A 72,089-nucleotide genomic window follows, 5' to 3' on the forward strand; every position below is an offset into this window, starting at 1 on the left:
CTTTTCTCTAGCTTCCTTTAAGATTCTCTCTTTGTCTTGGATTTTTGACATTTTAATTATGATATGTCTGGGTGTGGGCCTCTTTGAATTTTTCTTGCATGGGACTCTCTGTGCCTCCAGAACTTCTGTGCCTTTTTCCTTGACCAGGTTAGGGAACTTTTCTGTCATTATTTCATCAAACAGGTTCTCCAGCCCCTGCTTACTTTCAACCTCCTCTGGCATTCTTATAATACTAATATTGTTATGTTTTGTGCTGTCCCATAGCTCCCTTAGACTGTCCTCCTGTTTTTTAATTGTTCTTTTTGTTTTTGGGTCTCTGAGTTATTTTTTTCTACCCTGTCTTCTAATTCCCTGATCCAATCCTCAGCTTCTTCTAATCTGCTGTTTATTTCTTTTAATGTATTCTTTATTTCTGCTCTGTCATTCTTCATTTCTGACTGCTCATTTTTCATAGTTTCCAAATCTTTTTTTATGCTGTTGAGCATCCTTACAATCAGTATTCTGAACTCTGCATCTGAGAGATTGCTTATCTTTGTTTCATTTGGCTCTTTTTCTGGAGACTTCTCTTGTTCTTTCATTTGGGGCTTGTTTTTTGGCCTCCCCATTTTGGCTAAACATTAGGTAGATCTTCTAGGAGTCTTTTTGGAGGGTCTCTGGTACAGGCCAATGTCAGGTGCAGTTTGTGACTGGCCCTGAGTACCGTGTTTGGGGCTGTCAACAACCCCAGGCTTGAGGTCTCCACTGCTGGGGCTGGATGCATTTAGACAAGACCGAGATGCACACCAAAGTCTGCTTTTCTAAGGCCCCAGTCCCAAACTAGATCAGGCAAAGATTCAAAGCACCCTGAGGTCTGCCTCACTTTGCAGATTTGTTAATCTGATTCTCTTAACAAGCCTCAGGCTGTAGAAACTCCTCTGGGCAGGGCAAGAGGCTCCCCAGCAGGGTGGGGCAATTGCTTCCCCCCTCAGGCAAAAGCCCAAAGTTCGCCTCCCAAGAAAGATGTCCCCCATAGTCTGGGGAAATGACTCTCCCCAAACAGCTCCAGTCCACTCCACTCCTCCTCCGCTGGAGCCCAAGGTGAGTGGCTGCACATGAAACATGCGATGGCTCTTTAAGAGGGTGCCTGCAGTTCCAGCTGCCTCTCCCTGGCAGACAGAAACCCGGCTGCTTTTCACAGCCAGATGTTATGTGAGCACCTTTCTCAGCCCTGGTGCTCTGGGCTGGGAAGCCCAGCCTGGGGTGTAGGCCCCAGAGTCCTCAGTGGGACCCCCACAGCTGAGATCTCCCTTGGGACCTGAAGCTGCTGCCTGTGGGGGCCCAGCAGCCCTCTCGCATCTGCACTTCCTACCAGTCTCCACTTTTCCTCCTTGGTTATGAGGGTGCTCTCCAGTTCATCTGCAGTTGGTTTTCAGGATGTTATTTCTATGTTTTAGTTATAAATCCAGATTAGTCCCGGGAGAGTGTCAGTGTAGCTTCCACTCAGTCCACCGCCATCTTGGATCTCTCCCAATGCTATACTTTTAAATGATGCCTAATATCTTTTTTGTTAGTACTATACGCAGTATGTTGTAACAAAAAAAATGTCCAACAAAGGAACAAATATTAAAATGTATCATGGAAAGAATATCAGGTATGAATAGATTAAATATCTGTAAAATAATTGTAAAATCTTGATTTATTTATTACTCACAGAGAAGTCTTTTAAAGGTTATTGTAAAAATGACGTGATTTTTCTTGATAGAAATTTTGTATATCATTTCTTTAATGCAAGTTACTCTAATTACCATTTAGCTAATGAACCTTTCAAATTTCATTTGCATAAGTGGTGCCAATTTTGACAAGGGGAATTTATCCTGCTGTGATAAAAGCATCATCGAACTCACCAATAGAGTGATTATTTAGTTTGAAATTAGCATGGACACACCAGTGAACAGACAGGCCTGTCATTCTGGAAACACTGTCTTGTCATTCTAGGTTTCTATAGCCCTAGCTTGCCTTCTGGTTACAGGACTTAGGACTTAAAACATGATTGACTGTCCTCAATGTTAAAGTTATAACTAGTAATGAAACTTTCATTTCAATTGCATCTTCAAATGAACTGAACATTACGTTCTTCAAAATGAACTACCTCTTTTTCAAATTTGAGGATATTTTTATGTTACTATTTATAGATTGGCAACTCTCAAATCTCTGTCTCCATGGCTCCAACTTTGCTTCTGAGATCCATAGCCATGTATTAAATTGCCTAACCTAGGTGTCTTATACTGTGCTAAGCACTTTCCAGAATGTAACCTGATCACTTGGGAGAATAAAGCAGTGGTTAGGTAAAACCAATTACTGGACAAAATTAATCTAAAACTGATCAGTCTCTCATACCTGGAGAGGTACCTAACAATTAGTACAGAGCCCTACATTACAACTATGGTGATTCAGAATAATTATGCCGGTATGAAAACTGATCTAGACCAACTATCCTCCTGTATCTTGATCTATCTTGTGTATATGCATCTAGATTCAGATATTTTATAAAATGTACAGGTCTGTGAAGTATCACTGAGTTTGATTATTATGGTGAGGAGTCAGATGATAAGGCCAAGCTGATTGTTCGTGTTGAAACCAAGTTTCCTCCTGGAATTGCTTTGTGGATAAAATGTGATATGACAAAATCAATGATAACAATGTTTTCTGTATAACACAATCATGTGTTTCAGTAAAGCAGAGTTTCACTATTTTTTGTTGATTTAGATAAATTAATCTGAATCCTAACTACTACTCAATGGGAAGTAGCCATTATGACAAACTAGAGGAATATGTAAACAAAGAAAAAAAGTACACTTGAAAAAGAATCAGAAACTTACTAAGAATCAGAGCTACCAGTTGTCAGGGAAGGTTGGGGAATTTGACATTTATTAAATACCGATCATATGCTGGGAAGAGTGTGCAAAGAGCTTAATATGCTTTATTACATTTATCCCGCAAGGATTTACTGAATGCTCACTGGGCTCTACACGTTGTGTTCCAGTCATGATGCTAGTTAAGAAGCTGGTAGTATCAGTGCTATTTTGTTTGTTCTTTTCCATTGCAAATAAACTGAATATTGGAACTTTAAGTAACTTGCCTGGGATTGTGCAGCTAATGTCAGTCAAAAATTGAACCTTGGTTTATTTGACTTCAAATACATACTCTCAATACTTGCACAATGCTATCATTTCCATTCATTTATGTTTTCCCACTAGACAGTGAAATTAAAGTAAAGAGCATGGTTTCTAGAGCGGAGGCTGAAGGGATGGGGGAAAGATTTGGATTTAAATTCTAGTTCCATGAATTATTAACTATAATCATTGGTAAGTCCAGCCTCATGGCTCTCAGTTTCTTGACTGATATAATGAGTACTACAACTCCCAATTTATCTGGCTAGCAGTGATGATTTTATAAAACAATTCGTGCCAAGTATGTGATATATTACTTGTGTTCAGAAAAAAGTTATATTATTTTTAAAGATTGGTGTCTTTATTGTTCATTCTCAGCATCTACTACAATGTGTATTACGTTATAGACACTTAAGAAATATTTGTAGACTGAATAATGAATTCATGAGTGAATGGATTATATCAGGCATTCGAAAGGCCACGTACCTCTCACAGTAGTTTTCTCATTCAAATAGACAAGACATGCCTCCACACTGCCAATGCTCTTGCTTATCTGTTTGCCCTTGAATGATTCCTGCTGTGAGGTAACATTAATAATGCTTCACCTTGTATTTTTATAAGCCTATCATACCAGAACATATAACAGGAACTGAGCACAAACCACATCCAAACTAACACACCAGAAAATAATTCATTAATCCAGAGTAAAACAACTCTGTTAGTGGATCAAAATTACCAGAGATGTCTGAATGGGCTTTGATTTTATAAAATAATCCAAAGAAAAACATACTTTAAAGAAAAACTTCTCAGTTCTTTCTATCTTGATCTATAAATTTAATGCAATCCCAAACAAAACTTCAGCAAATAACTTTGTGGATATTGACAAATAGATTCTAAACTTTGTACAGACAAGCGTAAGACTCAGAATAGTCATCAATATTGAAGGAGAAGAACAAAGTTGGACTGACTCTACCTGAAATGGGGAGATTGTCCTGGATTATCTGTGTGGACCCTAAAAAAGGATCCAGAGAGAGGTTTTATACATAGAGAGGAAAAGGAGATATGAAGATGGAGCAGAGAGAGAGATGTGAAGATGCCGGCCTTAAAAACGGAGATGACATAACCACAAGCCAAAGAATGTCAACAGCCAACAGACACTGGACGAGGCAAGGAATGTAATTTTCCCTAGAGCCTCTAGAGGGAGTAGGCACAGCTGACATTTCTATTTTGGCCCACTAATACTGATTCTGGACTCCTTAGTCTCTAAAACTAAGAAAGAATAAATTTCTTTTAAGCCACCAGATTTATGATAATTTGTTACAGCAGCCAAAGGAAACTAATACAGGGCTATGTCAGAAGCTGCTTTTAATAATGCCATTACTGTTCAGGAGTCTTCCATATTCAGCTAACAGAAAGTCATTCTTAAACTAGCCTAAACAAGAATCATTCGTATTAACTTACATAAATAAAAACAACCAAGCTGAGTTAGTTTCAACCACTATTCATATTTGGGATGTAAATAATGTCATATGTCTTTCTTCACTGTTACTTTATACTTAGAATAAGAATTGTTGCCAAAATGCAGTGGCAAGATGATTCACAATAGCTCTTGCCTTACCTTCTATTCTGTCATAAACCTGAACAGAAAGAATAATTCTTTCTTGCCAATAAACCTCATGCACCCCAAGAGCTATTCTTATTGGCTAAGATTGGGTCATATACCATCTATGAAACCGATCTGTGTTTAGAGGTATGTGATGGTCTGATTTTTTAGGCTCGTTTCTGTATCTCCATTGGAGGTAATGTTAGCTCCACCAAACTGATGGATTAAGAGGAAAGGAGTGATTTCTTAATAAAAATTAGAAACTGTTATTGGAAAAAGAATGAATAGATCCCTAATAAGTAAAGAAAAAAGGAGTGGGGTGTTATATTTCATTTCATATTAGTGAGAAGTAGAGATAAAAAAAATCAGTCTCTGTTTCAAGGAGTTTAGAGTCTCTTGTTGGATTCAAAACAATAAAGATGTAATTATAATATGTCCAGAATAATTTCCTACTCAGAAGCCAAGTCAAGGCTGAGCAATATCATAGATACAGATAGCAGACATAGGTACTTATGTGCATTCTACTTAAGCAAGTACCTCATTGACCTTGATACTCCCTAGAAACATCATGCTATTTTACATCTCAGAAATTTGGGAAATAATTGTTTAAAAGCATGGATTCTGGGTCATATACTCTTTCTTTTCTTTTTTATTGAATTTATTAGAGCAACATTGGTTAATAAAATGATGTAGGCTTCAGGTGTACAATTCGGTAATACATTATCTTTATATGTACTCACCATCCCAAATCAAGTCTCTTTCCATCACCATTTATCACCCCTATACCCTCTTCTACCTCTCCCCACCCCCAACCCCCTTTCCCTCTGGCAGCAGTCAGTCTGTTCTCAACGCGTCCGTTTCTATTTTGTTTGTTAGTTTATTTACTCTTGATTTAAATCATGGTACTACCATTTTCTCGTTCTTTGGTCTTTCAGAAGTTATTTAACCCATTTAGCAACCTTGTTTTTACAATTGAAATGAGATTACCTACTGCGTAAGATTTTTCTAAATTGAGATTTAATGAGCTAGCTCATGCTTAGAATTTTAGTAAAATGTCCAGCAGTTTCTCCATGAATATTATCTATCATTATCTCTTAGCTGTGCTGGGTCTAGAATACTCTTCCCAGTTTTCTCCCCTGCGAGTGAATTTCTATATCTTAAAGGAGTAGATTAACTCCACTCTTCTTTGAAGTCTTGCCTCACAATTTTTCTTAACATCTTCCCTTGGTCTTACCACTCTTATCACATTTACCACATAATTTCATAAACATGTACCTTTGCATTTTTTTTTCTTGTTAAACTTTCAGAGCTCTGCTTGACATATAGTGCTGGAAGTCATTCCATCCTTGCTGCTTGACACAGTCCTTCAAAGGGGAGACATCTGCACAGCCAGTGCTCCATGGGACTTGGCGTGTGGCACATCCCTCTTCCCAGGCTTGTTCCCCTTCCTGACGCTCTGTGTCCTTACCCGAGTCACTGCACCAGAAAGGGCATCACTCTAGCTGGAAACTTTTCCCTAGCAGGAGAGTCAGATGGGATTGGAAAAGACAATGATTCAGTAAAAGCCCCAAGGAGTACGGGAAAATCTTGTGCCGCTTATGAGGGACTCAGACTGTCAGCAGAAAGCTTAGGGCTTGTCAGGCCCATTACCCCGGGGGCCTTCCCACCAGGGGAGAGGCCTGGGTTGGGGGAGCCCACCAGTGAGATCCCACAAGGAATGTATTACTGGGGGATGTTTATACTAATGGAAAACCCTGGGAACCCCCACAAGGAAAGAGCAGTCTAGGAGAGAGATGATTTCAGTCTACACCTGGATCCTTATACACAGGCTATCACACTGAGGACCGGCTGCTGCAGGGAATGTAGCGGGGAGACTGAGGCAGGTGCCAGACAGGTGGTGAGTCACCACAGCTACAAACAATCACAGGTAGCTACAGAGCCCTCACTTAGGACTCGCATAACCTTTACATAAGAAAAGCTGGTTGAGTTATTCTCCTTTTTGCTATGCGGTAGAGCAATAAAATAGTAACTTCAGAATATAAATAACAAACTAGAGATTAACGTGTAGAATAGCCTATAGAAATATAAACAATAGGTAAGACTAAAATTAACATGCCTAAACAGATGTAAATTCTTTAGCGAAGGTCAGATAAGAAGGTATATTCATTAACTGTGAAAGGCCAAAACAGAAACCAGAACAAAGCGTGGTGTCATGTTGTCTAACCAGCAATAAAATCAAATAGTATAAATACAGTTGTAACAGGGCAATAAAAAAAGCTGATTGTCCTGATGCTCTGAACTCTGTCTCTGTTTCCTTCTGTCATTCTTCGCCAATACCGTCCACACCTTTGGGGACCCCTGGACTGCTGGGGCTGGACCCCAGCAATATAGTAGGTCCTCGCTAGGTGTTTATTGAAATTTTTATGAAATATTATTTTAAGAAAGAGTGGTGAGGCCATTGCTCACATTGCAAATCCCTGGACATTGGAACATATTTATTCTCTCTTGACTATACCAGAAGTTCACATAATGGTCTCCACCATGTAATTAATTCATATATTTCTATAATCTAATCTATGACAGAGAATTTTCAAATATCAGAATATTAGTAAGAAATAATATTATTTGTAAAGAACATGAAGTGTTTTAGTATATGATTAAAGTTATTTTCATTGTTGTTCAACGATAAAATTCTTGTGAACTTTTTATTTTTGAAAACACATCAAGCCACTTAAATATTTACCATCATGATCTGTGTTTGATTGGCCTTTGTAAATAAGATTGATAGCTAAAAGGAGAGGGTGGCGGGGGGGGGGGCGGGGGGAGAAGGAATGAATATGAGAGAATGAGAATGAATGAGATCTAAAAAAAAAAAAAAGCCCTCTACTTGCCTGATGTTTGTTTTTTTTCCAGATATTTGTTTGAAAGGTCACATCCAGGGTTAATTACTCTGTGGCTATACCCTACAATACATTATTACCAAAGAAAAATATTTCACTTGGACTTAATCCTCATGAGGGTTGGTGAATGAGTATTTGTTGAATTAAATTGAACTGAGTTGGAAATCCTGCTCCTGTACACAACTCTTATGGAGCTCCTTTGAGTTATTTCTCAGGTCTAAGCCAGCTAAGTTTGAAAAGTCTAATGAATGGCAACAATTGTAACTTCAAATGCCTTCTCAGTCTTCCCTTTCTGTGCCTGCCTTTCTAGTGTTCTTATGAGCACTGTTCTAACTTTGTTTATTAATCTCCCAAGTAGCAGTGTCAGCAAATGGGGCCTATTCAGATATGGAAAGTTAGAATTTGGACCAGGCAGCTAACGTATTCATCCACTGCTTTCGAGAGTTAGCCAAGTGTGTCCAGATGGTTTAGCATAATAGGAGGCCTATTAATGCAACATAGCATCACAATCAGTGAATTGAGACTAAATTGTCTTTCAACAGAAATGCAACTACACAGTCACAGTGAGTGTTTCACAGACTCTACGGGGAAAAGCACACACCAGTTTAAACTTCAACATCTAACAGAAGGATTTTCATCATGGTAAGTAAAATGTGCATCTACTTGTAGTACATCTTATATCCTATTTCCCTTGAAGACCTTTCAGTCAATAGCTAATAATAACTACATAGGGTAGATTGTTAGGGCAGGTGTAAATAGACAACCTACAATGTTCAAATCTAAGTTTTTTGCAAGTGACTGGAATTCCAGGGTGACAGGTAGAAAGCCTAGGATGCAAAACTCACAAATGGCACTAAAAATGATTTAAATAAGAGCTCACCAACTTGCCACATATGTTACAGTGAAGAGCTGAGGCACTATTATTGTCTAATTATAAAAAGAACCCTTCTTCACATGTCCCTACCAGCACAGGTGCTCAGAGGAGTGGAGAAGTGAGATTTTATAGATCTTGCTGTTTCATCTTATAAATTTCCTTCTCTGATTCAGTTGGTTGTTTTGAACTTAATTGTAAAATGTTGCACTTTTTAAATTTTTTAAAAGGTGTTTCAAACTTCCTAAAATATCATTTGTGTGAATCTTAGAATGGCTAAAAAATTAGGTTTGTGAAGTTTTAGAGTCTGCAGGGATGAGTGTTTTCATGGGTGATATACAGAGTTTTAGACAGCAACAGCTAAGATGGATGGAAACAATTCTAAGCATCTATTTTCCAAATACTCTCTTCATAGCAAGTATTTCTTTTAAAAGCAATTATTATTTTTTGCTTATTGTTGAAATATTACTTTTACCTTAAAAGGATCTATTAAAAGAATTGATTGATTTAAAGATCTGATAGGTAGCTACTACCTGACAGCTACTTGTCATACAAGAAAAAAATTAGCAAATTTGGAACAGTTGTCTCTTGTAGAATAAAAATACAGAACTTATTTTTAGGGTCAACAACTCTTTTCACCATAATTCCAAAAGATAGCAAGAAAATTCTGTGAATAAAAAAGATTTTACAGCCAATTTCCATTTTATCACATAGTGTTAAAAAGATTTTGCTATTTTTAAAATCTTTCTTTTTCAAGTTACTTTATTTTTTAATTAATTTTTTAAAATTTATATTTATTGTTGAAAGTATTGCAGATGTTCCCCCCTTTTTCCCCACTGATCCCCACCAACCCACATCTGCAACCCTCCCCCCCTCCCCAGGCCTTCTCCACACTATTGTCTGTGTCCATGGGTTGTATATATATGCATATATGTTCTTTTATTTTTTAATACAATTAAGCATATGATATCATCCCATAAAATGCAAAGTGTAATCTGTGAATAACACAGAAGCCATCCAGTGAGACCACCACTGTCAACACTTCTGTCATGTGGAGTTTTTGTTCTTTTCAGGGGTGATTTTCTGATACAGCTCAGGCAGTGTGAGGACTGATAAAGCAGGGATTGAATAAGGCAGGGTGAGGCCCATTTATTAAATAATACAAAACAATTTATTCCTCATATTTGTGTTAAAAATAAATGTCATGTACTCTAACTCTATTTTGTCTCTGTCTGCAATGGATCATCTTGTATATTTCTTGATTTCCTCTTTGGACACCACTGCAAAGACTGCAAACTTTGGATGTAGTTTGTGTAGGAAAATCAACAAAAGCTGGGTGGTAATAAAAGGTTATTCCCTCAGGTTTGAATCAGTGAGAAATAGCCGTTAGTGGACACCTCCTTTGTGACAAGTCTTTTAGTAAGTCCTTTTGCATTGATTCTTCGTTTTCCTCATGGAATACAAAAAGTAAGCTGATATTCTCAGAGGTCTCTACCTGTCCAATAAAATATCCACTAGTAACATGTGACTATTTAAATATAAATCAATTAAGATGAAATAAAATTAAGTTTTGGTTCTTCAGTTGCACTAGCCACATGTCAAACCTCATGGCTAGTGGCTACCATATTGAACAGCATAGACCATAGAATATTTCCATCATTTCAAAAGCATTATTGGATAGAGTTGGTGTGGAATGAGACCTCTTAGGATGCCTGCCACAGCAGAGATTTTCTTTATTGCCACTGGTAGTATCTAAAATTCTAAACAAACACTTTGAGTTTACAATCTTATAAAAGGAAGTATTGTCCTTCCTCAATTTATCAAATAAAATTAGAACTCCTAATGTAAAAATACTGGCTCATACTTATTGACAATTTACTTTGTTCTAGGCACTGTACTGTGTCCTAAAGTTTAGTTCATTTAATTCTCAGAACATGTCTATGAACTAAGTTTTTATAGAAGTGAAGTATGAAGTAAATAATCAAAGGCTATCGGGTTGTTAATTGGTAAAGCTCTGATATGAGTCTAAGCAGTTAAAAGTAGAAGCGGTATCTTGTTTGTCTGCTGATGTCACAGTCACACACTGTGTGGCAAAGATACCGGTGGAGTGAGGACACTTAGGCACATGTCTTGAGCACAAAATTTAAGAGGAGGGAATATGCTAAAAAAAACCCTCAGTAATCAAGATAAATAACCTTTAATGCACTATTTTTTAAAAATCAAATTACTGCAAAAATCCATTATGCAGACAAGATCAAAATTTTATAATAAAGACAGGATTACCAACTACTGGCTTCTCCTTTTGCTTCAGTCCCAATGTGGTTCTGTGTGGCACTTTATTTAAAATTGTGATATTGTGCTTATCATGTCTTTTTTCCTATTAACTTGGTTTTTAAAATAGTTTCTTTATAAATTCTTTGATTCACTTCTTTTGATCCTTTCTGGATGACCGATACAACTTATTAAATAGAATCTCTGAGGATGTGAACCAGAAAGCTAAATTTTTGAGAGCTCCACAAGTTAGATTTGGTAAATACTGATCTATGGTTCTCTCCTGTGCTTTGTTTACTGGTGGTGTATCCAGGTAAATTAGCCAACTGGGCACAATGATTTTATTACACTGACTTTTTATAATGACATCTTGCTGTCTGTCTTGATGCCACTCTGAGTAACAATGATGAGTGACACAAGTCCTTAGATATAGAAATTATTATATGTAAACTTCTTAGATATAGAATTGTTGGGAACACATAGTAAACACGCAATAAAAGGTGGCAATATTTTATATTAGATGACATTTTTTTCTTGAGCGATGAGAGAATTGGTACAGGATAATTAAGAACTGGAACTTCCAAAGTTACAGAAAATGAAGGCAACCATAGAAAGTGATTAATAATCACAAGTGATATGTTCTATAAGAGACTATTTGACAATGGCTACTAAAAAGACCACACACCTTTCACCAGTGTCTGTTCAATGTCATATACCAAGGTTGCACACTTTACAGAGAACCTTAGTTTCTAGGAGGCACTGTGGTTGACAGAGGGAAAGAAAGAGAAAGGCATGGACTTCTGGTACAGACAAAATTGGATGCAGTCTTGGGCAAGGTACCTGATCTCTCTCAAACTCAGTTTCCTCATAGAAGAAGTGATGACTATATGAGTATGTTTATTTGCATTGTGGAATAGGGTTTATATTTTCCTAACCTATAGTTTGTAGAACTTGATTAGTTATATAAGTTTTAGGTTGACAACATAACCTTTGCTTGGTTATTGCTAACTATAAGACAGTGTTTTCCAGCTAATAAGGAGAGAATCCTAATGAGAAAAAGAAAATTAAACATGAGGGCAATTTAATTTGAGCCTTCCCTGAGCATATTAATCCAGCCTCCATCCTAATATGTGATTAAATTATATGAATAAAAGTATAACTACTAGGCACATTTTTTTAGTGTTCAATATCAATCACCTGACCTTTTCGTATACATTTGTTGAAAAGTTTATAACTGCCTTATAACAAATAGGCTATCAAGTAATCAGTTCTTACACGTTTATGGAGTCCATATATATTTCTTATTCAGTCTTTGGTCTTTCTGATTCATTCTAATCAAATATGTTTAATGAAATTACTAAATAATTAAAGAAACTTCTTAATCCAACATTATTCAGATACTTTATTGTGATGTGTATAAGCAACTGTGCTTACGTTAGTCAAAGATATGCATGAGGAAAACACAGTTTTAACTGACATGTAATATAACTGTGTTGTACGTGGTTCCATGATCAATATTTGTTATCTGTTGCTGCCTTTAAAAATCACTATAAAACTTAGTGACATACAGCATAATATTATTTTTCGAAATTCAGTATGCTGACTGGGTTAAATTGACTGGCTTTTGCTGAATGAGGCCACATTCAGCTGAGAAATTAACTAGTGCTGAAATGACCAAATGGCATCTTACTTTTTACAGTGTGGCCTCTTGACATATACTAGTCAAATGATGGTCTTCCAAGAGTTTGAAAGCAGAAGATGCCAGTCTTCTTAACACTTGGGACCAAAATGTTATTTCAGCTGCATTACAGCAAGTCATGAGACCAGGCCAGGTTCAAGAAGAGAAGAAAGAGACTCCACTTCTTGATGGCCAGAGTGGCGTACATGTGTAGGGGCAGAAGGAAGTGTTAATAACTGTATTTGGAGTCCATTTATCTTTATACTCTGCCATGACAATTCATATCCCCACCACCAGCAAAATACATTCACTTCTTTCCTCCAAAACATATCCCATTATGAAATCAGCTCTAAGTTTTGGATTCTGTCACCCAGATCAATCCCAGGTGTGGATGAAGCCTCAGAGGCAGTTGTTCAGATGCTAGAACTCTGGTACAGATTCCAACATAAAATATATGGCATTGGCATTGTTACTGGGTAGCTGGCAGAGGCCTGAATGGTAAGTTGTTAATGGAGGAAGAATGGAAACTGGAGAAATTGCTGTGGGAGACTAGAAATAAGGTAGGCCCTTTAAATATGGGCAAAAAAATCAGGATTGTTGACTGAAGTTACTTGAAAGGCAGAAAACATACCTAATGAATCCTGGATCTGGCTGGGAAGATTTCTAGGTAAATTTTTGAAAATGGCCTTTTCTGTTTTTAGCTCCCTATGAGAAAGTATCAAAAGAGACCAATGAGCTAAAGAGGGAACTTTACAGTTTTCAAGCAGAATTAAGAAGTATTTTCAACCCAGGTCTTACTGGGTTGGAAAATAACACTATTTTTCATTCCCAATTTCTCAATCTGACAAAGGGTTCTTAAAATAAGAAATAGCTTCAAGACAAAGATCAAACTGAGATTCTGATGGTAAAGATATGGCTGCAGGGTTAAGATTAAATCAATGGTATGCTGTGATACTGCTTGTTAAGAACTCTGAAAGATTTAGGGCAACGCTTTATAGACCCTTTCAAACAGACAGGAGTCTTCAAAGAGTTTTAAAGATATTACACCTGGGCATCCTGAATATCAACCCAAACTAGAGAGTCACCTTGAAAAAATTTGTGGTTGTGACATTTTTATAATGTAGTGGGTTACAATTTGATACCTTGAAAAGAGTGTTTTCAAAGGTACTTGAATTAAGTTGTATTAAAATGGACATAGAAAGTTTAAAATTATACGAGACTTTTAGGACCCCCAGCTTCTATGGGCAGAATGAAGACTAAGAATGCCACTGAGCTCTAAATATAGGGCATTTGTTACACAAAAGGAAGGATGATTCAGAAGACAGAGGCAAGAGTCCAAGGATGGAACTTAGAGCTATAGAAAATCACTCCCAGGGGTGATTAGGATTCCTAAATCCTAATCAAGGAATTCTTGCCTAAGAGTGTGCTCTGAGAACATGCACCTTGACATTATATGCTGAACTTATCTTTTTGGATTAAGAGTTTCCATATTTATAAGATTCACTCTGGAAGAGCTTCATGTGAACATAAATGTGGGTCACAAGATATTAGACTTTGAGCCTGACTCCATAATTAGGTAAGATTCTGAATCTTAAGTGGGAGTGAGAGACTTTTGCATATGGGATGGATGTGAATTGTTGTGGCCAGAGGATGGGTTGTGACAAATTGCCTACAAATATTGTTATCAACAGTTTCCCCCATTCTCAGATATGCACATTAAGAGGTGGAGCCTATTTTCCCTGCCTTGAACCTTTAATATCCTTGTGACTTCATTTTAGCAATGAAGTGTGACAGATGGGAATTTCTAGAACTTCTTAGTCCAAGCCTTAAGAGAATTGGCAACTTACACTTTCTCTCTCTTTGAGCTCTGGGCACTATGCAAGAAGTCCGATTCTTCTATTGGAGAGACATGTAGAGAGGAGCAGAGAGGACTGTGAGGCCATACAGGCCATCTGATCTCTCAGCTGAAAGCAGTCACATGATTACCCGGCTGATCCAACATGAGCCCCAGTCAACCCAAAGAAACATGAAAAATAATAAATCATTTTTTGTATTAATCTTTATTGATGTGTAACAAATTACCACAAACTTACCAGCTTAAAACAACACACATTTATATTCTCACAGTTTCCCTGCATCAGGAGTCAGGCAATGGCTTAGCTGAGTCTTCTGCAGAGGATCTCACAGTGCTTCAGGGAAGGTGTTTTCCAAACTGCCAGCTTACCTGGACCTTGACTAGAGAAAAAAAACACTTCCAAGCTCCATCAGGTTGTTGGCAGAATCCATTTCCTGTACCTGGGCTGCTTATTGGTTGATGGCTGAAGAGCTCTCTCAGGTCTTACAGGCCATCTACAGTTCCCTGGCACATGGCCTTTTCCATAAGCAGTTCACAATGTGACTGTTTTACTTCTTGCTCCAAACTGCTGAGACAGAGCCATATATAATGTAACATAATCAAAGGTAACATCCTTTCACCTTGACAAATAATAAACCTAATGAAGGGAATGAGATCTCATTGCTTTGTCCAGGTACAATTATTGGTTAGAAGGAAGTCATAGATTCCCTCTGCACTTGAGTTATTTTTGTCACCTTTGGGTGTGTCAGCCACAGCCATTGTTGTTGATGGTTTGTCAAGCAGCTCTTGATAATTAAAACATCTCCCTTTGAGCCAAAACTCTGAGTACTATTTGCCATCTTTCAGTCTCTCAAGTGAAGTACCTGGTCAGGGAAACCAAGTCATTAAGTGCTTACGGAATTAAAGAAGTGTCATTTAAATAGAAATCTTGGCCACAATACTTAAGTTGAGAGTGCTTCCCATCTGAGTCAGCAGGTGAGAAGTGCTAACTCTAGAAAATCTTTAGGGCGTTGCAAATACTGAGTTCAGGCTGTCCAATACTCTCCATATTCTGCTTTCAGATTCAAGATTCAAGTACATTTTTATAGAGGCAGGACCATATTGGGGAAATAGGCCATTTCAGATCTCAAGAACGAAGTTCAGGGTACAATAATCATGGCACCGACATCAGATGGTCTTGAAAACTGAAGGCCCAGGTTTGTGATTTATTCTGTAGCTGGGGCCTTTGAATGTTAGTTATAACTTCTGTATAATACTTGAACCACCGTAAGTGAAGATGGGAAAACATTTGGATCACACTGATACCTTACACTATAAAGATAGCTCCCAGGGTATCTTTTCATCACAGGGCTGTTTACAAAGAAGACCATGGATCAACACACTTCATTCAGGTTCAGGTTATATAACATATTATTGCTATAAACTTGGCCCCAAGTGTTGCTTTATTGCACATAGTAAATGTAACTTATATACTCACACTATATATGTGAACAAATAGTGTAAAAAGGCACTTTTTGTGCATTAGGCAATTAACATTCAAGACAACCCTATTGTAGGTACTATGACAACCACTTAAAAAACTAAGCTGGTGGAAGTGAGTCTACAGAATTTATTAAAATGCTGAAGTTTACACAGTGAGGAAGTCAGAGAGCTATGGCTCCAACTTCATTCATTTCCATCAGACTCCAAACCCCATATGTCTTTTCCATTACGATGAACAGTCCTTTTATCCTCAAATGTGGGTGATGCCAATACTTTGGGGAAAGATTTGATTTTTACCTCTGAAATAGAAGCATTCCTCTCACTACAAACAGATAATAGATAGGAAATGGATTCTCCAGCATTTTCTTGAAAGAACTGAGGTTACAGATGGCAGTGGTAGTGTCATTCCACATATATTGAATCACTCATATCTAGATATGTACTTTTTGTTTGTTTTTTTAAATCAAAAAGAAAAGTTTGAAAATCTAAGCTAAGTAAGAAGACTTTGACCCAGTCAGCATAGCTGGCTGGTTTTTTCCAATTGTAGTGGTAATAAAAACCAGTGGCATTCAGAGAGCTGGAAAGAATCACATAAATAGAGTTTTAGAAAAGTAATTCTGAGCTTTTGAAAAATAAAATCAATCAGTTGAAGAAGGAATTTGCAGCGAAAGAATCAGCACTTCTAGTCTCATAAATAAAGTGTGAAAAAGTCTTACTGCTGAGGGGAGTTGCTATACTTCACACGGACAGAACTTCATAGAACTGCTGAACTTCAAACACGAGCTACAGACGGCTATGAAGACTCAGGAATGCAGTGATTCTTCTGGGGTCACCACAGAGACCAGAAAAGACAAGAAAGGATTTTACACCCACCAGTTTGACCCAGATACAGCTTCAAAATAGGCTCAAAAATCCACCTCATTTGCTCATTCATTTTTATTAGGCATGGGTACTGCCCTCCTACTATGTGCAGCAGGTACTGAAATAAGCACTGGGGATGCAGTGGTAAGCAAGACACACCTGGTTTCTGCTTTCATAGAGCTCACAGTGTAATGAGTAGAGCAGAAAAGGTCAACTGATGAGGCATCTGCCATACAGTGGAATAGGTCAAGTGTTGTGTTATATGAGCCATAGGGGGAGGGGCTGTATGTCTGGAAGGGCTTCCTGAGGAAATCACACATATGGTGAAACCTGACTAATGAGTGGTAGACAGCCAGGTTAAGAAGGCTTGGGAAGCCTCATGTGGAGACTTCAGTGAGAGCAGAGTGGTAGATAGGAGAAACACAGGAGGAACAGAATGAATTATAACCTGGTAGAGTTCTGAGTGTAAAGGTGAGAATGGCCAGAGGTGATGGTGGAGTATTGGGTCCAAGCACAGTCTTGTGAGTCTTTTGAGTCTCTTTTGAGCTGGAAGGAGTCCCCATAATGGGAAGCACTGAGGGGAAGAGAAATGGTCAGATTATTTCTGGCTGTTCTTTAGAAAATCAATTAGAGTTGACCAGACAAAATGCAATGAGACTAGTATAGTAATTATTGCATTATGGAAGCAACAGGGTTTGATAACTGGCTGTAGGAGCTGAGGGTGAGGTGGACTCCAGAAGGCCTCCCGAGTTGTCAGGGGTATGGACGACAATGCTATTCCATAGACAGGAAAGTTCAGGAGGGGGAGCCAGCTCATGGGTGAAGGAGCGGGGTTTGTAGTGAGCTCAGCCATGAATGACCTAGCTCCTCTTCCAAGATGCCTTCCTGAATGGCTACACCAGTAAAGTGGAGAAGTATCATTCAGAAGTAACATACCTTTCAAGCTTTTGCTTATTGCTGGTAATGCTCCAGAACATCCTCCCTTTACTGGTGGTCTCCATCCCGTATCAAAGTGATGTCTCTTCCTCCAAACACCACCTCCTCGATGCAACCAGTGGGCCAAGGACTTAGAGCAGTTTTTAAGGCCTAATACCCGAGAAGGACCTTCCCCAAGCGATTGCTGCCACTGGGGAAGACACGGATGCAATTCCCAGAGCATTGCAGCATCTGTCACTACACCAGGAACTGTGCTTGTGCTCGGGGGAGGTAACCAGGGTGTTATATGAATGGCATCGGAATAAGACACTCAGGAGGTTCCTTCAGAACTCCAAAGGATTTGCCAAGTACGAGGAGGTTGCGGAAATTCACAGGGTGCGGGCGAGGCGGCAAATGGCTTTAACCAGAGTGCGGTACAAGCTCGACCCCGACACTGGGTGAGAGTGACGCTGAGGGGCTCCGGGTGGCTCCTGAGGCGCTGACTAGTGAGGGGCTGAGGCGGGGGCAGGAATGGACGGCGGCAGGCGAGGCCAGAGGAAGGGAACGGAGGGAAGACAAGGAGGGAGAGCCCCCAAGAAAAGTTACCCCGAAGAGTCTAACCAAAGCTTTTGCAGGTCTCAACAACCTTCTTAAAAAGTTTGAAAGCATGGACTTCAACACTAAAAGGTTTTCATTGAGAGGAACCTTTATTGTGCGTTATCTGCTTACAAGCAAATCTATGATGGAAAAAAAAAAAAAGAAGCAAACCACCCCAGATATATTTCTGAAAAGAGTGACACTTCCTTTAGAAGAGCCTCAGGCAGGTCCTTTGGGAGCTATTCCAGAACTTATTGTTATTATAAGAGATGACAGCTCCATGTGTGTTATTGCCCCTAAAGACCTTCTAGCGGAACAAGGTGAGGAGGCGGAGAACAGCGATATTGATGATTCTGACCCTGTGCAGGCCAGGCTACTGTGTGCGTTTATGTCTTAGTTTTTAACAAAAAAGTTTAAAATAATTAATTAATTAAATACTTTAAAAATAGGAAAAGCTTATAGAATATAAAGAAAATATTTTTTATAGCTGTATAATGTGTTTGTGTTTGAAGCTAAGAGTTATTACAAAAGAGTTGAATAAAAATGAAACAGCTTATAAAGTAAAAATGTTACAATAAGCTACAGCTAATTTATTATTGAAGAAAAAATATTGTATAAATTTAATGTAGCCTAAGTGTACAGTGTTTATAAAGTCTACACTAGCGTACAGTGACATCCTAGGCCTTTCCATTTACTCACCACTCACTTACTTACCCAGAGCAGCTTCTAGTCCTGCAAGCTCTGTTCATGTTAAATGCCCTATACAGGTGTACCATTTTTAATTTTTAATTTTGTATTTTTACTGTACCTTTTCTCTGTTTAGATATGTTTAGATACACAAATATTTACCATTATGTTACAGTTGCCTACACTATTTCGTACAGTAACATGTCGTACAAGTTTATAGGGCAGCTGCGTACTAGGGCATGCCGTCCAGGTTTGTGTTAAGTGTACTCTGTGATGTTCGCACACGGACAAAATCACCAAATAACACATTTCTCAGAATGTAGCCCTGTCATTAAGTGATACGTAACTGTATACTTTTTCTATGCAAGCAACTAGAATGTATATCCTCAGAATTATTGATTACATTTTATAGGAGATGACTTTGAGCTTTTGAAGTCCATACCCTTTGGGGAAATTCTCTGAAAACAGCCAAGGCATTTTATGATGAGCAGATACTGAACAGATATAAATCTGATACAATTCCTACTCTAACAATAAATAGAGTGTATATTTGTAATAACTCTAGGTCAAAGACATCACAAATATTCTAAAATCACATCTTTATCAATGAGTAGTAAATGAATTTAGAGTTCAGAATTTTGTTTCCTGCATCTACCTGAGTCCACAATCTTTTATCTTCCCCAATTTTTCATTAAAACTTGCTAATAAGATCTCTTATAGTCTCTGGTATCAGAATGATTTTTATTAGATAGGACTGAATCAAAGAATATGGGGCTTATAGGTTTCTGTTTTGACATTAAAGATTATAGGGCTTATATATTTTTTATCTTCTCAATAAAACACCTAGCAAAATCCCTGGCATAACGTAGGACTAAGAAAATCCTCCTTCTCTTTCTTCAAATATACTTCTAGCTGCCTTTATGGATCATTTAACCTTTATGAAACCTAAAAGTAATGCTTTACCATTTATAAAGCACTTTTCAAAAATTCAATTAATTCTCATTACAATTATATGAAATATGTATTACTACATTCCCTTCTTTATGGATGAATATACTGAGAATACAGGAAGTTAAATAGCTTTTGAAACATTAGATACCTCAGCAAGTATGTGCTAACAGGACCTTTATTCAAATCTTATACTTTTTCCAGTACCCGTGTTACAATGCCTATACTTTACTTCAAACACGTTAATATAGTTAGTGCCATAGTGTATGTGTATGCCAGTTGTTAAATTTTAGCTCTAGGGGTAGTTAGATGGTACCATGTTATCAGGACTTTAGAGTCGAGAGTCTAGAGGTGGTCATCTGGTAATATGATAAAGGGCTACATTCTGGAAATAGCAGAGAAGCGTGTCCTTCAGCTACTAATACCTAATCAACAATACTAAGTAGACAATAAATGTAAAATGTGGTGTTTTGTTAGCAAATTAATGTTGTTTTCATCATTTATTTTTAAAAGGAGCCTTATTTGAAAGATTGAAAATGTCCAAGCCCGGCCAGTGTTGCTCAGTGGTTGAGCATTGACCCATGAACCAGGATATCATAGTTCGATTCCCAGTCAGGGCACATGCCTGGGTTGCAGGTTCGATCTCCAGTAGGGGGCATGCAGGAGGCAGCTGATCAGTGATTCTCTCTCATCATCGACGTTTTTCTCTCTCTCTCTCCCTTTCTCTCTCAAAGTAAATTAAAACGTATTTCTTAAAAAATTACTTAAAAATGTCCTTGATATATGGTTTGGATAAACCATTCTTACTTGTCTGCACCTCTCAGGGACAGTATCTGTGTTCTGTGTTCCCTAACTGGCCTTGTGTCCAGTTTTTGATTTGGGGAGAATGTCTGGATTGTGTGATATCAATTAGATGGATTCCTTGTGTCAAGAATTTTGCAGTGTCTTTATCAAAACCACTTTAATGATTGAAACACCTAAAGTACATAGAGCTGGAGATTCATCAAGTGTAGAAAACAGGTTGTATGAACCCATTCTGTACCAGCTTTGCTAATAAATAGTAATCTAATAAACGTTCATGTGGAGGATATGATTGAGGAAATCTGTGACTTTCTCTGTAACCTGGCAGCTAGGCTCTGGAGAATCACAAACACTAGCCACCTCTGACTTTGCCAGCAGCTACTTTTATCTATGACCAGATGGCTTGGGTCAGTTCTCAATGATGCTACATATCTTCTCATGAACACTATGCAGCATTCCTTCCTGAATGTTGAATTTTGTAACATGAAGTCGCCTGTGTGTTAATGTTCAGGACATTGACTTAGTGACTAGAGCATGATTTTTTTCAGATCCTTGAAATGCTTTGTTTATGTATCTGAACTCTGCAGATAGTTGTGAAAGCCATAAATTAACTCCTTAAGAATGTTTCTTCAGGCACTCTGGAGTTCCCTGATTCTTTCTATAAAGCTATGTGGAATGAGAGATTCTACTGCAATTTATAAAAAAAAATATATTTTTCTTTATATACAGCCAACACACAGAGAAAATATTGATACTTTGTAATAAAAAAGTGCTTAGCAATTATACAAAGCCCATCTTTAGACAGCTTTACAAATGGTAGCTAATTAAATTTTGTTAAAGACAATTTATAACATAATATACATATGGTAGAAATAAACAAGAAAAAGCATAGCCAAAGAAAATAGTACTCAAATTAAATGCTAATTGATTAAAACTATTTTTCCTCTTCATAGGGTACATGCACCCACTGTTTATAATAATTTTGTTATTGTTTCAAGAAAGCTGGATAAACTTATTCTGAATATCACACTTTTACCCTGATCTGAGATTGCCTTCAATTACCATTGCCATCAACACAAGGGAAAATAACTCTTTAACAGTTATAGTGAAATTCAATTTTGAATTTAAAAAAATCAAGTTGCATTGTTATTTTAATTGGGCATAAAAGGTAATTTCCTTTGGTTTTTCACTCTAGATGCTTTGATGCATCTGTTACCACCAATTTTTGTCTTTCTTGTTGTGCTCCTCAAACTGGCACTATTATTTTGATAGGAGCCTTTGTTGATAGCAGAAAATAGTCAATTTTGTGGCCCCAATCAATTTAAAAAAATGTTTATATTGCTTTTTTTGTCTGAAGTCAGTCTGTAAGAAGGGACATGGAAACTTTGATTTGGCCTTATAACCTTAATTGCTAACTTCTGCATCAGTAAGTCCCTAGAACTGTATGGTTGGGAGCTGATGGTTCTATCATATTTTTGGCATTTTATTATACATATAATAAAAATTTCCCTCTTTCAAGACTTTATGAATTCCTAAACTTATAATGCTAACTTAAGACCTGTTGGGGCAGACTTGCCCATGTTAATTAGAACAGGCAGTAGGACATCATCCGTAGGACAAAACTCAGACCCCCTAGCATGAAATAGAAGATGTCTTATGGCCTTCACTTTCTGATCCTTGTTGCCTTTTCAGCCTCATTTCTCAATGTTGTGCCAGTTGGATCTGGAACTCTAGTTACACAAGGAGGTTCTATGTTATCTCATAGCTTGATTCTTTGGTACAGTTTCCTCTTCTGCATTAGATATTTCATGTAGGAAATTCCTGATCTTTGAAGGTGACTCAGAGAGTCTGCTGGGAGATCACTAGGAAACCTCCCAGGGAGAGTTGATGGTGCTCTCTTCTGGGTCACCTTGAACAAACTGCCATTATATTTCTATACGCCTGGATTACCTGCCTCATTTCCCTACTAGTCTTTGAGCTCTTTGATGACAAAGACTATGTTTTATTTGTTTTCGCCTCCCTCATCATTTTAGCAACTGGTATAGGTCTTTTGAGGAAAAAAAGGATCTGGCTTTTCTCCCAACTCCAAGGATGGTTTCTTCATTGTCCTGACACCTTTCTTATTAATCTCAAGAAGGGGTATTATTAATCTGATTGTTCAGATACAGCAAGATGACAGGCCTCATCAGCCAGTGGGCATGGTCTCTTTTTTTTCCCTTCTATCATGAAGTTAGAACAGGAAGTGGGCCTGAGCTTGCCCTTTCAGGATGAGCCTATTTAATTCTGTTTCTTTCATCTTTTCCACAGTGTCAGTAATCTGGAGGAAAAGGAAATTTTGCTTTTTGGTTAGAGATAAGGTACTCATTAAGGTTGCAACTTAGAAGGATCTGGAATAGTTCCTTTTGTTGACCATACGGAGCATCTTCAGTCCAGACTGCCTTCCTGCACACTGTCAGCTCCCCGGGGTACAAAATGCTTTGCTTGACATAATTCGTGAGCCTATCACAGTTAGGGAATTTCAGAGGCCAGAACTTTACTGAGCTGACAACAGAAAAAATTATATCATAGTAAAGTGGTCCCACACATGCAGAGAGGGAACGACTGAAAGATCAGATGGCTGACAAAATAGAGCTGCTGGAGGAGAAAGGTGTCACTTGAACAGAAAGGTAATGTGAACACTCAAGAAGATTCAAATTAAACACAGAAATTACTTTTTGGAAATAAATAATTCACCAACAAAACATTTCCAACTAAACAATTTGATAAGTTAACAAAAAATTGTGACCATTGTTAAAACCTGAATTACTATCCTTGAAGAAATAAAGAAAATCTCAGAGCAAGTATTTTAAAATGGGGATATTGAGCCCTGGCCAGTGCATCTCAGTTAGTTGAGCATCGGCCCAGGCATCAAATGTCACTGGTTCAATTCCTGGTCAGGACACATGCCCAGCTTGTGGGTTCTGTCCCCTGCCCGGACACTTAAGGGAGGCAACCGATTGATGTTTCTCTTTCTTCCTCTCTCTTCCTCTCTCTAAAAATCAATAAAAACATATTTTAAAAATAAAATGGGGATATTGATAGAAAAGAGATTCTGAAGATAGATCTAGGATATACCTTGCCAACATTAGAATTTCCAGAAAAAGAGAAAGGGACAGATACAGAGGTCACACAAATTTAACAACCATTCCACAAAAATATCCCTAGGCTGTAGAACAACCAGATTTTATCATTTTAAAGGATGTACTGAGCTCCTGGTATGAGTGATAAAAAAAGACATATACCTAGGTCTAAAAATTTCTAAATTTAAAGATAAAGAGAAAAAATTCTTAAAAGTTTTGGAAAGAAAGATCAAAATCCCTACAAAGTAAAATAAACAAAAGTATGGTAGGATAATACATTTAAATAAGTGAGAGGTAAGAATTATAGCTCTAGAAATCTATATCTGGCCAAGGTATTAACATGTAAGAGAAAGATAGATATAGACAATCAAATATTTAGTATGTGTGTCCCCTTACATAGGATAATATATAATTTATCATTCTAATTGAGAGTGAAAGATGCCACTATTAATAATGATGCCACCACAACAGGCATAAACTAAGATTGCTAGCAAAACTGAGCTGGCATATAATTAATCATCCCAACCGAAAGTGAAAAATAGCACTATCAATACTGACACCAAAACAAGGAGGACTTCCTAGGAAACAGGGATGAGTAATCATTACCTATATACCACATTTGAACCAGTAAAAAAAAAGAATCAAGAGAAAGAAATAAGAACTCAGGATGAGAAAAAATGAATTGGGAGGAACAAGGATTGCAGAATAAAATTTACAGTTAAATTTAAATGAAAAATGACAAATCATTTGAGAATAGCAATGCAATATTAAATAAGTTGTTAAATTTAAATATTAAATAAAATATATTTTATTTAAAATATTTAAATAAATATTTAAACTTATTTAATTTTATTTAAATAACTAAGGTTTTATTTAATAAATACTTTAAATTATTTAAATAAATATTTAAAAGTATTTAAATAAACATTTAAAAATATTTAAATATTAAATGTAAATATTAAATAAATATTAAATAAAATGTAGGAAGTATATTTAAGATAAGTTCTAATGTTTATCAAGAAATGGGTAATAAATTATTTCAACTAGAGTTGGGGTAAGAAAGGAAAAAAAACAGATGTAAAGCATTTTTATTACTTCATCTGGAGGGAGAGAGTCTTTGTAGAGAGAGAGCAGAGGGACTAACCTTATGAACTTAGTTTATTTAGGTGGGTAGAGGAAATTGTGCATTCGAGTACCCAGAATTAGCCAAACTCAAGGGCATAGTCCTCCAAGACTTCCATGTCTGCCCAAGATTTCTGACACCAGCTAGAAGTTTAGGGGTCTCACAGGTCATCATCACTTGAGACTGGCTTGTTACAAATTTGGGTATCTCCCCAGATTTCCTCATATTCGATAATTTGCTAGAATAACTCACAGAATTTAGGAAAACACTATACTTATAATTGCAGTTTTATTATAGCAAAAGGACATACATCAGAACCAGCCAAAAGAAGAGATACATAGGGCAGAATTTGGGACTAGGAAGGTTCCAGCCATGAAGATTCCATGTCCTCAGGAATGCTCTTCCAGCACTGATGTTTAGCAATTTGTGCACAGAGTATTGGCAACCCAGGAAGCTCATCTGAGCTTTGTGTACAAATTTTTTATGAAAGCTTTATCATGTAGGCATGGCTGATTGAGTTATTGTCCATATGGTTGAATTCAATCTTAATTACTACCATCCTTCCCTGGAAGTCAGGCTGATACCACGTGGCTCAAAGTTCCAACCCTCTAGTCACATGATTGGTCTTTTTGATGTGGCCAATCTCTATCTTGAGTCATCTTGTTAACATAAACTACTAAGAGACTGCCATGAACTACCTCATTAGCATAAATGATCAAGTTTATCAGAGTGGCCAACCTTGAATAACAAAGTTACTCTTATTACTTGAGAAATTTTTGTGGGTTAGAAGTTACTCCAAAGGAACTAAAGACAAAGGCCACACCTCTCTTTGGACTAAGGCCAAATTCTTTATTCCCCAAGATCGTCTTTGTGGAGAAATTATTTGGTAACTTTTCAATTTATATTATAGAGGTTATGTATCTAAAAAAAGGAATGAAAATATATAGCATAACTTTTAAATTATCTAGGGGGGAAATAAATGAATTGCTGGGCTAACTTAGTAAAAATGAAGTTAAAAAATGAAATATTGGCCAGTGGAGAAAACTGGAAGTGATGTTTATAATTTGCAAGTAATTCCCTTGAAAAGGAAGGTCCTGCCCACACTGTTCTCTTCTCCATCCAATTAGCTGGAATGTGGATGTGATCGAAGAAGAGAGAGAACTATTTTAGAATACAAGTTGGAATCTGTGAATTGAGAAGATAGAAGCCATGGACTCCAACACCACTGAGCCACAAACTCAACTGTGACTCACCTCCCTTTATACATTTGTGAAATGATAATAACTGTGTATATTTTCAGAAGAACCTAATCCATATCCTAACTAGTACATCTAGGCACAGGGATACTAGCAAAGTGCTGTAAGTAGATACCCATATTGGGAATAGTAATACTATCTGACAGGACGGCATTTAATGTTAAAAGCACAAACAATGGCTAAAATAAGTCACGATGTAATAATAAGAGGCAAAATTCAGTATGATGACATAAGGGTCATAAACTTGCACACTCCAACAATACAGCACCTCGCTGCATAGACATGACTATTAAAAATATAAGAAGAAATTGAAAAGATTGAATTGTGAATTTATAACAAAAGACTTAAAATACCTCTTCAAAATTGTAAAGCTTTAGTAGACAAAATTTAAAAACGGGCTAACATGGAGATGTTGAATGATGCAATCAATAAGCTTTATTTAATAAATAGATATGAAATATTAAAACCATCATGTAAAAATATCTAGAATTTTATTTAATCTATGTCTGCATTAAACACTCATAAGATATTTTAAAATTCAAGATTTTTTTCAGGGTATATTCTGTGATTATGATCCAGTCGAATTAGAAATAAATAATTTAAGGATGTTAAAAATCTTGCAATTTCAGGTGCTAAGAGATAAATCAGATTAAAAAATCAAAGGAAAAATTTAAAATTATCTATAAAGCAAAAAGCAGGATAACACCTTATATCAAAACATATATAGTATACAGAAAAAGCAGTGCATATGGAAACATGGATAGCCTTGTGTGATGACAAATGAAGGAACTTGGTATTTATGTTAAGGGATTAGACATGCACAATAAACAAAAATAATTTGGGAGAATTAAGAGAGAAAATGATATTAATATAATGGAAAAATAGTAGAAAGAATTTTTTAAAAATCTAATAGCTAATACTATGAAATTTTTTATTAATTTATAAATATTATATGAGCTTGAAAACTTTATAGTAGAATAATCCTAGCTTCATATGGGTCAAAAGAGGTTTGTTGCTTCCATGACAAATGTTTTTCAATTTTATTTAAAATTTCCCACATTTTTTATTGTGGCAACCAATTTTTTTAAATAGTAATATCGTTGAACTTCGTGAATGGCAAATGTCATCTGAAAGTTGAATTCAACCTGTATGTCACTAGTTTGCAACTTTCAGTTTATAATGTTCCTTGGTACAGAAGTGCCCATTTTTAGCACACTATCAAGTATGTTAAATATGTACATCATCATATAAAAATAATCAGCCACTCTTTTAGTCTATTATTTATGTTCTCAGTGTACATCTATTAATGCATATTATTGAGAGTCCAGTATTGCTATTTATACTTTAAGGAGAGTATCATTGAGTTGACTTCAAATGTAAGAGAAAGAAAATAACAAAATAAAATTCTTCATGAAAAAGATAGTAGTTTCATAATAATGAAAAGGATGAATAACAACCATTTTACTTAATAATCATCAGATTTATACACCCTAATTACAGTTCTTCACCACTTTTGTGGGGTTAGCAAGCCATGGTTTCTTCTCTATATGTCATGAGATATTCAATAATTTGATTCAACTGTCCTTTCCCCTTTCAACCAAAACCATCACAGAAAACCAGAACCCCTATTCTGGTTTATCTCGGCCAGGGAGGACGGAGACAGGGTTCACATCCCGTGGCTTTCACCCCAAAGACACTCATCTTTCTCACGGATCCCAGGTAAAATTCAGAACTGCCCAAGATTCCCCCATAGGGATCATTTCAGTGATGTGGATTCATCACACGAATCTTGAATCGGTTCCTTAAAGATGATAAATGGCTAAAACCAAGTTCCAAAGGGAAGAAAAGGACCATGTGCAGTCTGTGAACCAAGGCACGGGCCGTTGGCGTTTCACCGGGCCCGCGTCCAAGCGTTTGCCAGAGGAGAGGAGGGGACTGGAAGGTAAATGAGGAGCCCAGAGATTTCGGCCCCGTCTGTGCAGACGGCCGAAGCCCCTGATGGCAGTGCTTGTGCTGGGCACTGACCGATGGCACCTCCACGGGTCCTGACATGAGGGACAGCGGAGGCTGTGTCTGCATCAGAGATCGGTTCCAGGGCCCAGACCGTGAGCCAAGAGCCGCGGTTACGAAAACACTCTAGTAAAGAGAGCCAGTGTTCCCGCCCACTGCCCACTCCCTCTCGCAAAGGAAAGAAGAAAACATGAGGGACGGGGCGAAAGAGGAAAAGAAAAGGAAAGGGAAACATGGGAAAAAATGTAGACTGCGACCCAAGGCAAGAAAATGGCAAAAGGAGCAGCTGCCTGTTTATAATTAATAATTATTTCATATATTTGGTCCACGTGTGCCTTTCTGTCACACTTTATTTTTGTTGTTCTTGAATGTTAATTAGTTAACTGGACTAGAATCATTTGTCATGAACCAAAAGAGAATAAAAGAAAGGCATTAGCATACACGGAGAAAATCTTCCGACTCCAATTTCTCATTCAAAAAAGATTTTTACGGCAGACATGATTTTAAAGGCAGCAATATAGGAAAAATATATCATGAATCATTTATGTTTAGTGGATGGCTTTCTTTTTCATTCGGATGAACATTTTCTTTCTTATTTTCATAAATTTATCTTTTGGGGCCAGAGAATCATAGCTGTTTGAAATAGAAAACAGCTTCAAGGGTCTGGATTATTTACAGTCATATATTTTTTTTGTTTTATTTTGTTTTTCTTTCTTTTTCTCTTGAGCGCTCTCAGTTTAGAAGGGAAATTGGTTTTCCCTGGATCACTGAACCAGTCACATGGCTTTCACTTGCCTGGGCAGTATTACCTGAAATTCAAGACTGTGGCTCCAAAATATGATTTATTCGATGAGGGTAAAGGAGGGATGTAACAGATAAGTATACATTGATTTATTTCAGGGTTGAAATGTGTACTCAAAAACCACAGATTTCCCAAGGGAAGTTACCTTTTTCTTCATCCCTTAACCAGATCACACAGGGGTGCATACACACTCAGGTTTAAAATGAATTGAACTGAGTGAATTAATAGCAACTAGAAGCTGAAGACAAATCACTAAACCCTTTGGTCCAAGGCATATGATTATATATCTCAGCGATTTCTCTGAAACCCACATAAGGCTGGTGGAGCGTGTTGAATAAATTTTGAGAAGTGATTTTTCATTGTCTAATTGACCTGTTGTGAAAAGGCAACCTGCTCCATGAAAAGAGCCTGTAGGTTCTAGCTCCTTAGTGTGCCAGTTGGCAAAGTAGCCCTGGAGCTCATCAAACAGATTTCCCAGAGAGTTTAGCTTTCATCTTAGGGCAAGCGTGCATTTTGCCTCTCTCCCAGAGCCAGAGGTTTAATGCTCGAAAACGGGAGTATGTTTTTCCACAAAGGATTCAAGAGCTGAAGTGGTTACTCTAGTCTTAGTTAGAATGCATTGGTTTCAAGTGAGATAAACCTTTTTGAACTAGCTTAAGCAAAACAGGAGCATTTGTGACGAAATTCTAGTGGTAGTTCACAGAAACTGAGAGCATGCAGCCTAGTAGACTTCAAGAGTTACTTAGGTTATAATTCAGCTACTATTATAAACTGGTCAGAAATAAGAGTGCATTGCTGAACTTCCTGAGCTGGCCAGTCAGTTCTCTGAGCTGGCCACTACTCACAGCAGTTCCTAGCATCATGCAGTTATTTTTCTAGCCATCTAACACCTTTGTTTTCTCTCAGTGCAAAATGTTTGGAGGTTCTTTGAAAGAGAAGTGACAAAGGAAGCTTGCCTTCCTTCAGCTTTACTAGTTAATAAGAATCTTTCCTGTCCTTCCTTCCTATAAGTTCCAGAAAGCAGGATATTTACTTTCTTAAAATTATGGACAATTGCCCTTGCAAATAATTAGACTAATTAACTCTCTCATTACTATTCTTGGACTGGAAGGGGAGAGCAGTTTTAGCATTGAAGCAGGTTCCGGGGAGCAGAAAAAGCTTATGACATGACCCAGACTCAGAAGTTATTAGTTGTCTGTCACTTAGAGTGACTTGTTATTTGCTCTACCTATGTAATTATTCTGTACTGACATTTTATGTATGTTGTGGAAGATTAAAAAAATGGATATTCCAGGAATTCACATCTTGAAAAAAAATTATAGATGTAAACAACCAGTTAATGCTAATTAAACCTAAAAAGCTATTGAAATTTTGTGACATTGAAGTAATACACCAACAATCAATACCACTTGTTGACCCTTCAACATGAAGCTGTTGAAAAATAAATGATATCACTGCTTCTGATTACTACCTGGCTGGAAATATTTATTGCTTAAATTATTGGCTAATTAAAAATAACTTGATTGATGGACATAAAGGGAGAGATTGACAGTAATAGTCATAGTAGGGGACTCTAACACCCCATTGAGATCAATGGATAGACCTTCCAGACAGAAAATCAACAAGAAAACAGCGGCCTTAAATAATACATTAGACCAGATGGATTTAATTGATATGTTCAGAGCATTTCACACCAAAGCAGCAGAATATGCATTGTTTTCATGTGCATATGGAACATTTTACAGGATAAACCACATGTTAGGCCATAAAACAAGTCTCAATTAATTTAAGATTGAAATCATATCAAGCCTCTTCTCCAACGACAATACTATAAAACTAAAAATCAGTTACAAGAAAAAACACACAAACACATGGAGGCTAAGTAACATGTTACTAAACAATGAATGGGTTGACAATGAGATCAAGGAAGAAATTAATCAGATACCTTGAGACAAATGAAAAAAACACAACCATCCAAAAATCTGTGGGACAGAGCAAGAGCAATGCTAAAAGGGAAATTCACAGCAATACAGACTTACCTCGAAAAAACAAAAAAAAATCTCAAATAAACAATTTAACCTTATACCTAAAGGAACTAAAAAAAGAACAACCGACAAAGCCAAAAGTGAGTAGAAGGAAGGAAATAATAAAGACTAGAGCAGAAATAAACAAAATAGAGTCTAAAAAAAAAAAAACTATACAAAAGACTAAAGAAACCAAGAGCTAGTTTTTTGTAAAAATAAACAAGATTGATAAATGTTTAAGCAGACTCATCAAGAAAAAAAGAAAAACGACCCAGATGAATAAAATCAGAAATGAAAGTGAAGAAGTGACACTGAAATGTCACCTCCCACCTGTCAGGATGGCTACCATCAGTAAACAGCAAACCACACATGCTGGCAAAGATACGGAGAAAAGGGAGCCCTCCTGCACTGCTGGTGGGAATGCAGACTGGTGCAGCCACTGTGGAAAACAGTGTGGAGTTTCCTCAAAAAATTAAACATGGAACTGCCGATGACCCAGTGATTCCACTTCTGGGAATATATGAGAAGAAACTCAAAACACTAATTCAAAAGAATATATGCACTTCTGCCTTCATTGCAGCATTGCGTACAGTGACACACACCAGGTTCTGAGTAAATTGAAATCTCCTCACAATGAAGGCTAAAATATTACCTTGGTTACAAAACAAGTGCTGCTATTGAAGAAAGTATTAGCAAGTGGGCTTGCTAATATTCTAAAATGAGTTTTCCTTCGGCCTTCAGCATAGTTGGGCGGCAACGGGTCTCTCTGTGGAGGAACAGAACAGAAAGGGGGTTTCTTTGAAGGCACCCCGGTCCCAAAAGAATAAAGAGAGGAAGGGGCTGGACAAGTCATGTGCCAATTTTCACTTCCAGACTTTCTAATCTGATTTCTCCTCCTTTGAGAAGGCGTGAGAACAGGTGCATAGAGAAACAAAGGACCAGGGTGATACACTGATTGGCTTCCTCCACAATGAATAAAAAAAGTATCAGCAATTTGGAGAAATTATTTACCTAGTAATGATAAACATGAGAGAAGAGTGTAAGCAAATGCAGTTAAATTGACATGCTCTCAACATCTACTTCATTTGGGTCTCTCTTCCCAACATTAGAGTGTAGACATCATCAAGAAGACTTTGTTTTCTGTATACATTGCTATTTTCCCAGTCCCTATAAGAAAAGTCATAACACAATATTTTTTATTAAAAATTTTTTGTAAATGAGCTAGGTGTGACTCAACCTGTGAAAAATAATGCAGACTTAATCCGTAATTAATAATTGGTAACAGTTATATAAACTAAATTTTTTGGACATACTTTGTAAAATAGGATTTTAGGATAAAATGCCCACTTGGCACCAAAATATTTTTATTAACATGGAAGATGTCTAAAAATGAAAGTTTTTTGATACTGAGCCCATAGGTTAGTTTCTATAGCAATGAAGCAGCTTTAATTAAAGGTTTTGTGATTTCAAATACAAAAGGCCAAGCATCACTGTCAGTTTTTCTGTGTGAATGATCCACACCGAATACATAAACATAAACAAATACGTCTGCACTTTATTAGCATTTATAATGTATTAACATATGAAGAGGCTTTGTGCCCACGCCCTTACTGTCACTCATTGTTGCCAGTGTCTTTCACTTTAGTGTTTACATCCTACAGCCTGCTTATGAAGGAAGTTTATGATTTGTGCTCTGGGAATTGTGCAGCTTATGTGCACATAACAAGACTTACATGAATTGACTTGATGCTTTGCTGTGGTTTGAAGAGATGAGTTTAGAGAATCTGCATATTTTAAATTTAGCACACCTCTTCAATACAGTCTCTGTGAAATACATTAGAGAAAAGTGGTTTTGTTTTCCACATATGATTTCTTACTTTTATATTTGTTAAAATAATAATTCACATTGATTAAGTGTTTACTATATGCTGGACGCTCTTATAAGCACTTTATATTTTGTAAATCTTCATGACACTATGGGAAAAAATGCTGTACTTTCCCACTTTTAATATATGTGAAAACCGAGTAGAGGGGTTAAGTTGTAAATGGTTGCACACCTTATCATTTATCCACTCATTTAACACATGTTATTAAATGTTCTTTTATGTTAGACATTGTTCTGGGGATTACAAATAAACCTGTGAGCAAAGGGACAAATTTCCTGCTCTTGGAATGTTTAAATTCCTGTAATAGATATAAGCAATAAATAAAATAAAAAAAACACAAAATAAATAAGAGAATACCCAATAGCTATATATACTAAGAAAAAGAAATTAAATGTAGTAACAAATTTAGTAAATATGATAAAAGAATGTGGCTTTTAGATATGAGAGTCAAAGAAGTTTTGAAAACGTGACAATCAAGCTCAGTGTTGATACAGACCAGGCATAAGAAGATCTAGGGAAATGATTCCCACCAGGGTGAAAGAGTGTGTGGGAACAGAGAGAAGTCTAGTGTGCATGGGGAATAGTGCAGGAGAGGTAACAGAAAAACAGATCAGTCAGGTAAACCCAGATACTCTGACTCTGGAACCTACACTCTTATGTAATAGCTGGCACTTGGCACACTTTCAGCCATAGAATGTTCCCAGTTCAGGATTGGACCACAAAATTTTGAGGGTTATACCAAGGTAGTTGCCACTCCAGAGTGGGGAATTTCTGAGAACTCTCTAGTGTTCCTAAAACTTACATACATTTTCCATTCCATTTCCAATATATCTTTGTTTTAACAAGAGAAGGATATTCTCCTCCCCTTCAAAATTTTGAATTTCTGGAAAAATGAGCCATATTTCTTTTGAGGCTGTGCCTGGAAAACCCATGGAGCACTTCTGAGCTCACCGGGTGTACAGACAATATATTTTGAGAAACACAATTAACATAATGCATGGCAGGCACTGAGTAAATGTTAATGAATAGATGAGTGAACTCATACAGCTTGTTCCTCTCTTCTGAGCACATGTGGATGAGTATTTTGACACAGAGAACAGTTAAACTCAGAATATGCTAAAATCTGGAAGTGGTATCAGGGAACAGTTACTCAACTATAGTATCTTGGTTCACTAGTGTCTGTTGTTTTGTAAGTTCTTGAATAGTTTCTGAATAAGTATATCGATAAGTGAAAGAATAATCAGTAGGGTGGTAATGCCGCATGCAACTGGTGAGTAAAATAGTCGATAATAGAATTTTTAATTAATTCATTTTTCTTATCGTTTATAAAAGAGGTTCAGTCTTATCCTAACAGCATTGCTGCCAGAAAGTCCTTCATGGCCAAATATCTTAAACATTATGGGCATTATTTTCAAACTTCTCAGAAATCCCAGAATAAAGAAATTATCATGCAGAGGAGTGCTAATAAACTGCTCTCTGGGAAAGAGTGTAATTTGTAACGTTTGCAGATTTCCATGGTGTTCATACTCCCACCACAGCCTGTTTCCGAGCGCCTGTGTGACATCACTGAAGGCAGAGATGGGAAGAAACAAGTGCAGTTAGTTCCTGTGAGCGGCTCTGAACCAGCTCCTGCAAACCACTGCTTTATCATGAGATCAGGATTTTATGAACTTATATTTTCTTCAACAGCATGCCTTAATAGAGTGTGGAGATGTTTTAGTGGCACCTCTTTGTGAAAGGCTGCCCTAGGTGTATTTTTATTTTCATACACTTTCTTGAGTGGGCAACAACAGGGAAAGGTTATAGCTAGTGCACATTTCCTGGGGATGGTGCTTCAGGTACACAAACTTGTCCTGTCACTTGTGTCATACATAAAATGAGTTGAGACCCGATGGTGTAAGGTCCATCTAATCTGGTTCTCCCCTTTGGAGGCCCAGTAACGCACTCAGTGCTATGCGGAGGTCAAGTCCTGAGAGCCTCACTAACTTGGGCTAACCGAAGTTAAGGTGACATTGAGACAGACATAAAAAAGCCACATTGGCATGAGGAGAGTATTTTTAAATTCTAGTCACGCCCAATGGGAAAGTAAATATGAACCAGAAGCTACCAACTGACTTACTATAATATTTACTATAATATTTACCTTTGCAGATTGTGTTTGGTAAATATAATTAAGACAAAAATCTTCTCCTCACCCAGAAATTCTCTCCACAAAAGTAATAAGGGAAGAAAACAGTTTTATCATTAAATAAACATGAAACCAGGAAATGTTGCACATCACAGGTAACCCATGAAGAGATTGCGAAGACAGAAATAAATCTCACCCTTCTCTCTATTCGACATGATACAACTCATTACATACATATGTTCTCAAGATAAACAATAATAGTCCTCAAGTAAGAAGACTTGACAATACCATTCATCATATGTAGTACATTCTCATTTCACTTGGTAGTTAGGGTGACCATCTATGATAGTTAATTGGCTTTCTCCAGAAGAAAGAACAATGTTTCCTACCTTTATGATATGAAACAGTTATGTAACTTGGGGCAAGGTACCCATTGAAGTTAGGCTCATGCCCTCCCACAGAAGCTGGGAGACATGGGGACTATTATCCTTGACATTTATATTTCAAAGAAATGGCTCCCAGGTATTTGAGAAAGACATTCCTGTTCATAAATTGACAAAAGGCCTATCTAATTTTTCCAAAGAACCTTTATGCATTTAAAAGAGAGGAGAAAATACTTAAAACTGTAAGTTTTCTAAAGTAAATGGTCTAAATAAGAGGGGAGAGGTAGGTATCTCTTCCCTTATTTTCAGTAAGGAAAATTATGCCTCTTATTTTTATCTGCCCTTACAATTGTTATAAGAATATATATAAATGTAAAAACATTTTGTAAACTCTTAAATGTTTTTACAAACTGAAAGTATTCTTTTAACCGGAGTGGATATCTTGGTTCCTTGAATTAGAGGTATTTTGAAGGCAGATAGGTGAGGGGGACACTGCTACAGTCTAAAACATCATGAGCAGAGGTGGGAAAGTAGGAAGAAGCAATCCTCTTCTTGTCATGGTAGTGCACTTTGCATAATTAAAATAAATGTTATGATAAGATTGTACTGAGTATGTTGGAATTTGTGTGTCACTAGAACAACATAGCATTGTTTCTGATAGTCAGAAGGCAAGAGAAAGCAATTGAAATTTTCCTACAAAAGAATGACATGGCATCATAACATGCAGGGCATTCAATCTATTAGCATTTGGGTGAGTTAAAATATGGATAGACTGGAAGTTGAGGGCCCAGGTATTGACATCTAATAGACCTGGTTTTCAGCCAAGCTTCAATACTTAATAGCAGGACAAACTTGGACACGTCTTTAAAACTCCCTACAGCTAATTTTTCTCCTTAGCTATAATGCTGGGATCATAGTACCCACTCAGTAGAATCACTGTAAGATTTTAAAATATTTACTCAGTAAATGTCAATAAATGGTGACTGCCACTACCACCACCTTCACTATTATTAAAAACAATCAGTGAGTTGAGAAGGTTTTGGAATAATTGAATGATCTACGAAGGCTGTTGAGAATCTAGTTTGGTTTCTAGTTTTTTAATTTGTATAAAAAAGGTAGCAAATACTGCAGATATGTCAAAAGTTAAATCAACAGAGCATGGACAGCAATTTGGTAAAATAGACAATATTAAGCTTTTGTCACCTGTGAGGAGTGATTGCTTTAATGGGCCCAATTCTTTACCTCCTTGCCATAGGATTTGGAGCTCCTCCTGTCAAGAAGCAGAGGATATTTTCTCTATATATTGCTGTGGCCAAGAAGGTGTTAATAGAAATGAGCTAACAGAGGCTTATAAGAGCAACGGCACATTTCCACTATTCCTCTTACACCTTGGCTATTGCCATGAGAAGGACATGTCTGGTGCAGCCTGAGGCAGTTTAAGAGACATGCTGGAGCCATAATGCTCCAGCAACCTCAGCTGACAGGCAGGCAACCTGAAGACCTGTGAGAAAACCCAGCCAAGATCAGGAGAGCTAATTCTGGATGCATAAGCTATCAACTTTCTGTGGTATATTATGAAGATTTGTGGTTGTTTGTTACTCAACAGTAGCTGACTGACACATCATTAGACAGATATAACATCAAGTTCTGATCAGGAAAAAAAACTAAAAAAGCAATGGCTCCTCCCAATATTGTTGTAAGGATTAAAACACACAGGTATGCAAAGTGCCTGGCATTAATGAGGCCTTTAGGAAGGGCTGGTTTCTGAGACTGAAAGTCAGCTTCCAATGAAAGCCAATAAACTTTCCAGGATGCAATATATTTTTAAGTTTGTGATTACTACTTATTAGACCTAACAGAGAAAGAAAATGAAAATGCTAATTAGAGCTCTTAATGCTAGATTTCTGTATGCTTAAAATTCCAAAGTAGACTTCCTTTATAAATTTTGATATATTGCTTCTAAAAGGCCCATTTTATATGACAGACATCAATATAAGTTTCTCTTTAAACAATGAACTACTCAAGATAAGACTTTATCTCCTCCCCCCCCCCCCCCCTTAATACAATGGCCTTATTTTCTGTTTACATAATGTACTCAAGCAGCCAATGGCTGGTTAAATAGCTCATTCTGCCTCTTGCCTTCCAGGCTTTTGCGTGAGCAAACATCCAGCACAAAATCTGCCTGCCACGGAACATTACACAGGTATTCTCCTGTTTAAACTTTGTGATCTCAATTTCCTGGAGTTATCCAATAGAAAACAGATGCAAATTAAGAGCTCAATTCACAAAAATAATAGGTAGCATTTATACTGGCTTCCTATGGAGATGGCTCAAGAAAAAGTGTGGAAGACACAGCTAGCATTTCCAAATGAAATGTGTGCTCCTACAATTTCATAAATATCTTCCTTGTTCTGTTGCAAATTTGACCTTTCTGTGCTGAATGCAAAGGTAAGCACAGGCACAAACAGGTGGAATCGTAACAGAAAGCTGCCTCTCTTTAGAACATGCTTAGGCAGGTTTTACTGTTTCTGTTTTAGACATACTGAAGCAGAGGAACAGATTTATGCAATTTGACTTATGACTGCTGACTAGTGGTTTAAAGGCCCAGGAACTGACTAGTTTCTGGCCCTCTCTCAACATTACTAGCAAAAGATCTCTAGCAATAAAAGAAAGTAATTAAGAGGTTCTTTGTTTCTTGTTTGTGTGTAGTATGAGTGTGTTTATTTTGTTTTCTCTTTGTTCATTTGCCTTGTTTTTGCTTTATGAGTTGGGGGAGGACCTAAAAAAGATAAATGGCTGTTCTATATGCTGATACATTTATGGCAATTCCTAAAAGAACTGAGATCATGTTTCACCTACATGAATTAGGGGAAGTCTTTACATAGACTTTGGTTTCCTCTAGAAGGTTTGTAATTTTTGGTGGCAATAAGACAAAGGGAAGTAGAAAAGTGAACCCAAAATGTTGCTCGTGTTTACAGAAATGGAAAATCAGCTTGAAGATTGGGCATAGCATCAGCTTCTCCACCGGACCGAACTCTGTTTTAAATAATCATTTTGTCTGAACAGTTTGTAGAATCATGTCAAATTTATTTAGAATTTTTACTAAGGAAATCTATAATACATATTTAACATAACCAGACACTCAATATATACTTACTGAAATGAAGTGAAGCTAGTCTAAGCATATACTAAGGCAAAGAATTGGTCACTCGCATGGTAGACCAACATGTAGATAAATGGTTGGGTTGGAAATATCCGGGTATTTGGGATGTAATAGGTAGAATAGCTGCTGATAGTTCATCTTTCTTGTGATTGTTCTGGAAACATAAAATCATTCATAAAGAGATCTCGACTACAAGGAAGGTGTCTACTTCCATCCCAGCTCTTACATCTCAGTTGTCTGTTGGCAGCTGATGCCAAAATAGACTCATTTGTAAATGCAAGAAGCAGACATCGAACCTGTTCTGACAAATTGCCCGAGACCGTTCTCCATTTATATTTAATCCTCCGTCCCTGCTCTCATTTCCACAGCTCTCATATTCCAGGCTGAGAATTTTGCTGTTGCTCAGAACAGGCCTGTGCTCAATTGTCCATGTAAATTATGAGATTATCTGTGGTAAATTTTTGTGGCTGCTATAGTTAGATGGTGATGAGCATTTGTTAGCTTCTCCCTGACAATATCAATATCCAGGATCAGGTTTTAATAAAAACAAGTCATAGCAAATTCAGCCACATGTGGAGATATTTCTTAGAAATGATATTTATTTTAAAAGCTGTAGTAAAAACAGCTCAACTGCCTATTCTGCACCTTCAAAGATGTATCAGTTGTGTTTAGGTGCTCTGAACATAACATACCATCTCTAGGTTCACTGGAGATGATGCAAAAAATAGAAGAAGTATTAATTAATCTTACAATTATCATCAGGCACACAGGCTCCTCTGATGTCATAGTTAGATGCATGACCATTCCAGAATGTAGCCCCCAATATTATCTTGAAGATTCAGAGTTGGAGGTCTCACTAAACTTCCTGTTTATAGTTAGGATAATGCATATCTCCAAAATATAAGCAATGCAGAGATCTTGACTACTAATAATTCGTTACCATTAGAAACCCATTTTGAATATTTTTTAAGTTAATTAGCAAAGACTCTGGTATTGACTGGAGCCAATACCTCCACCCAATACCAGAGCAGGGATTTTCTGCTCAGAATTCCTATGAACTCCGAATTCCTGAAAGAAAAGCCTTTAGATTATTAATCCAAACATGCACACACATGTGCATTCACAAACATGAGTGCACACACACACGTGTGCACACATACACACTTATACCAGATTGCCTGAAAATTTATAAAGTAAGTCACATACATGTAACAGTTGTCAAAACCTTCTTTTGGCCCTCTCAGTTTTTTTCATCTTTACAAAGTTTTGAGCCTTCCTGTTTTGGATATTGAATTTTGAGGCTCTATTTAGGACCTGTTCTGTTTTACAGTTATATTTCAGCACCTATACACCCCTCCCTCTACCTTCACCAAAGCATCTCTAGCCACATAAAACCCTATAGGCTATGCCAGCCCTCAGTCCTCTAGTGGGGGGGGGTTAATAAAGAGAATAATGGTCTTAATTACTTCCAGAATATCGAAGAGTAATATATATGTGATTAGTCACAAAAAGAAATGAAAAAAAAAAAAATCCTCTGGTAGAATACAGTAGAAAGAACATGGATAGGTTTGGGCCTCGGTTCTCTTTGTTTTTGAAATCTGACTTCATTTATGCCTGTATGGTCTTGTGCACATTGCTTAACCTCTCTGAATCTAAGTTTCCTCATCTGTAAAATGGGATGATTTTTACTTACTAAATATTCTACCATATACTATAGTGTGGTGCCTGGAATATCCCACCTCAATAAATGGTATTAGTGGCAGGGCTAGTAAATTATCTTTGCCATTGTCGATATTATTTATCCTACATACTGGATGTGAAATTGTAAGAAATCATTGAGACTCATAAAATGAAAAAGGCCTTTAGGGAGTCAAGGGAGGAATTGCTGTGTAAATTAGTTTTCTATAGACAGCAGCAGATTCTACTTGTAATAATGTAACATAAATCAGAGCATCTATGTACACAGCTTATTTATCATCTATTGGTCTTTAAAAGTATACTTGTATGCCATGATTGTCTTCAGTAGTGCTTTCTTCATTCATGAAAGGCAACAAATACAGATTTATATGTGCACATAGAGTATACTATGTTTTACATATGTGCCTACCTCAAAAGAGGGAAATGCCAGCAGGGTCATAGTAGGAATCTGGATTATAATCCTAAAACTGTGGCAGGATAGTAAAGAAGCTAGGAAAATTCCTGGACAAGTAGAGTAGAGAAACTGAGACATGAAAATTAAAAAACACCAAACAGGTTGGACAGCTTGCAGTCAGCTTACGAATTACAAGATCTTATTTTCCCCAACCAAGGACACTTGAGAGCAAATGGTTTATACCTCTCTTCTCTAACCAAAGAATACATGGCTTAAATGACCCTGGCCTAGGAAAATAGAGAACAAAGACCCAATTAATGTCATTTGTGCCAGCTAAACCCAATGAGAAATAAAGTTTGGGAGACAAACAACAAAACCCAAAAAACATTTGGATGGCATCACTTGGGGGATGTTAGGCAGGAAAGATAACCTCTAGGGCAGGAAAGGGGGGAAGGTGGAAAGAAGAGGAGTTTATCTCACTCACTAAACAAAGAAGTCAGCCATTTTAGGACTTGCCAAACAAGATGACCAAATGTATGTACAAATCTTCTGAGACAACCACAACAATGCAGAGGGGGACTTTGAAACCTAGTCTGCTACTCAAAATACCCAGCAGGAGAGCTTTGCAGCCTATGGGTGGGGAAAGTATAAAATCTTAAACCCCCACCAGGCAGTGTGCTCAGACTAGCTGAGTTGCCTGCTTGTGCTTTATGCCAAGTATAGGTTCAATAAATTTGCTTGCTTTGCTTCAGCACTGCTGTATATCACTCGTCTGAAAACTTTCTTGTGATATTAACAAGAGCCAGGGAGGGGGAAGTCCCCTCTTCCACTTGGGGCTGTTGGGTAACAAAAGGAAACGATTCATTATTTTCACAGTAAGCACCTAGTACAGTGGTTAAGAGCTTTCAGCTGTGTATCGGACAAATTTGGGTTGTAACCCTGGCTCTACTACTTACCAGTCATGAAACTTCAGTTGTAACATTGACAAAATTGGAAGAAGAAAAGAAGTGAGGGTAAACTGAAGTAATGTATATATCACAGTATCTGGAACTTAGTAAATGCTAATTATACCCATTTGATAGCCAAGGAGAAAAACAAAAATCTCTCAGATGTTCCACTGATAATATATATTCTGGCCAGTTTGCCCTGTGCTCTTAGCCCACACAGCCAGTGGCCAGACTATAGGACCCGTGATTTTCTCCAATAACCAAGCCTTGATGTTTGCCCCTGACATTAGAGACATACTTCGTCTCAATTATATTTCCCAAGATTTCACATTTTTTGGAAATAGCACATTTGTGAAGAAAACAGGAGTAGAAAGTAGTTGAATATATATATTTTAAATCATTGCTACAAGGCATATTTGGTTTCATCAAAAAATATCTAAATATTTTTGATCATCAGGAAAATGTTAAAATGTGGATACAAATTCATCAGGCACAATGCAGAAGGTGTGCAGTCAATCTTAGAGAGCTGTGCAGGAGCGGCACAATGCCAGGGTCTAAAGATGATCACAGCGGGACTGAGCTAAGGACCATCTGACCCTGCTGGAACACACCCTCCCCTTCGGAGTCTCATGTCACCATGAACACAGAGCTTAATTTCTCTTCTCAGGCAGTTCCTGTCAGACCTCGGTTGCCTGCTCAGACCCTGTGGATGGAATTCAGTGTCAATGGGGCACTGAGCTCCCGCCAAATCAAAGGCCTGTAGTGCATAATGCCTTACAGCTCCTAATGCTGGAAGCTTCTCACTTTCTGCAGTCCTTGTACAATGTAGGTGTTCAATAGGTATATATTACACACTCAAGAAACTATGGAAGTCACTTATAAAAATAAATATAATAATAAAAGCAAACTTGTTTGCTTTCCCATGTATGTTCTAGTCACTGGGCTAAACACTCTTATAGTCTCCACAATTACCATATGAAATTGGTAGTTATCTCATTTTTAAAGCTGAAAACACTAAGACTTAAGTTAAATATCTGCTCAAAGTTGCACAGTTCATTGAGATTTTTCATTTAAGCTATCTGACTCCAGAAAGTAGATTTTTAACCACCAAGCTATAGCACCTTTTTTTCACAAGTCTTCCTAGCCATTAAATAAAAGCCTATAAACACTAAAAAATCCTTCAAACAGCTGCTATTCAAGCCTTGAACAAAAAGTAAGCTGCTCCACACATTACGTCCTAGGCATGTCCTTAGCCCAAGAGTTAAGACATTCCTGGACCACCTTGAAAATGGATGGAAGGCCCTTCACAGTCTTACTCCCAATGTACATTCTTGCCCCATCTCTTCGCTAGCCCCACACACGTTTGCTCCTGTCTAAGCTTTAATTTCACAAACTGAGCCTGCTTTCACCCTGGCATGACTCTGAACAGTCTTCCCACTGGCCAGACACTCTCCACCCTTTTTCTCTCATCAGTGGCCAGGTGTTTTGGCCAGCTTACCCTGTGCCTTTAGCCCCATAACCAATGACCGGACTATAGGACCAGTGATTTTCTCCAATAACGGAGCCTTGATGTTTGCCCTTGACGTTAGAGACATACTTCCTCTCAATTACATTTCCCGAGGTTTCACATTTTTTGGAAATAGCACATTTGTGAAGGAAACAGGAGTAGAAAGTGGCTGGTGCATGCAAGCCTGTTAAGAGTTCCTGAATTTAAAAGCACTAAACTAAGAGTTTGGCTACTTACATAGATCACAGGGTTTAGCATCAGTGCGTTTTCTAAGCACCCGAGTCCGGGCTGCACAGTCACCGGTATGTATCTGCCATAGTCAATATCAAAGAGCCTGCGGCCAGAACCTGCAGGAATGAAAACAGCTGAAGCTTATCCACATTTCCTGTGCGATTCATTGTTCGTCTTGCGTGCCTGTCACCTTGGAAGCTGCGAAGCACCTTATGACCAATGGTCACTTTGAACAAACAGAAAGTATCTAAGAGAAGGAGGCCAAGAAATGACAGACTAATAGCTTATCCCGGAAGCCAGGTCCCCACTGTGTGTATATGTTGGAACATTTACAATTAAGCATGACTTCAGCATTTCATGGGGAAAGATGGGTAACAAAAGCATTATGCATAAGTATCTTTTAATGTGAGCTTTTAAATTTTAATGATTTACTTATCTTCTAGAAAAATCTCCTGAAAGGGATACTTAATAATATACGTTGTTTTAGCATTTTTGAAATGCTTTTATCTCTTTTTTTAATTCTCCCCACACCTGGTGGCTGACAGGACAGCGCTTATAACCCTTACTTCACAAGTGAAAGAAAAACAGGACAGGGAAGTTGAGAGCTTTGGAACACTGAACCTTTAAAACTCTTCATCTTCTACTTTTTCTAACATTTCTGTGCTCTCTTATATATCACTGGACATCAGAACTTGACCCTCAAAAATCTGGTCTTCATAAGGAAAAAAATAAGCCACTTGACAACGAGTCTTACATTGTGGAAAATCAGTCTTCCTTAGAAGATTGTTTTGCCAATCCTTCTCTCTGCTTCTTTTGTTCACAATTGCCATCTCCTTCTTTATAAAAGATACAAGGCTTCAGAGGCCAGGGAGTGTAAAGTGTGAGAACACTCCCACTGGGTCTTGGCCTGCTTCCAGCCCCAGGAAGGATATCATTTTCAGTGTTGTGCTTCCAATTTCCCTGGGAAGGTCTCACCTCTTTTCCTACTCCCCAGTTCTCCCTAATCTTGCAAGTTCCTGCCTGAATTGCCTCTGCTTGTCTCTGCCTTTTCAAAAACACCTTATCTCAGATATACCATTACAAGCTCCTCATCTTTTCTACTTTTGTCATTGATACCAACCCCTGCTGTCAGGGTTGATTATCTAGATTGTAATCTTTCTTATACATACGCCTCTGCTCTCTGAATGAGAGAACGTTTGGATGCTGGCCTTGAAGGATGTTTTATTATGATCCTTATTTGTCATGCTTGCTTCCTTTAAGGACCACGGAGGCTGCAGGTTGATGTTTACTCTAAATGCTCTAATCCCAACAGGATTTGCATAATAGAATGCATTTCACTGTCATCACCTTAGACTAAATCCACGTTATACTATGACAATTGTCTCCTTACTGGCCTCCCAGCCTCTTTTTAAAGAATGTTTCTCAATATTGGCAAACAGAATTATCTTTTTGAAATACAAATCTTCTCATGCTGTTCTCCAGTTTAAAACCTTTCAGTCTCCCAATAGCCTTCAGGATTAGAGTCTACATACTATAGAATTATCTCTCAAACCTTCCACCACATGGTCCCTATTTATCTCTTCAGTCTAATGCCTCTCCTTCCTTTCATCCATATTTCTTGCAATTACCTAAACATGCTGTGTTCTCTATTGATTCTAGGGGTTTGCACACATCATCTTACTGTTTGCAATGCCTTTATTTTTCCTCCTGGCCACTGTTCCTTTATTCTGTAGGATTTACCAGGCAGCTCCTCCTTGACCACACAAACTCTATGAGCCTGGGAAAATCCCTCGCCTGGGCTCCAACAACACTTAATTACCTGGTGATTTCCTTGCAGGTTGAGGGCAGAGACTCTATATTATTTATGTCTGTGCTCAGTGCCTGGTATAAAGTGAGCACTCAGCAGTGATTATTAAATGAATTACTGAGTCCTACACTCAGTAATGAGCAAGCACAGTGCCATTTCTGTAATTCCATGTGATCCGAGATTGGGTTTTTGGTCCATTAGTGTTCAGGCAAGATACCACCAAACTGGGAGTCAGAAGGTCCAGTTTCTGTTACTGACTCTTCAAGCTACTGTCTGAGCTTCTATTTAATTCACATATTTAAAATCATATATATTTATTGAATCTCTCCTCAAGGCTAACAGTTGTAGGTGTTGAGGATGCAGTGGTGTATGGAACGGGCAGAGTCCCTTGCTCAGTGAATTTACATTGCATTTCAGGAGACAATGAGCAAATGGATAGACATAGAGTGTCTATCAAGTTATTGTAAGAGTTGTTAAAAATGAAACAGGATAAAGATAAAGAAGTAAGGAGATGCAATTTTAAATAGAAGAGTCAAGGGAGTCATGTTCGATAAGGTGATACTTGAGCAGAGACCTTAAAGAAGCAAAGAAGTAAGTGTGTGCATTTGGGGAAAAAGAACATTCCAGGCAAAGGGAACTACAAAGTTACAGAGACCAAAACAAGATCACACTTGGCATGTTCCAGAAACACTAAAGCTGCCATTGCAGTCTGAGCACAATGAAGGGGGAGCAGCAGTGAAAGACCAGGTCAGGGAGTTGGCAGGACCAAGTCATGCAGGGCCCGAAATTCATGATGAGGTGTGCCCTTTTTACTGAGTTAGAAAATTTGAGCAGACCTGAGGCGCGATCTGATTGCTCCTTTAAAGCATCACCCTGACTGCTATGGAGTAGATACAGGGGGACAAGTGTAGAAGCAGGAATCAGTTAGGAATCCCTGCTGATGACTTGGGCTAGGGTGACAGCAGGGAAAGCAGTGAGAAATAGTTAAGTTCTAGATATATCTTGAAGGTAGATTTCATAGCATGGAAATTTTGCTGGTGAATTGGATGTGAAGATGTATAAGAAATGTAACCATAAGTGAGGACTCTTAAATTTCTAGCCCCATTCATTAAGATGAGAAGATGTGAGAAGAGCAGATGTGGATTGGGTAGAGAATCAAAGGATCAAAGTTAGATGTAAAACTGTAAAGGTATAGATATAAATATGGATATAAAAACATAGATGGTGTAGGTGTAGATGTAGATGTAGATATATTCAAGTGGAAATCTTGAGTTCATAGTAAGATAAATGAATCCAGAGAGTAGGTAAACTCTGAGTTTGGGATTAAAATCTGAGAATCACTTACATATGAATAGATTTACAGCCATAGGGTTGGAAGTTGCCACCAAGGGAGTGAATGGGGGCAGAGAAGAAGAGGGGCTTGAGCACAGGTGTGAGGCCAGAGAGAAACCACCTGAGGAAACTGAGAAGGAGGGGCCCATGAATTAAGTGTAAAACTAAGAGAATGCTTTGCTTGGAAATCAAGTAAAGATGTAGTTTTTTTTAAAAAAGAGTGTTTCAAAAGCTGCTAATAGGTTAAATACAATGAGGACTGTGATTTTACCCTAAAATCCAGTAATGTACAGGTTACTGATAACCCTGACCAAGGCAGGTTGGGGGAGTAGTGGGAACAAACCCAGTGGAAATGAATTTATGAATGATTAAACACTAAGTAAAAACAGGGACTATAGACAATTCATAAACTAAAGCTGTTGGGTGTTGGGCTAAGTAACATTTAACTAAATTATGTTTTCATTTCTAATTCTATGATCTAAAAAATAATATTCATGTCATATACCTCAGTGCTTACTTGAGTTGCCAATTCAGAACATTTGAGTTCAACCCGATATCCTGAGCATTTAATTACCTCCAATGCACTTTATTTTTCCTTTGAGAACTCAGAGGCACTTTAGCTTTTTCAGAGCCTCAGGGCCACTTTGAGCTGTACCAGTTATCACTGTGCTGCAGAGCAGCTTAAGTGTCAATCAATAGAATTCTGGGTAACAGAGAACTTCTTGCATTTATAGTCACCTTGTCTTTTACTTCATCCTTTCAGTATACATCTGTATATCCATCCATCCACTCTTCACTTATTCATCAAGGATTGGAGATAATCAAGATCTCAGAATGTTCTCTCTTCTTTATCTGGGGACACAGATAAGGAATATCTTCCTATCCATGGGACCATCTCCCAGTGCAAATTGCACTGAGCAGGTCTAGAGCTATAAAAAGAAGGGGAAATATGAAGAGAAGCCAAGGCATTATAGCCAGAAAACTATTTTAATCACAACCTCAGAACGAACCTTGGTTTGAAACTATAAATATTGTGCTAAGCATCAGATCCAAAAGAGTGGAGAAAGTTAGGTGTGGTGTGCAGCCCGAGACAGGAAAAGCAGTTTAGGGTGAAGTCCTTGTGAGAAGTGCTAGAAGTCCACTTATATCTTATGAAGATTTGTGTAACAGGGGCAAGACTGGTAGTCAAAGGTAATATGCATAAATAAAACCTGAATAAAACATAAAGTAATAGAGATCTTGAAGTGTTCAGTTTTTCATTCTTTTATTTCCTCTTTTCCTATTCTTCTTCCTTCTCTGAGTCAATTATTTTTTTCTTATATAGTGCAAAGAAAAACATGGATGCAAACCATGATGCTGAACTTCAGAATAAAACATTTCTTTTTCAAAGCATACAATTAAGCTTTAATATAAATTAAGTCATCCTTCTTAATTAACCTTCATTTCTTAAGTTCTACATCTATATTTTTTCCAGAAGAAAAATATATTTTCCAGAAGTAACATTCTTGACATTTTCTCAACGGGCAGGAAACATTGCATTATATGATATTTTAAGTTCAGCTTTCAACAGAGCCACATGGATAAGCACAATAAATATAAGATAGATGGAAAATGAGAAAAATGGTAAAAAAAAAAAAAAATTGTTTTTACTCTTTGCTACTTCAGCAGAACAAGAGAAATGATGATTTGGGTTTATGTGTAGGGGTTCCGAATCAAAGCCAATGACACAGAATGAAGCCAAGCTATCAGATGAAGAATTACATGGCCACTACAGGAATAAACTTTCCCTGTCAGAGAAAGAAGATCCTGATACTCACACCTGCCTCTTTATCAGATACTTAGAGCAGTGGAGCAGATATGCCTACAGATATAAAGTAGATACACATGAGGGGGGAGCACAGGGCAAGATAGCTTCAAGTTCTTGAGGAACATAAGTTGCTGCAAAAAATGGAATGGAGAAGGCTCATTATGTGGGGTGCTCCTTGTAGGATGTGGATCTTCCTGAGGGAGTTCGCTGACAGAGATGTAAGGACTCTTACTGGCTCAGGCACATCCAGAGTCTTGAAATTGATTTCTCATTTAGAAATGGGTTAAGTTTTTCTCTAACCTTAAAAAAGAAGTTTCAGTAGTTATGACAGAATGAGAGAAAAAAAGAAGGGTTTGTTCAACCGCAAGATCTCTTACTTAAACATTTAGGTTAAATTGACCAATTCCTTATACCTCTTTTTTTCCCTTAATAAACAAAAAATAAGATGCTACTATAACACTATCAATACTGAATTTCACTTATTTATTTATACAAGAGACTTTCTTTACTAAACTGTATACAACTTGGGATTGAAGGCTGTGTTTTAGTCAGCCTCAGTGCCTGGCATACAGTAGGACAGTAGGCACTCAGTACCTGTTTTCTGAGAAACTAAATAAATGATCTTTTTATCATTAAAATCTTTTAGTGCCCTTTGTCAACAAAATCTGAACTCATTTTAAAGGTATACCAGTCTCTTCCTCCTAAGTCCTTGCTAATGTAGTCTTTTGCTGTGTCCATACATTTTTTCATGATCTCACAATACTAAAATATAAGCAATTCTCTCGATGGATGCTAGGGTTTCAGGTTTCAAGGCCTTGACTCATCCAAGTTCACAGTTGAACTATTTCAGGGTCTAGCCAATCATGCCATCCCTGCATTAAGGGCAAGATAAGAAAGGGCTTTTGGTAGCTCTTTGTTACCCATGGATCTAAAGAGAGTGGGTGTGCTGAAATGTAGGCCAACCTTTAAAGTGAAATCTAAAATGTTCCCGGCCCATTTTGTATACCCCAGGCTTGCCAATTCTGTCCCTCTCCAGCTGAAGTTCGCAAAAGCTTCCCTGCTCATCACTCTTACATACTCCTAGGTGCTCAGATCTTTTTTGTGGAATCTTGGGTTAAAGAGCACCCACTTTTACCACCTTATCTTTTTAAATTGAATTTATTGGGCTTAAAATGGTTAATAAAATTATATAGGTTTAAGGTGTACAGTTCAATAATACACCACCTGTATACTGTTTTGTGTGTTCACCATCTCAAGTCATACCTCTTTTCATCACCATTTATCTCCCTTTTACCCTCTCCCGCCTCCCCTCACCCCCATTTCCCAAATGTCTACATGCTCAGAAATGAGAAGCAGTACTTTCCAAGAGAAAACACTGGGAGTGAGTTTCTGCAGATTCCTTACACTTAGTGAGTTCGCTTGACATTCCCTACTCTACGTGGGCTGAGGCTGGCACACAGCTATGCCAGCATTTCCTCTGCTGCTAGCATGTAATTAAATGCTTTGTGAAGCATCTGGGGACATACAGTTATGTGAAAAAAACATCACGAAAACAAAGGTTGATTTTGTTCTTCAAGGCATCTTGTTTTTTACATTCATTCCCTTTTTCTCTCTTCAGGTATCTTTTGGTCCCCAGAAAGACTGAGCTGGATATGCAGATAGGAAGATTTTGTGTTTCAAATGGGGAGATCTCTAATAAATAATTTTGAAATATCAGCTGCAAAGGACATACCTTTAATTTTACAAGTGGAGCAATAGCTATTCCTTCTGCCTCTCATTTCTATTCTCTAGTATTATCTGGTAAATCAGTAATAGGCCGAGATTCCATGTCAACCTAATTTCTAGCCAACTCTGCCTTTCTCATCTCCTCTCTGCCTACTTCTCTCCCAACTATCGCAAAGCCAGAGGTTATATAAGAAGCTCTGTCTCTGTCATGTGATTGGGTTTGGATTGGATTGTGCAGCCTATCGGCCAGATGTCTGTTGTGCCATGGATAATCTCTTGTCCAAGTAGCTTCTGAGACACAGTACCAGTGTTTTCTGTTTCCCAACCCCTACACCATGTTTTTTCTTTTAATCCTCACCAGAGAATACTTTTTCCATTGCTTTTCAGAGAGAGTGGAAGGGGTGGGGAGAGAGAGAGAAAAATAAATAGAAACATCAATGTGAGAGAGACACATCCATTGGTTGCCTCCCGCATTTGCCCTGACTGGGGCCCGGGGATTGAGCCTGCAACCGAGGCATGTGCCCTTGGCCAGAGTCACACCAGAGACCCTTCAGCCTGTGGGCCAACACTCTAACCACTGAGCCAAACTTGCTAGGGCCCCTCCACCATGCTGACACTTTTATTTCCAGAAAACATATGAGGCCCCTTGGCTTCTTTGCCTATTCCATTTGACTTATAACCTAAACTGCGCTGAAAGCTGCCTCTTATCAGCTGACTGTTCTCCTCTCATTTGTGTCCCTTCGATTTCCTGTCTAAGACTGAGATTCATGGCGTCACCCTGAGACACCACGTGCTGGGTGATATAAGCTGCCCGCCCCCTGCCCTTCCTCCTAGGCCTCGCTGCGCCTCACGGGCCAGGCCTGACATAGAGTTGTGGCTCGGACCAAAGCGTGCCAAGGCTCACGCACTGGCCAGGCTGCCTCACAGAGCCAGGCCTTATCTCCTTTAACTCCATTCTTTCCTCTCTTCACTGCTTTCGTTGCCATGGGCTAAGTGTGCCGTATAGTGACTACTCCAGTTGTGAGAGGTCCCAACTTAGAATAGTCATCTACCTTTTTTCATGAGAAATCTTTTACATGTCATTTTTATTTCTGATAAAACACTAGCTGAATGATCTTTAAATTTGTAGACTTGGGCATATTTATAACTGTGCTTAACATTTTTTGATTGTATTCATTATTTATTACCTCATTGCTTGTTTCATTGAAAAGAGCACTTCAGGTAGACTCACACATACACACTCCCACACACACTTAAAGCATAGGGTAAATATATATTTATTTATATATACAACATATATAATATATTTATGTATATATATATATATGAATCTTTATTTTTCAAAAACCATAGAGGCAGAACAGAATTAATATTAATATTTCAGCCTCGAGTATACAGCAATGTTCTTTCATAAAATTAATTTTAAGCATTTCCTCTCACTTAAAGAACTATAGTATCTAGAGCCTGACTACATCACAATATATATGAACTATCACTGCAGCCAACAGTGTTCTAGTAATTCATAGAAAAAGAATCAAAGAGAACAGACTCATCTTCACCATCAGAGGCACAGACAAAAACCCCGTAATAATGCTTAATTATGCTCTTTGCATCATCTCACCAGATTTCGCAATAATGATGATGATCCCAACACACTATTTCATCTAGAAATAGTATTCTACTGTCCTACTGCCTAGGAGGCGCAACAGATACTGTCTTATATAGGAGAGCAAAGATTTGTCTTCCATTTGCCAGTAATCATATGCCTAGTACATTATGAAAACTCAGGTTGGGAATTTTCAAAGGTCACCTTAGGTTTCAGTTGTTATGCTGGATAGTACGTTATGTGCCACTGGATTTGGCGAAGGGATGACATTGTTTTATAAACATACCTCAGGTGCACTTAACGAGGGCAAATGTTCCAAGTCACTATTTAATAACATGCTCCCTAGTAAAATGACTATAGTTTTTAAATACATTATGTACTGTACATAATTGTATGTGCTATACTTTTATACAACTGGCAGCATAGTAGGCTTGTTATTATACCACAAACACGTGAGTCATGTGTTGTGCCAAGAAGCCACTAAGCAATAGGAACTTTTAGCTCCATGATATTCCTAAGGGACTTACTGTCATATATATGGTCTGTTGTTGACCAAAACATCATTATTTGGCACATGACTATAGTAAAAATAAAATCTTTCAAATCAATAAAATAAAAGATGTTTCAATAAACCAATGGAGAAGAAACGGAGTTATTAACGACACATTCAAGATACTAGTTCATTGAGATAGGGTGGGAAAGCAAGGAGTGCTATTTCTTAAGCTAGGAGGAGATACTTAGGTATTCGTTTTTTCATTATTCCCGCTTTATACGCTCTTTTGTAAAGAATATGTTTCTTGGTACATTTTTTAAAAATAGAGGTTGTAATAAGTACCTACTTCATAAGGCTACTATGAGGATAAGTGAGTACTTTAGAACAGTGCTTGGAATATAGTAAGTACTTAATATGTGTTTGTTAGTATTATCTTAAACATTAGAAGCATTATAGGTGCTTAATATAAAGTAACTATTATTTTTAAGCTATTGTCTCATGAAGGAATATGTGACTAGAGAGAGAGTTGTCTTCAGGGAGAGTAGAATAGAAGAAATTATCCAAGGGAAGCTCTGAATCTCTGCTTGGCAGGACTGTCCTTACGAGTGGAGGTGGTTCGTCACCGTGTTGTAGGTCTGTTATACCAGACTTTATGGCACCCTTGTCATATCAAGTTCACATAATAACCCTACAGTCTCATCCACCTGTTCTCAGAGAAATAGAATGTGCAAGTCAAACAGTATGTATATCTGCTCCTTTGGCTAGTTTTACTGCCTTTTATCTATTAATAGAGGAACATCCTTTTTTACATCTCAGTATCTTGTGAGGTCAGTTAGTGGAAATTTATCTTTCTCAATCCAGAGAGCATCAATAAAATTGTGTTAATAAACCAATGAAACAGAAGACTGGTTCCTGGGTCATGATCCAGCCTCACCGGTAAAGCCTAGCCTAAACAACCCAGCAGACCCCTCTCTGGTCAGTCCCTATGAAAGACTGAAAAAAGTGGAAAATGTGGTGATAAGAGACTGTGTTTAGGGTTCTTGACAATGATACTGAATAGCAAAAGTAGGATGTGATCACTAAGATAATTGATAGGGTTTGTATAAATAGATATTATAGTAAAGTGACAGACACTGTGTTTTCTGACCATACTATGACAGTAGATGAAATGAATTTTTCAAAAGCTAGAAAAATTGACATAGATAAATAGAAGGAGGTCAAATTCTCATTAGAGCAGATGAATTGTTCTTAATGGTAAGCAGGTTGATAAATAGGAAAGAAGGTTCTCTCTCTTCTTGATTTATCCACTAGTGGTGTTATAGAAAACAATTATCCTGACCCTTGTTAAAATGGAAAAGCAGACTTTTGGCAGGACTGTCTCAATAGGTACAGGGACTACTGCAATGGGGTTTTGCAGTATGGGAGAAAAATTGGGCTCAACTCCAAACACAAAAAGGAAAGATGGAGTTTACAGCCAAGGAGCAGAGGGTAGAGGTCCATGGATGGAAAATTACTAAAAGGAAACATCAGAGGTAAAGGGGGTGGAATTTTGGCTAAACTGACTGTACAGGATTCTTGCTGAATACAGGTCAGTGTGGTCAGATATCATCTGGGGAAATAGTGGCAGATGAGGAATTTGAACAGATATTGAGGGTAGGAGATTCTGACTAAACTAATTTATCAGCATTTTCACTAAAATCGAACTCCTCAAGACATGGTTAAGGAAGGGACCTTGTTGGGCTCAGAGGAGCCTGTGCAGAGTTTTGGTCAAGGAGAGAGTCTTTGTCAGTGGTAACACTTGGTAACAAATAATATAAAGAAAGCACTCAGGAGGAGTAAAGCCTCAAACTCTAAGCCTATAGGTAGAAATTATCAGGGTCCTTGCATAGAATTTTTTAATGTGAAGAAATTGGAGAAAAAGGTATATGCACCACCAAGAGTATAAATAAGACAAGTATTATAACTCCAACTTGATGAAGAAAGAGAGAAAAGAGATAGATGGATAGGTAGACAGTAGGTAGATAAATATTCAGATAGCAGTACAGCCTTTTTAGGTCACACAGGAGAACACAGAACATATTAAAAGAAAAACGATGGATAAGAGAATAGCTCACTTTAGAACTGTTTTAAGAGAAAGATCAGAGAAGGAATCTTTCTTTTCTTTTCTTTCTTTCTTTCTTTCTTTCTTTCTTTCTTTCTTTCTTTCTTTCTTTCTTTCTTTCTTTCTTTCTTTCTCTCTCTCTCTCTCTCCTCTCTCTCTCTCTCCTCTCTCTCTCTTCCTTCCTTTCTTTCTTCCTTCCTTTCTTTCTTCCTTCCTTCCTTCCTTCCTTCCTTCCTTCCTTCCTTCCTTCCTTCCTTCCTTCCTTCCTTCCTTCCTTCCTCCCTCCCTTCCTTCCTTCCTTCCTTCCTTCCTTCCTTCCTTCCTTCCTTTCTCTCTCTCTCTCTCTCTCTCTTTCTTTCTTTCTTTCTTTCTTTCTTTCTTTCTTTCTTTCTTTCTTTCTTTCTTTCTTTCTTTCTTTTTCTTTTTTTTCTTTCTATCTTATAGTCATCCCGCAGAAGCAGAAAGGACCACATTCTAAATTTTAGATGTTAAGACTAACATACACACACACACACAAGTGAAAAGGTTTATTTATTATAATATGACTTTTTTGAAGAATGGGATAGGCTTCCCAAGCTGGTCCAAAAATGATTTGACAAAGCAAGGAAAGAAGATTCGCTTAGGGTTTTCACTGTGGTTGGGGTGGGGCTGGGTCAGGAGTTCCCACGTGAGTAGGATATTGTATGGTTTGAATCTTTCACCAAAGGAGTTTGCCCAGATGTGGGATAGAGAGTTGTGGGCCTTAGATGTGGGCCATAAAAAAGGAGGCAAGATATTTTTCTGACTCTAATAGGAAAATATTGGAGGATTTTGTGCAAGGAAACTACATCACTTGATTTACATGCTTAAAAGCCTGATTCCTTTGCTGCTGTATTGCGAATGGAATGTGGGGAACAAGAACATTAGTCGGGAGGATTATGCAGCAGAGTCATTTTTCCTTGTCAAGTAGCAGTGAAGTTGGTAGAAAGATATTAGATGTGAGGTATATTTTGAGAGTACAAATAACAGCATTTGGTGACAGATTGTGTTTAAAGTGTGAGGAAAAAGAGAAGCATATAAGACGATTCCTAAGGATAAAGCCTGGTCAACTGGGCAAATAGTGCTTCCATTTAATGAGACAGGAAAGACATCTGTGGGAGGCAGCATGCAGAGCTGTGTTTGGACACATTAAATTTCAGATACCAGTGAGACATCTAAGGGGAGGTATTAACTCGGCATTTGGATGTACTAGTGGCAATACACTAGCAAAAGGTTCACACATTTTAAAGTTATTGAGTGAAGACCAATCAAAACCTAAGAAAGATTTGGCAACACATGGAAAAGCTCCAGTATCTCAATGTAATTTATTTCAGCAACATTAATCTACAAGCATCAGAAATTGTTCAAAGGATAAACATCCTTAGGGTGAAGCTGAAATCCTGTTCAGGTCCGCTAGCCAAGAAGTGGGGGGGAACCTTTGTGACGCTGCCCAACCTGATTGAAATCACTGCTGAGCTCTCTAAAGCACCTGAGAATGGCTTCGAGCCAATCTTCGGATGTACTTTTAATGGCACATGGGCTGAAGATGTAATGACCTGCACAATGGAACAAGAGACATTAATCATGATATTTAAACAGAGGTGAGAAAGAGAGACACTTTATAAAGTGGAGGCCACAAGCCACATTTATCATTTACTACATGGTTTTGGGGGTAGGACTTTGTTCGCAGTCTGGAAAAACAAACAAAAAACAAGAAGATAAAACTAAATAGAGAGCCATAAGCTTAAGGTAAAGTCATGTAAAGTGTTAAAGGGGTGATCTAGAAAAAAATTACATTTTGTGTTGATGAGACCAACTACAGTTTTTCTCTTTATGATTAAATTATGCTCTTTAAGGGGAGATGATGGGATATGTAAGGAAATTAGAGTGTCTACATCTTCTAAGCTCTTGGGCATGTAGAGCAATAAATGAACTTGGGAAGGGACATAACATTCAGGCTGCCCTTGAAAACCCGACTGGTAGACTCTCATAGGAGATGCTGCTTACTTTCCTGTGTACATGCCACCTTTCCCATGCTTCCAGAACTGTCTTCCAGGAACACAAATCACATTTTATTTCTCTCATTTCTCAAAAACTTAGTCAAAGTCCTCCATTATCTGATATCAAACTGTTTTACACACCAAGTGTTCTGTTCCCTGTGTGTCATTGTGTATTTTTCTGTTGTCCTTCTTTTATGTTCTGCCTTAATCTTTGGAAAACATTTACCTACAAAATTCTTCTCATCCTTCAAAATTCAGGTTAAATGTCTTCTTTGAGATTTTCTCGCTCATCTAAACACAGTTACTCTTTTCTTTCTCTGTTTCTCCTCATTAACTGACCTTGACTTTATAAGCAAGTGCTACAGTTGTTATATAATTGTTAACGTCTGTTTTCCTAGTTAGACTGTGAGCACCCTGGGGCCAGACATCGTGTTTTATTTCATGTATTGGTATTCCTGCAGCCTTTAGAAGAGTCCTATGATCATTATGTTCAAGATAGGCTTGACAGTATGAATTTCAAAATGTTTTACCAGTGCCTGATACAGAGATGGGATTTAATTAATCTTAGTTCTTGACATTAACGCGTTTAACCCAAAACCATAGAAGCTGAGATACCTTTTTTCTTAATTCCATGTTTTCCTATTATCTACTTATGGATCGAAGTGGACTCCAGAAGGTGGGGGTAAGGCCTGGTCCTAAGACTTTTTCATTTATGTAGCATATTCAAAGGATGAGAAGAACATAGGTGCCTAGGTATGAATCTGTGAATTTTTTAAAGAACTTCTGTTTCTTTTCTTTTGTTCCATAGTCAGGTTGTAAGATTGGAAAATTTTAGATTTGAACACAGGGGTGATTTTCAAGGTGTAGTGCCCCAGATAACCTAACTAATGAGCATTTATGAAGTTCCTGATTTCTCCATGGAAAGATGTTGTGAAAGAACAAATGATTCTTCTTTGTGGCTTCACTTAATTTTACTTCATTTATAGTTGTTTCTTCCAAAAATAACAGGCTTTATACTTATTCTAACTCTCTGAGTTCAGCTCTATTAAAACAAATGGTTCTCCAGGAATAAATTATTTTAATGTGATTTTAGAACCCCATGTCACGTAGAAATGTAATAAAATAAATCTTCAGTAAAATAGAATCTTTCCTTTTTCAAAAAGTAAGTTATCTATCCTTTCATTTTTATTGGCATTTCTGGAATAATTAGCCACTTTGGAACATTTTGAACTGTCCCAAATTTAATATGTCCATCAAGAAACTAGGCGGTAAGTGATCTTTTAAAGACAAACTTGGCAATTCTTCATTTTGTTTCTGTACATCATTGACACTAGAAGCTACAAGTTTGAGGGGCTACAGGTTTGCCCCTCATTGTGAAGGCATTTTTAGCTCCTGGAAAAACTTCTAAGAGAAAGATTATTTTTAAATGAAAACAAGGAAGGAGGAAGTTACAGAAGTATTCATTGCAAGGCAAAGTCTCTGGTTATTCTATGCCATTAGGGAAACATTTAGTTATAGGCTGAATTGCATCCTCTGAAAATTATTCATGTTGAAGCCTTGACCCTCAGTACCTCAGTATATGACTGTATTTGGAGTAAGGGCCTTTAAAGAAGTGATTAAATGAGCCATTAAGGTGGGCCCTAATCCAGTCAGACTGGGGGAAGAAGAGGGAATGTTGACATACAGAGATACCAGAGATATAAGCACACAGGGGATAGCCTATGTGAAGACCCATTGAGAAGGCAGCCACCAGCAAGTCAAACAGAGAGAGGTCTCAGAAGAAACTAAACCTGGCTGTACCTTCATCTTGGACTTCCAGCTTCCAGAACTGTGAGCAAATAAATTTCTGTTGCTTAAGCTACTCAGTCTGTAGTACTTTATTATGGCTGCCCTAGCAAACTAATACATGTATTTTCTGCTGAAGTGGGGAACCATTGATAGAAGTAACACCTCTGGCCTCTGCACTACATCAGTCACTCCTCTTCATCTAATTGTGATTTGGAGGGAACGAAACTGGGAATGCTCTCCCACCTTCTTTCTTTTTAGATCTGCGTGCCTCCAAAGAACACATGCTCCAGTCTGCTCTCGGCCAGAGCAGCGACTAGCCATAGGCGTATCCCTTGCTCTCTCTTTTCTTCGTCTTTGAAACCTGCCTGCCTACTGTGAGCGTGCATTTTATTCTCATCCGTGCCACAGTTTGACAGCGGTAATCCCCGCCCAGAATGAGGGAGAGTAGCTTCCCGTGCCTGGGTGTTTACATTTGTCTACTTCTGGGGTACAGCTTTAAAAACCCCACTGCTAACTAACCTAAACCACATTCTTAAGAGCTAATTATTTAAGTAATTAAGTTGACTTTTTGTCTCCATCTAATTTACCATTTTGTCTGTTCACTTTGATTTCGTTTCAGAAGGATTGGAAAGGGATATAACTCATTTATATCTTTAAAACTCAACATATAAGAAATTAAATCTCAAGTTAGAATAATTGTAGACTCTGGACTTGTTATAATATTTTATTATAGACTAACTGACTGTGGTCCAAAAGCTAGACAAGCCAATGACTAGACAGCTGGTAGACACATTTTGTATCTTTGTAGCTACAGATGACTGGTTGGTTGATTTTGTTTAACTTGCAGTATATGAATGGAATTTTCCGATTGTGCACAGTCTTAATACTATTTTCATCTCTTCCTTACCCTCTGGTTTTTGGACATTTTATTAACTATAACTGACTTTTCAAGATGATGAACAGTAAGCTAAGGGATAAGAAGGAATGCTAAATTCTGCGAGGATGTATGATTTTCGTGCAAAGGAAATGTTGGCTTAGCAGTGTTGTCAGATTATCTAAGCTATAAAATCAATATAATAATGATACTTAAACTTCAAATTCATTGAGTGTGCATTATATGCCTATATATATATGTAATATATATATCTGCTAATTTACTGAACATGCATTATGTCATTATCTCACTTAATCCTTATAAAAACCTCAAAATGAAAAGAAGATACACTGTGGTTAAGTACTTTGCCCATTGTCACCCAGCTGCCAAGCAGCGGAGCTGAGAACTGAACTTGTGCTTTCTGACTCTGAAGCTGTGTTCACCACAACTTGCTGCTTGCTCGATGCCAGGAATGGGAAAACCACTCAGAGCCTTCCAACAGTGGGAAGAAAACTAAAGAAAGATATTAGTTGTTGAACCAGTGACTTATTTCAATTCACCTAAAAATTAATTGGAAGAGTTTAAAACATAATTCAAACAAATCTCTATTTTTTCCAACAGATCCACCAAAATTTCCTTCTTTTGTGAAATAAAAGAAAATGGTAATTTAGCCATTGCTATAATTGCTTTAAACAAACTTGTGGCTTTTTAATCACTTTTTTTTTATAGTTCTTGGAGGGGGGGGACAAGTTTAAATAGATTTTGCCTGCATTGTAATCTTTTAGTGTTTTAAGATTCCTAAGTAAACTGTCCTCAAAAAGATACACTAAAAATACGCTATTTAGCAAAACTAAATTTATATATGAGAGCTAACCTAAAAGTTGCCTAGCAAAAGTTAGTGATCAAAGATCTTGTTTCTTTTGTTAAACTTTGTTTATAGAACAAAAAAATCCCACTTGGATTTTTTATTATAAATAAGTTTCCTAACTATTAGCAGGTTTCTTTAACTGCCATTGCAGTCTTGTTCTTCTCAATTAAAACCCAAATCTGGATCATGTAAAAATAACAGTGAGTGGAGTGAGTCTTATCTCATATGCTAGATGAACTAAGTATAGTTCTACAGAATATATATTCTCCCATGAGTTGGTCACTCACAAAAAACAACCTCACGCAATGTGAAGATCCCCAAAACCTATGCAGAGAAATTTAATGAATATTAATGATATTCTAAAAGGGATGTTAGACCTGCTAGTGGTGAGCAAGGCTACTTGGATCATGCTAATGTTAAAGCCTAACAGATTCCCTAAATGCCTTTCATGTTGATGTGAGATTCCTGTTTCCATGGCAACCTGCAGTGAGTTAAGAAGAGTACTGTTAAACTGTACTGCAATTTTGCTTAGTCTCTCTGAAAGAAAAATGTCAGGAGAAATCATTTCTCTATCTATGATTGTAATCAGAGATCCTCCACCTCCACCCACAAGCTTCTGCTGCTGCTCCTGAAGAAGAAATCAGAGATCTGTTTCATGATCTGCTGTGTTCTACATGAGCTACAGACCCTTTACTGGATCCAAGAATCACATTTGTAGCACATGACCACTGGAAAATCTGTAGAAAGGCATCTAAACAGATAACGGTGCCAAGTAATGAGCAGGAGAAATAACGAGGAAAGCATCTATGTCCTGATTCCTAGAGGCCTTTATATTTGTGAAGCAATTTCCCGTAGGGTAGTGCATTCCTGTCTTGTTTTTGAAGCTCTGCTTTTCTTTACATTTTGAAAGGAATGAAAATATAATGAATATTTCTGTTCTGCAAGGAATCTAAATCAAAGCTCTGACAGGGGATATCCACCCACATGTTTGCTTCAGCTTTCCTAATTCATTCATTATCCTGCTCAAAGCTCAAGAACAAAAGGTTCATCTGGAACGACAGAGTCAGTATGTCCATTGGCAGTTTTCCCGGACTATTTGAGGGGGGGAATGTAACTGAAAATCAAAGATCCTGATACGGAGCATCTTTTCCATGAAATGGAGTGATAAGAATACACAATTTTTTAAAACCACATTTATTTTAGTGTATCATAGAACACTTGTAGCTAACATTTATTGTATACCTACTGTGTTCTAGACATTTGCTTTATATGCATCATCTTATTGATGATCAAAATAAAAAAGATAAAAATTGTGACTATTATCTTCAGTTTTACAAATGAGAAAATTACCTAAGTAAGTTGCCTAAAGTCACGCTTATCTAAGAAAAATTTTGAAGTAGTCAGAGGTAGACTTAGAGGCTGTCTACTTCCCCTTTTTTCATTCTTCTACTGTTAATAATAACAAAATATCTACCTATCTAGATCTAGATTTAGATTGATCGATCAATAAAGAGATAAATGCATTTTTTTTCAGCAGTCATGCCAGCAGGTTAGCTGAGTAAAGCAGGCTGGTTGGAGTGGAGAGACAACAGAGATAGGTGAGGACTGTAGCCAGTTGGAGATCATGTGCCTCTAAAAGAAGCAACTGCTGATCAGTTTACATTAGTGTTTGTCATATGAAAATGTAGCTCTGTGTGGCCAGATTGGCTTGCTTTTCAAGACAACCCACTAATCCCAATTTTCACGTGTAATTTATGCATTTAAAAATGTTGGTACAAAAAAGAGGTGTGAGAACCAAGAAAAAGATCTGCCCTGGGCTTCCTTATTATTTTTCCATGTTAGGAATGAGTCAATTGTCTCTCCAAAACCAATATTGCAAAAGAGGACACCCCCCTTCAAAAGAAAAGTAAACCAAGGACAAAATTTAACAAAGAAGAAGGAGTGGTAGAACTGTAGGTACTGGTGAGCCAGTCTGGTAAATATCCTAGAAAGAACAGTTGCCTAAATAGCATGTAAAGGCAATGCCCAGTTCTGATTTTGACTTCACTTACTGGCGTTCTCGTAGAAACTGAATACTTTCCTTTTTTTCTGAACAGCTGAAGCAGTGCAGAATTCTATTTGTTTCTTTATTAAATGAAATAACATTACAATTTTTCTATAATTTTCTTCTGAGTGATGGTGCAAGTTGCAAGTTTAATTTCACTCAACTGAATGACAACAATAAGCATACAGAAGAGATGACTAATTTTTATTTTCAAAGTTTCTGCTTTAAGTTACCCAAGATATCAAAGGTAGTGAAATCTTTTAAGACATCCACCTCCCACAGCAGCAGCCCCTTTCAGACAGCAAGCAAGAGTGAAGGTGAAGATTACACTGGCGCCGGCTGGATGTGGCTCAGCAGTTGAGCATCTACCTAGAATCCAGGAGATAGTGGTTCGATCCCCAGACTGGGGCATGCAGGAGGCAGCCGATCATCATTGTTTCTATCTCTCTCTCTCTCTTCCTCTCTCTGAAATCAATAAAGATATATTAAAAAAAAAAAAAAAGATTACACTGGAAAGTGTTTACTATTGATTTTTTTGATACATTTACTTTTGATGACAGAAGGTCAATTTATATGACTATTTCTATATACAGAAAAAAAAGAACCCAGTTCCTTGTTTCAACTTCACTATCTCATTAAATGAATAGTAAAATTCTCTCATGGGGGATGATATGGATCTATACATTGAAAACATGCCTTAGAGATTTTCTAAGGCAATGTTAATTTAAATTAAATATCAATAAACCATTTTGTTGGAATAGTGATATTAAACCATTTTCTTTTAATTTTACTGTAGTCATTAGCTGACCGGATAAAAGACCCAAAGTCACACCAAGTGAGCATGAATATAAAAATAAATTTGAGTACTCACAGTGGTCCAGCAACATATGTATTAATTCATGAATATAGTACCACAAGGACATTTCAGGGATTTTTTTTCTAACTTTAAAAAGCTGTAGGAGACTGTAAAGCAACCAAGCTGGACCAGCCTTCAGGCATCAGTAGCAGCCAATCAGGCCTAATGAATTTTTGAAATGCAAGCACATATGGATGGAAGTTAAAATTTGTTTCCTGGGAATCTGAATTTTATGGCCATGGCAGAGAATTGGAACAGATACCTGAATCTTTATTTCCCTTTACTTGTACACTATATTTACCACTATGTACTCTTGCTTAATAATGATAATGATAATAATTACATTAAACAGGAATATATTTAGTTCTTACTATATACCAGGCATGGTACTATTTATATATATTTTCTCATTTAATACACACAACAACTCTGAGAGAGAAGTGTTGTTATCTTTACATTACAGAGTAGGAGACTTGAGCCAATTCATGTAAAGGCGTAGCTGGTAAGGACCAGAGCACAGCTACCAAGCCATCCTTTTTCATGCTAATGCCTTGATCACTCCAATGTTATAACCCTACCGTCACAGTGCTGTTGTGGGACTGTGGATCCAGGACACAGGTGAACTTCTCTGGATGACAAAATGCAGACTTCCAGAGAGTTGAATAGGTTGAGCAAGCCACTTGATCATTTGGGGTACAGTCTACTCCTCTATAAAATAGGAATAACGCCTTTACATGGCCAACTCCATGGGCTACTGTGAAGATCAAAAGGGTACGTGTAGATGAGAGCAATTTCAGCAATCGAGACTGCTGCCAAATACATGGTGAACATATTGGCACCATGGGCCATGCAGTCAGTTAAGTGCAGGGCTATCTATTTTGGAGGGGGCAGTCAAAAACATTTCTTTTCTCTTATTTATGATTTAACTCAATCCAGAGAAAGACAAAGCAGCTAGACAGAGAGAAATCAAAATATGAGCATACAAAGATGATGGAATGGAGGACAAGGCTTAGAAGCATGGAAACAATGGAATTTCTAATCTTCCCACAGCCTAGTCTGAACCTTTGGCTAGACAAACAGGGAGCTCGAGTTTATAGAGAATTCCCTTATTCCTCACAGTAACACACTGGTTTGGGGATAAGGGGGTAGAAAGAGAGGGAATCCCCCGTGTTTAGGGCTTTTGATTAGATGAGCTTCACCAGATATAAAATCATAGACAAAAGTTTATTCCCTCCTTAGAAAAGTAAGGGACCAGGCTAAAGGCCTGGGGGGTTTTGTAATAAGCTTTTCCAATACAAAGAGTAAGCTAAATATCAATTACTACAACGGTTGTGGGGTTATAGGCCACTATTTCAGGCTCAATAAAAATAAGTAGCAAACACCAAAATTTGAGTAAAACAAATTATGAGACCATTGTTGTTTAGAACTGTAAAAATGTTCTGCTTCAGACAAAACTCCCCAGGCTGTGTTGTATGTTTTGTTCAGTTTGCCCCTAAGGCCTTCATCAATTAAATATGTTGGAATTTGTTGTGCATCTTCCTTTAAATCTTTTTCTTCTTCCCTAAACAGAACTAAAGAGTATATTATAAATAAGGATGAATGGAAACTTCACTGATGGAGAGCAGAATTGGCTATCCTCGAATATGCCACTTGGCATAAATATTATTTTGAGCTAAAGTCAATTGGTGAGACGCAGATGTAAAAAAAGCTCTCTGCCTTCCCACGATTTGCCTAAAAGGGAGACAGAAATTTGTAACAGTGTCCCCCTCCTCTCTCCCCCAGAAAAGAAGGAAGTTAATCATTGGAGACAACTCTAGGCCCTTATCAGCTCAGAGATGGCCGGGGAGGAATCAGCCTGACAAACCTGCTCAAACTAGCCTGTATCGACCACTCCTTTCGCCACGTGTTCCCCTTCTCACTTCCCTGCGCCTGGAAGCTACTGGTCCTTTTCCTTCATCTTGTCACTTCTCTGAAACTTGTTGTTTTTTCGTGAGGATGCCATATAAGCCCAAGCCCTAAGCGCCCCCGTGAGTTCCTCATCTCTGCGCTCCCCTGTGCATGTGTGTGTGAAGCCTGTGTTAATAACCTGTTCTCTCTTTGTAATCTGTCTTTTGATAATCCAATTTATGGGACTGCAGCCAAAGAACCTAAGATGGTTAGAAGGGGAAAATTTTTTTTTCCTCTCCTATTTGAGAGCCACTTAGAAAATATTTAACTGAAAATATCCCAGAATGGGGCATTCTGAATTTGGTCCCGTGTTTTCTTTCCAGCCTTACTTCCCCAAGCTGCTCCCCTACGTGCACACCCGAACACATAGCTTTTCCCCAAGCTCTTTGCCCGCCTACTTGCCCAGGAACTCCAGGCTCTTTCAGACAAAGGAACCTCTGTGTTCTCTCCCACTGCCGTCTGCCCAGCGTGCCCATTTGTGAAGACTGAGCCTGAGGGTCACTGCTTCAACCCTGATCTCCCCTCAGCCGCTCCTCAATCCTTTTGCTTACGTCTCTAGCACTTAGCATGTTCTAGGTGTAGCGGGGTGTCCTATTTAAGTCCAAACTAACTCAGGCTGTGCATATTATTAATGGGCTGGTGGACACAATTTGCAGGACTATTTTGCATGCGGCATTTTGTTTTTTGGCTAAAGGACAAGGGTAATGTTTATTTTTCTTGTGTTTTATCTCTTTCAAGCTCTTGAGAGACAGGGAAAAAAAACACACAAAACAATGAACCATATGTCCCCGCCTAATCCTTTGGACAGGTTGTTGGCTTTTTCAGAGAGAGGAGAGTCACAGCTGGAAAGGCTGTTTTTCTGAGAGTCTATGAGACCCTGCTACAGAATACCTTATTAACTAAATTAACTCAGACTCAGAGCAAGGGTGGATTGCCTGCCCCACTGTGGTGCGGGGAGAGTGCCTTAGACCCACCATCCACAGTGGCCATAGTGAAGTTCCCATGGGCAATTTCAGGTTCTTTCTGTCCTTCTGTGACTCTCCTAATCAGTGTGTCTACCATAGAGTCCCTGTAGCAGGTGAATCAGCTCATGTGCCAGAAGAAGCACCCGCTGGCATTTCTAGAAATCTCTGGAAGTATTTCGTAGGAGGTAGGAAAGCCCCGAATGAGCAGGTAGGGAAAGAGCAAGGCTTGGTGTCTTTGGGACGCTGAGTTATACACCCTCCGGAGCATTAAATGTCTAGCATTAAACACGGTAGCTTTTTCTACCAATGTGATTGCCCTTCTAATTGTTCCCTCGCCTGTCTATGCATTTCTATAGGTTGCACAATTCTTTTGATGAGGAACAAGGTCTTGATAATACGATTTAGTACACCTCGCCCAACAGGCACTCCATGCCCGATTGTTGAATGAAAGAATGAATGGATATAGATTAACTTAAAGTACAGAATTGTTACATTGAGCAAGTATTGTTCACAACCACATAATTTTATGTATCATAAATTCTTATAAAGTTACCTAGAATCATGGAACAGCAAAGGAAATTGAGAAAACTGTTAGACTTGAACATTTTACCAGGGAAAAGCAACCTAGTCTAACCTACATTCATATTTTGTAGTCCATGCAAATGTTTCCCCACCATTAAAAGGTGCTCCATTCCCAGAATAAGAGTAGTGTAGGGGTTAAAATACAGTTTTGGGGTCAAATTACCTGGGTTGAATCTTTGGTCTATTATTCTTGAGTGTATTTTGTGCTAATAACTTGCATTATTTATGTTTCAATTTTCTGATTAGTTTAATGGTAAAGATAATATACCTACCTCTTAGGAATGTAGTGAGTTATTACATTGTTATCTTTAAAGTGTTGGTAATAATTCCTGGCACATGGTAAGCACTCATCAAATGTTAGAGTTCATATTTGTTTGCTGAACTCTGTTTCACTTAATATTTTTTGGCTTGACCGAAGAGGTAGTAATTCCAGCCATTTACTCCTGTTTGGATTTCCTATACTTCAGTTTCACTTTTGCAATATTGAGGCTAGGACTGGATGGACATACTGAACATTAGCAATGGCATGTGTTAAATTTTTTTGGTAGGGAGGTACTTTAAAATACCTACCATGCATTACACTCACATTCCTGGCCTAGTCAGAAAAAATATATATAAATCTTTGGCCTTTCCTTTTCTCTTCCATTTTAGCACTGCTTCTACCACTTATGGTTATTGACCTCCTGGGGAGAGGCTGGTGATGCATGCACTCACAGTTTCAATCCCATAAATTGACCAATTGGTAGGTGAGAACAGCTTGTTCCAGCCTGGCCATTACGCTGTTCCAGAGAGCTGCAATTAGCACTCTAACAATTGCTACATGAAAGAACTCTTTGGGAAAAGGTTACAGAGAAGAGGCACGGAGGTGTTTAGGAAGCACATGAAGTCAACATTAAAAATGAGAATTTGTGTTTAGAAAATGGATATTAAGTCAGGAGAACAGTTTCTGCTCACTGGCATTGCGCCCATTTCTGCAGTAGCATGGGATGCTGCTCCTCGGGTGGGTCATGTTTTAGTAATCACGGTGTCAGCCATTGAGGACACCTCGCTGTGAATCAGGCTGGGGTGGCCGTGAACTCAGCAGAAGTCACTGCATTCTGAAAAAGTCAGGCACCGTAAGCACAGGCTCTGCAGAGGTTAGGGAGGTGTGGCATCTTTCAGTGGAGGCAAAATGAATGTGCTCAGTTTTGAAAGTGCAATTGCTGTGTTCCTCAGTCACTTTTATGTATTGCTTTTTCTCTATAGACCGTGAATGCTGAGAGATAGAATCCAAATGTCCGGTTTTTTTGTTATAAGTCAGCCTTGTTTGTCATATTACTGAGACTGTGATTTATTGTCATCAGGCTGTATTATCATGAGTTGCAGGATAAAACAGAATCTCATTACTGTTGGTTTAACAGTGAGGCCATTTTGAAAGGAGCCCTAAAGAAACTTGAGAACATTTGAAAAGAGATGTTTGCCTTTTGCTCCATGACTAGTTTTCTTTCTCTCTGATTTCTGATCATGTCACTTCAGTGTTTTCAAGACCTCAGAGGCTCTCCATTTCCTTTGGGATAAAATTGCAAGATAAAATACGGGACACTTAGTTAAACTTGAATTTCAGATAAACAATGAATACTTTTTTAGTATAAATATATCCCATTTGTTTCAAATATTGCATGGGGCATACTCATACTTAATTAAAATTTTGTTTTTTAATCTGAAATTGATATTAAACTAGGAGCCTTATGTATTTTTTTTTTTTTTTTTTGCTTAACCTGGCAAACTTACCTTAGGACAAAAATCCCAACTCCATGGCCACGCTCTACACAATGTTCCTCCTATATATAGATTCACTCTAATTTTTTTGCTCCAATCATATAGGACTTATTTCAGTTCATTAACTATATTATTTGCTCTCTCAATTTTATGCTTTTTCAGAGCTATTTCATTTAGCCTAGAAAATCTCTGCTCTTGTCACCAACCACCAAGACTATTTCTTTGCCCAGCCCAACATTTATTTATTCAAATCCTTGAAAGGTTCACCAAGAAATACAATACCCTAGTCTTGCCCTTGTTAGGGTTTCAATGAAAGCAATAAATAAAGACCATGCATTGATTTTTTTGAGTTAGGAGATAATTGACAAATAAGGTGTAGAAGACAAACGAGGGAAAGCCAAACTGACTGAAGAACATGGTTATAAATTTGCAGCTAGATGGACTTCTACAACTCTCCCTGAATTGGCCTCAGTCCCCCAAATTGTAGGCACCGTGGAGAACCTGCTAGAGCACTGCTTCTAAAGAAACGGGAAAAGTGAAGAACTGAGCTGAGTGCCTTCTCACAAACTGATGAGTCAGACAAGTCACTCTTTCCCCTTGGGGCTGGACAGAAACTGAGAGGCTTCTTTCTAAAACTCTCCTTCCCAGGAAGCTGAGTAGAAATCCCCTCCTTTTCCTATCCACTTCCCCTTTGGATAATTAGGAATGTGGAATAGTGTCTTTCTCCAGTGCCCCCAGCTGTTTATCCCTTTAACTCACTGAGTTTGTTCATTAAATCTATGGTCAATTATTGGTGTGGCTAGATCGCCGGCGGGAGGGGGTTGGGGTGCTGATGCACGAGGCCATCTTCCCATAGCAACCACTCACCCTTTAAAGTCCTGCCAGGCGAACGCTGGGCTGTTCACCTTTTGTCTTCAAATGCCTCTGAAACGAGCCAGAATGGAACTAACTTCGAAGTCCTTCTGAATCCTGGGTAGGAAAACCAGTCTTTATTTAGTTTTCCATCCTGATTTACAGTGGGACATGTTTTCTAAAAACAATCCTAAAGAAGTCGTAAGTTTGAATAAAAACCATCTCCTATTATGAAGAATGTGGGTGCAAAAGGAAGTTCGAAAGTTACATCCCTTTTTCTTCATGAGTTAAGACGAAGTAGAGTGTAACATTCTTTTTTTTTAATATATTTTTATTGATTTGCAGAGAGAGGAAGGGAGGGGGAAAGAGAGAGATAGAAACATCAGTGATGAGAGAGCCATTGATTGGCTGCCTCCTGCACACCCCCCAATGGGGGTCGAGCCCACAACCCAGGCATGTGCCCTGACTGGAATTGAACCACTATCTCCTAGATCCTAGGTCAATGCTCAACCTCTGAGCCACACCTGGGGGCACATAAAATTCTTTAATAATTATCATCCAATATCTTATTCTGCTCAGTCTGACTCAAAGAGCCCCCAGTCTGGGCAGAGTTGGGATTGAGCAGGCAGCTGCCTGAAATGTCTTCTACTGAAGAGTATAGTTTCTAAGTCAGAATCAACCTCATACCTTATTTTATGTGCCATATTCTTCTAATATTTGGACAGAAAAGAATATCACAACATCAGTCCCATTGTACAAAATTTGAAAATTCAAGTCAATCTCTAACCTCTACAGAAATATTGTTCCCAGAACCAATACTGTGTACAATCCAGACCCATGCTGGTGTTGCCAGAAATGAGAGCAGAAACTTAGTAGCTGAGAGAAAGAGGAGACATAAAGGGAAACTTTGGTTTTAGACTTTTGCCAGTCTGCCTGTTAATTCGTGTCATTTATCTGAAGGCTACAGCCTGTGAGATAAAACTGTTTGGAGAAAAGTCTCCCATAACTTTAATTGTAGCACTATGTTTGCCACTTGGATGAGGAGAGTGGGGAAGAAGGATCCACCTATGCATCATCTCAGCTCTCAGAGAACAGTATTTGAGACATCGCTGCCCTCTTTCAAAGACTTTGGAGCTGGGCACAAGCAACAACTTCAGTCACCAGATTTTATTAGACGTGACTTTCTTCCCCATCTGGCATATGCACAGCCTCTTATTTCTGCTTTTCTCTAAATTCCTGGCATTCAGGGCTGTGTCGTGTGTGTTCTCTAGTAGCACAGTGGCTCCACCTTTTTCCTGTGAGCAGGCATTTTAGCCTTGTGTCATAGCGCTCATTAACACTGTTTCTGGTGACAAAAGTTTTTTGATACTTGCAATCTCTCCTCCACATTTGTTTATACTGGAGAATTGCCATGCAGTTTCCTGCGTTGTAGATGCTAAAGATGCTCCTGAAGCCTGAGCTGCATTGGCCTAGTGAGCAATAAAACAGCTGCATCTGCTCCTTGCCTTCCCAGGCTCCCCGTAGAGGAGAAACCCTAGTCTTCTAAAACCTCAACTGTCTTTCTCTATTCTTTGCACTGCCTCATCCTTATTGATCCAGAAATAATACAACTTCCTACTTTTTAATTTACTTTGCTCTTTTTGAATTTTAAATTTTTTCACTGTTATAATTCTGATGGTAAGAAATAAGCATATCTTATAAGATTATCTGTCCCTCCTTGATTTGTTCAGTGAGCTTGGCTGAGTAATCTAGGTACATTTCTTCTTAGTTCACTGGTTTGTAAAACAATTACAGAGTTGTTTCTCTATGTCAATCCAAGAAGAAGCCATATTCTTCATTCCTTTCAAGGCATTAATTAATTATTAATTAATAAACTTAACACACTTTTGTGACCAATACCAAGTTATGAATCTCTGTCATCTGAAGCCATGACCTGGGCTTATGTAACCAATAAATCAGAGCACTAACCTGAGAAGACTTGGTAGAGGGGAAGATGACCCAGTATCCCACAGATAAGCTAAATGAGTCCTAGAGTCTAGCCATGATTTGTCCTCTAGTTAGCCCTGAATGGGGATTTACATAAAGAAAGACAAAATTTGGAGTATATGAGCTTTAATTTCTTCTCTTTGCCTGGCATAAAACACACACCTGTGTTCAATAGCCCTCATTGAACTTGGTTATCTTTAGAGTTTAAAGGTTCAGTCTATAGTCTTCACTGATAAATTCAACAAATGCAGGGGGAAAATTTGTTCTGTCAAGTAAGACCTGAAAAAGCTAGTGCATTGAAGCTCTACCTGTGGTAAGGTGAGGTTTAGATAGGATACACATACTCTCTTTCCTCTGTGATCTGATCACTTCTTTCAAGGTCAGTCACAAACCTGCACAGTCCCTGGTTATTACAATACCCCAAGTGTCACCATTCTCTGTCACAAATGGCAAAGCTGCCACATGGCTAAACTTACTAAAGCACTGCCAAATTTCCATGTACCCTAAATTTAAGCCAAAAACCTCAACCTCTCTATTTGTCAGTAGATTAATTTGGTTCTCAAATGCCAATTTCTTGCATCTACTTCTCAGATATCTGGCAAAGGCACCAAGATGATGGGTTATAAAGATCACTAATAAATAAGATAATTATTTTCTCTTCTGAGTTTAGAATCTATCGAAAAATTAGGTCTGGGACAGATGGATCAATATTAAAATGGAAGCTCAGTATTAGTTTTATAAAGCTGCCTAGAGAATGTGATTTAACTTAGATGCTGAAGCCTGAATGGAACAGCCCTTCATCATTTCTGGATCTTCCCCTGTAGGGAGCCAGAGTCCCTCTGCTGAACTATCTTCTTGGGGACGTGAAAATTATGGTGCACAATCTTTTGAGACTCTTTGTTCAAAAGACAGAAATGAAAGGGGCTGAGCATGCTCTGTTGTGCTCCCCACTCAACTCACCATTCAGTCAAACATTCTGTCCTGGGGGGAGAGATGAGTGAGGGGGTAGAGAGCAGATGAAAATGAGAGGAGTGGGGAATTAATGTCCTGGTTCCACCTCTCCTACTTAAGTCAGTGCTTCCTATTATGAGCTTTGTAGCACTTCTCATTTTATCCTTCTGATATGTAACATTCTTGAGGGCAGGGATCCTGTTTGCTCTGCTTCTCAGTGTAGCCTTGGCATCTGGCACAGCGCTGGCACTCAGTAAACATTTGCTGAATGAATACGTGATTGCATGCTATCACTGCTGTGGAATTCTGGGATAGCACATTGCTCAATAAACAGGGTTATACCACCTGGCACTGGTTTCTCCTAGGGATCCAGACAGAAGGCATTCCTCTGCTCTCTTTCCATAGCACAGGGATAAATAGCATGGCTCTGATACAAAGGC

The sequence above is a fragment of the Miniopterus natalensis genome, chromosome 9 (genome assembly GCF_054644295.1).
Source record: "Miniopterus natalensis isolate mMinNat1 chromosome 9, mMinNat1.hap1, whole genome shotgun sequence".
Classification (NCBI taxonomy): Eukaryota; Metazoa; Chordata; class Mammalia; order Chiroptera; family Miniopteridae; genus Miniopterus; species Miniopterus natalensis.